The sequence below is a fragment of the Lathyrus oleraceus genome, chromosome 2 (assembly GCF_024323335.1).
Source record: "Lathyrus oleraceus cultivar Zhongwan6 chromosome 2, CAAS_Psat_ZW6_1.0, whole genome shotgun sequence".
Taxonomy (NCBI): Eukaryota; Viridiplantae; Streptophyta; class Magnoliopsida; order Fabales; family Fabaceae; genus Lathyrus; species Lathyrus oleraceus.
The window spans coordinates 469613665-469685753 of NC_066580.1; the positions used below are offsets into that span (position 1 = coordinate 469613665).

At 33.8% G+C, this 72089-nt stretch overlaps 5 protein-coding genes across 5 annotated transcripts; 4 read left to right on the forward strand and 1 right to left on the reverse strand.

The window, feature by feature from the left end:
* The first annotated feature begins 12202 nt into the window (after positions 1 to 12202).
* LOC127123787 (uncharacterized) lies at positions 12203 to 12673 on the forward strand. Its single transcript, XM_051053975.1, has 2 exons — positions 12203 to 12241; positions 12302 to 12673. The coding sequence occupies exons 1-2, from the start codon at positions 12203 to 12205 to the stop codon at positions 12671 to 12673; spliced, it is 411 nt and encodes a 136-aa protein (XP_050909932.1).
* An 8276-nt stretch (positions 12674 to 20949) lies between these two features.
* Positions 20950 to 24538, forward strand: LOC127120478 (mitochondrial outer membrane protein porin 2). The gene is made up of 6 exons (XM_051050915.1): positions 20950 to 21145; positions 21263 to 21330; positions 23303 to 23413; positions 23494 to 23580; positions 23664 to 23872; positions 23968 to 24538. The coding sequence occupies exons 1-6, from the start codon at positions 21097 to 21099 to the stop codon at positions 24272 to 24274; spliced, it is 831 nt and encodes a 276-aa protein (XP_050906872.1). The 5' UTR covers positions 20950 to 21096; the 3' UTR covers positions 24275 to 24538.
* A 10517-nt stretch (positions 24539 to 35055) lies between these two features.
* Positions 35056 to 35732, reverse strand: LOC127120480 (60S ribosomal protein L26-2). Its single transcript, XM_051050916.1, has one exon. The coding sequence runs from the start codon at positions 35646 to 35648 to the stop codon at positions 35208 to 35210; it is 441 nt and encodes a 146-aa protein (XP_050906873.1). The 5' UTR covers positions 35649 to 35732; the 3' UTR covers positions 35056 to 35207.
* A 7743-nt stretch (positions 35733 to 43475) lies between these two features.
* On the forward strand, positions 43476 to 48946 carry LOC127120481 (BTB/POZ domain-containing protein At3g49900). Its single transcript, XM_051050917.1, has 4 exons — positions 43476 to 43750; positions 43842 to 43911; positions 44846 to 45355; positions 47945 to 48946. The coding sequence occupies exons 1-4, from the start codon at positions 43614 to 43616 to the stop codon at positions 48668 to 48670; spliced, it is 1443 nt and encodes a 480-aa protein (XP_050906874.1). The 5' UTR covers positions 43476 to 43613; the 3' UTR covers positions 48671 to 48946.
* A 10531-nt stretch (positions 48947 to 59477) lies between these two features.
* On the forward strand, positions 59478 to 62300 carry LOC127120482 (adenylyl-sulfate kinase 3). Its single transcript, XM_051050918.1, has 7 exons — positions 59478 to 60175; positions 60471 to 60611; positions 60898 to 61047; positions 61131 to 61249; positions 61398 to 61482; positions 61679 to 61725; positions 61899 to 62300. The coding sequence occupies exons 1-7, from the start codon at positions 59872 to 59874 to the stop codon at positions 61998 to 62000; spliced, it is 948 nt and encodes a 315-aa protein (XP_050906875.1). The 5' UTR covers positions 59478 to 59871; the 3' UTR covers positions 62001 to 62300.
* The last annotated feature ends 9789 nt before the right edge of the window (positions 62301 to 72089 follow it).

Consider the following 72089-nt stretch of genomic DNA (forward strand, 5'->3'; position numbering starts at 1 on the left):
CTTTCTCTAATCCATGCCATGCTTAGTGTAGATCTCTCCATGCTGAGCTTCATGATGTGTTTGTTTTTGAAAATGGTTGACTATTGCTAGAGTTATGCTGAAATGTAGTTTGTTGATGTTTTTGATTCTTGCTCGATTCATGATACACAGTATGTTTTGATGAAAATTGATGTTGGATTTGTGTTTGCCATGCTTTGCTGATCGTTTATGTATGCTCAATTTGGAATTCTGGGAAATTTCTGTTGAAACACGATTTGGGGATGATGAGTATTCATCCTGTTCATGTCTGAAACCCTAGAATGCAATTGCCATGCCCAGAATCTGTTTTATACGTTGCATGCTACTGTTCCACATGCCAGCCAATAGAAACATTTTATTTTGTGCCCCAAAACGACGTCGTCCCGTTTAATGAACCACATATTTACAGCCGTGCCATTCTCAGTTTAAATCCATTTTAATTCATTTAATTTCATATTTTTATTTCATTTGACATGGTTCATTTGCAAAATTCATAAATCATTCATTTCAATTCCAAATTTCATGGGAATTTTTGCATCATCTTCATCATGATCCCTAGTTTTATATCATTATTTTTGCTGATTTTTTGGATGAGTAAATTTTAAATGGCATTAGGGTTTGTAGAATGTGACCAAATTTTGTACATCTTGCCAAATCTTTTGTGAAATTGTGAGGCATTATCCATTTGATCTGAAATTTTTTGTGCTTAATCTACACTCATTCATGTTTATTTTGATGTAAAGATCATGAATTTATCTTATGTGGTTTGAGAGTTGTGAATTTTTGAAGTAGGGTGTGACAACTTGTGTCACACCATGGATGTGCAACTTCCTGATTTTTGTATCCATGCTTCTTGACCTCCAAATGAGCTGATTTTTTGCATAAACCTACTCTTATATGTCTAGTTCACTGGTGATTTTTTTCTTGGAATTAATTATGCCATTTCCTAATTTTTTGAGATTTTCTCCCCTGTTTGACCAAAATGTGGACTTATTGTGATGCATGTTGCCATTTCATTTGTGAAATCCTCATACTTTATTAGATGGACATGAAATTTTACATGAGATAACTAGACATCCTAAGCTTTGCCATGGTTTTAGTACCATTCATTTATCATACACCATCTCTGACTTATGATTTTTCTAAGTTGATGCATGTTTGGTTGACTTCTTTGAGCATGTTCAAAATTGCTTTGACTTTCTGATTTTCATTGACTGCCTTCCACTTGTCCAAATGAGATGAAATTTGACATGCTTACCATGCTATGTGTTAGGATTTATCATGATTTATTTGGTGATTTTTGGAAATGTTTGAGTTTGTTTTTGATGCAAGTCTTTCTGTTGACTTCTATGAGCTCTCATTTGCCATGCTTTGACTTCTTTTGCTTATGAAATGATGATGATGCATGATATGAACATGAAACCAATTGGGTTTGCTTCCTAAATGTTTGAATTTGATTTTGATTGGACATTGCTTGCTGTTTTGACTTTCTCATTCATTTTTGACCCTAGGCTTGTCCTAGTGGTCCTGTGGCTTATGTTTGAGTTCTTGTTTTCAGGTTAAGCTACAAATGCTTCAAAGAGATCATTACAATTTGATTGAGTTCATTTGATTATCATGAGCTAACCTCTTTGTTTCGTAGGTTGCTTGGCTCATGTGCCTTGAGCATTGTGCTTTGCCCATTTGTTAATTGCATTGACTGTTGATTCTTACTTCCTGTTGCTTTAACTTGTGAATTGTGTACTGATCTGTTTGACTATTTCAGGTACCATTAGTTGCTTAGTTCTTTGAACTTGCTTTGCTTTGCTTTAATAACAACTTGCTTTGAGGTATATCCCTTAATCTTCATGTAGTCTGGAAGACCTGGCCTGTTACTTGGCCAGGCAACTGTCTGAAGTCCTCCTTAAGAGGCAATGTTTGTGTATGTTTAATTTGTCCCTGTACATAGTCAAAGACCTCCTAAGTGAAGAGGCAATTGGCAGAACCCAAGGGATAAGCAATTTATCCCCTGCTATTCTGTATGTCTTCTGCTTTGCTCACACCACTGTGTTGATGCATTGCAAATACAAACCCAAGATCTTGTACAATTGTACAGTTGAGTCAGTTTTAAATGTGTAGAAGGGTTCCCACTTTCTGAACCCACACATTCTTGTCTTAAGCTCTCCCAGGCCAGGGATAAGAGCTGTGAAGTCTTATCTTCACTCACCTTTCATCTGCTTCACCTTAGCCCTTCAATGGCAAGGTTAAGAGCGATATCTACCAAATTCCAGAGGTTTGTTTGTTGAGGTTGATATGACCCCTCAACTAAAACCTAACCCATGTTTGAGCCCCCTTGTTGGTGTGTTTATTTTATGCTGTACATGTTTGTGTGGTGTGTTTGTATCCCCTAGGTTTGTTAGACTCCGCGTAGTCTCGTTTGCATGTCAATTAAGGTAGCACGGTTCCTTCGTCTAGGACTTCCTTTCTTGCTTGAGCTTTCTTAAAACACAAACACATTATCCCCTCTTAAGGATACGTCCACTCCTTCTACTACAGGTGAATAAGTCTCCAAAGGTCGAGCATCCGGTAGATTGCGTAGTGACGTTGTCCACTTAAAAAACACAAACCAACAGGAATAGTTTAGCCGAACTATGGCAACTCTGATTCTCATGTCCATATGAGATACGTAGGCACGAGATGCGATGTCTTGTCGAGTTTGACTAACAACTAACACTAATTCTTTTCTCTCGCCCTCGTTGCGATTGAGACCTCCCCTTTCTCTTGCCCTAGTTGCAATCGAGACCCTTGCTTCCTGTGCAAGTTAGGTTAGGTGTGGCTTGCTTCCTGTGCAAGTCATGTTTAGGATAGGCTTGCTTCCCGTGCAAGTTAGCTAGAAACCTTAACTTAGGGACGACTTTGCATGACAACATCTAGGCTCGAGTCGTAGTCTCCCTAGTGTTGTGTCTCCCTCGGTTATCTGGTTAGGCTAGTCCTTTTTCCCTGCGTAGGGGAACTACATCGCCCTGATCTTCATACCAGATGAAGTATGTAGGCAGAAGATTGAGCTGATCTCTCCGGGCGCCCTTTTTTCTTTTTGTGTGTTGTTTGACAGTTGCTAGGCTCGAGTGCCTGACTCCTTAGCAATTTGTTGTCTGTTTGTTTGAGTGTGTGCTTGATAATTATAGGCTCGAGTCCCCGACTCCCTATTAACCTGTTGTGTTGTTGTGTGCTTGGAAGCTGATGTAAGACCATCGAGTGGCATTCGGGTTCCAGTGTGGGCTTGTTTTGGTTCGGATGCTGATGTAAGTCCAGTGATTGGCATTCGGGCTCCACGTTTGCCTTTGCCTGTTGTTTGTTTGTGTGCGTGTCAGCCGAGCTACGAATGCTCTGATTCTTCTCTCGTCCGAGAAGATACGTATGCATAGGATGCGATATCCTAGCGAGCATGTGTCGTTTCCCCAGTCCGAACTACTTCGACTCTGATGTCTATGCCTGATAGACTAAGTAGGCCCAGGATGCGACATCCTGCCGAGTCAGTTTCAGTCAGTTTCTTTTGTCTCTTTCAGCCAGTGTGTGTGAGTTTGAGCAGTGTTTAGCAACCAATATTCTTTCCTTTTGTGCGTGGATCCCGTAGAGTACTACGGATGCGTAGGGGTGCTAATACCTTCCCTTCGCATAACCGACTCCCGATCCCATCCTCTTTGGTCGCGAGACCATGTTCTTTCCTAGGTTTACTCTGAGCGTTTCCTTTCCCTCTTTTGGGATAAATAACGCACGGTGGCGGCTCTGTTGTTTCTTCTTTTCCCACCGGTTTTTCGCGTAATGCGACAGCTGTCATACCCCAAAATTTGCCCATTAATCTTGCAAAACATTTCTCGAAACACTCCAACTTATTCTGCAAGGCACTGACCTTAAAGGAACAAAAGCCCAGCTCGCTACAGACCTAATCCAGAAAATGGCCCAAACTGGCCTGCTCGCTAGGCGAGCAACTCCTTCGCCTAGCGAACCTTCGCTACACGCTCGCCTAGCGAACCTTCGCTACACGCTCGCCTAGCGAAGCTTGCGAACATCAGAATTTTTGGGCTTCATTCTGAGCCCATTAGGTCACCACAATCACTATAAATACCGACACTTCAGTCACGAAAAGAAAAACGAAAACGGAGAGGGGAGAACGGAAACGGAGAAAGAAGAACCCTAGCAAGCAAACCCTAACACTCACGGGAGGCAAACCCTGAAGGAACTCGGCGGTATCAAGGTTTACCTCTGCCCAATTCAATCCGATTTGCCGATTCAAAGTCGCAATTCAGTTGCAAACAGGTTTACATTGCTATTACTGCTTTATGTTCTTAATTCGCATATGGCATTATGATTAAATTTATGAAAATATCTTGAGTTTGGCATATGAATTTTAGTATGTATCTGAATACCTTAAATGATTAACCATATAATTGCTGTAATGAAAGCCATAAGGCATAAAATTGGTCGAAATTGTACTGATATCAAAACCAGAATCCGCAGCCGCTCGCTAGCACCTCGCTAAGCGAGCATGCAGCGAGTACTCGCTAAGCCTTCGCTAGGCGAGGCAGGAGCGAACGTGACAGTAGCTGATTTTTCTGTTCTGATTTTTCACTCATGTTTTATCATAGCCATGCATCATTTACCCGACCTTATTTACTGTTGGGATCTTTTTTTGTGGTGTAATCCTCGATTGCACCCTGATTTGGTATTCTAACATGTTTTGTTGAGTTTTGTAAAGGTTCACATACCCCCAGGAAAAGATTGCTTGTTAGGTATCCCGTTTTATTTGCGGGATACCCTTGTGGAGATTCACCCTGAATTGCTCAATTGATTTTAATGTATTAATTTTATGGCAAAGATCCACCCTAAATTGCTTAATTGATCTTAATGTATTAATTTTAATGTGGGGATTCCTCCTAATTACCTAATTGATTGTAAAATACGGCCTTTGAATATGTGATCTTGGACCTCTCTCTGTTGCTTTACGGTATTACGGTATAACGGTCATGTCCCGCGAATGTGGGGATATACTTAGCCAAGACCCTTCGATTAAATCATCATAAAATAAATCATAGTCCCGCGGATGTTGCCTTCGAATATATGATTTTTGTCCCTCGATGACCCTTCGGTGTAGCCTACGGTTAAATGATGATAGTCCCTTCGAATGCTAAGGTATCCTTACAACCGTTGCTTCACTGACCAATCGATGACCCTACGATGACCCTTTTACATCCAAAGGATAAAACTACTTACTTCTCAATAGTAAGGGTAGTTTTACCCTCATAAGGATAGGAAATGCCCATCAAGACCTTGGGTAGGTATAACTCTTAATTGCTTACTCACAATTTAAAAATACTTTTCACACTCCACAAATACTAGAAAATCACCACTTGGTATACATTCATACTAGAATCATTACCGAGTTATATTTTTCTAAACCATTTTCAAAACTAAACGAGATAACCACTTTGTATACATTCATACAAGAATCATTACAAAGTTAAATTCTCTTTTTCAAAACATTTTCTAAACAATTCACAAACACCTTTTTCAGACCAACATAAGTGATCAAGCAATTAAGAGCCCATGGATAACCATGGATACAAAGGGTGCTAACACCTTCCCTTTGTATAATGTACCTCCCGAACCCAAAATCTAATTAAGGTCTTTCCTGTTCTTTTCCACCTTTCCTTATTGGATAAAAGAAAAGTCGGTGGCGACTCTTGCTATCCGCGACATTGCGATTAAAAGCAAAACACACCCAAAGTCAGTTCACCGTATGACATAAGGGTAATATGCAAGTATGACTTAGTTAATGTACTCTTCTTATAATAGGCTAGCTCTACATTTAGACTACCCAATCCCCTCACTTGTGAGATCTAAGTTTAAGATAGTAGCCTTGAAGACAAAGACTATACTCTTGTTTTACCACGAGAATGAGCAAGCTTTCCTATGGTAATCCTTCGGGATAAGTCTTATCTGGGCAGGACCCTAGTAACAACCCTTAGGGGTTGATAACATAAGGTCACTATGGATTAAGTAGGTTCTAGAAAAAAAGGTTCTTAGAGTCATGGGCCACATCCAAATTATCAACATATTAAGGGTTATCCCTACTATGAAGATACCTTTTGAGGTTTATTCTAAGTGTAGCTTCCGTGTATCTTTGAGACGCGAAACCTTACAAAAACATTTCAGTTCTACGTCTTAACTTAGATTTCTCTCAAGCGGGGGTTTTGGCTTCTCGCATAGTAAGAATCCCTTCCAATGATATGGCAATATGAATAATAGGATAATAATATAATAAGAATAAAAATAAAACATAAGAATAAAAGAAAAAACCAATAAATAAAATAGCATAAACCAAGGATAAACAAAAAGCAAAAAAACAAAAAGACAGGCAAAATCCTAGAACTATAGGTTAAGATTAAATCTCTTTAGGAAAGGTTAAGACTCCCCAACAGAGTCGCGAGCTGTCGCGACTGGAAAATTTATAGAGTCGTCACCATATTTTATTCGTTCCTAAAAAATAGAGAAATAATGATAAAACCTATAGTTAAATGGATAGATTAAGGTCTGGGACTCGGTTAATCAAGGGGGAGGTGTTAAGCACCTCTCACTTCCTCAATGAGATCCTCCTTTAATCCTAGGGTTAGTGTGTATTTTTAAGGGAAGAGTTTACCTATATTTTTTTTATCTATTTATTTATTAAGAAAATGTTATTATTTAGCATAAAATAGTTTGATTTATACTAGAGGACACAATTTTTTTTTAATTATCGTACTTGCTAGACTGTTAAGGCTTTATGCTTACGTACCTCTACGTTAGGTGAATGATCAGAGTACCGTAGTTCTTCTCGAAAATGCTTGTTTGCTTTGTGTTTTTTAGATTGTGAAATTTCTCAATGAATCGGGATGGATAAATAATTGATTTTGAAAATGCCTCAATGCAAAAGGACAGATGACTTAAACTTTGAATGTGTGGCATTGATTTTAGGTTAATTGATTAGTTTGCAAAAATGTTATAATTAATTTAATTTAGAAATTAAATTGAATGATATATATACATAATTAATTTTCATTGAGAAAATATTAAACATAATTAATAAGCAAAAGAAACATTTATATTTTGATTAAACCCTAATTAACCCTCATTGTTATTATCCTAACCCTAGTTATATCTAAAAATTAGCCATAATAATTAATCATAGAAAGTTATAAAAAATCCTAATTATAAAAGATGTTTTTGTAATTTTTTTATTTTAATAATAAGACTAAACTAAATTAGTTTAATAAAGAAATCTAATAATTAATTTAATCTAAAAACCCTAAAAATATTTTCTTTTTAGTTTTTTTTATTAAAAACTAGATTAAATGACTAAATCAAACATATTTATGTGTTTTTTTTTTTGTATTTTTTGCTAATGGGATGAAATAAATCATATTTTTAGTATTTTTATTTTTCATGTCTAATTAAAGATTCTAATAAAGACAATGAAATATATATTTTTAAATCTTTCTTAAAGAAAAGAAAGGGTTTTTTTTGTATATAAAAATAATTAAAAATAGATTATTAAATACAAAATCAAAAAACAAAACAAAATCAATTGTGTGAATCAAAATCAAACTAAATAAAAAAAAAATTAGACAAAATTGGGAAAATAAAAATAAAAATTAAGACAACAAACAAACATAATCCACCATAAACAAAAACAAACTAATTTCCTAAGTAGTTATCGGGCATCCAATCAAAAGGAAAATATAAAACAATAACCGAGGTAATAAGAGAAAACCGACCTACAGGGAGGAGATTGTCCCCGGTGAACAAAGAGTGAAAGTTTTCCTTTTTAGCTCCTTATTTTTCCACACTTTTTGTTTCGTAATTCTTTTCCCTTTTAATAGTTCTTCGCTTACTCGTACTTTTCTTGCAATGATTGATGATGAAGAGTTCTTTTAGGGTTTTGGTGTTGTTGTTCTTCAGTGTGAAGATCAACAATTTTATGATACTGAATTTGTAGATTGTAGATGGAAAAAAGTGTAGAAAACTTGTGTTATTTATATATAAGAATTATATCAAAAATTAAATAAGATTTGAATATTTTTGGAACGATTTCATTTGACCTGATTTTATCTATTTATTAAAGGCTAAGCCAATGAATCTAGATGGATTCATGGCTTTATGAATAAATTGAATAAAAATAAATTTTGATAATAAAAAATAATGTGTTAAATATAATAATAAAAAGATTTTGATTTTTTATACTATTATTTATTTATTTATTTATTTAGATTAAAAATATAAAAAATGAATATTATAATAATTATTAAAAATAAAATAATTAAAAAATAAAAAATATATAAATAAAATTAAAAAATGTAAAGGAAAAAAAGAGAAAAAACTCTAAAAGTGGGGGAAATGAGATTCGAATTCAAGACCTCTCCCTTGTAGCTTCTTTCATATGTTCTTCTACCAATTATGTCATTTCATTTATTCAAAATAAAGTGACACTAAAAAGCATATGAAGGGTGGGCAAAATTTGGGGCACGACACCCACAATTCACCCCCTAGTGTGTGGATTCAAGTGTTCAATAATAAAATGCAAGATTTTAAAAAGAATGCCTATACCACTATGAAGAATAGAAAAAATCTTTCTCATAAGGTTGTGTCATTATTATTGTGAAAAAAGTCATATAAGGCCTCAATGTCAAATTAGAAACATATAAGTTCCAAGTGATTTCATGAGAAGAGCTAAAGTCTAGTAGAATGTTTTTCCTAATGGTACCATATGCATTTGGGAAGAGCTAGAAGCATATTTTCTAAAGAAATTTATCCAATGAGCAAGTTTGTAGATAAAATGTCAGACATTTAAAACTTTGACCAAGGTGATGTGGAGTCTCTCTATAATGTGCGGGAGAGGGTCAAATTGAGGCTAAAAAGACATCCATCACCTGGTCTTGACACACAATGGCACAAGTAGAATATTTCACAAAAGAATTGAGAAATAAAACTCTAATACTCCTGGGTGCCACAACTGAAGGTAGATTGAGAAACAAGTCTAACACAAAAGTAAAAGAATCGATAAAGAACATGGCACAAAACGAGTATTATGCACTAACAAACAAAGGTGCCAAATGAAAAGGATAATTAGAACTTGACACTAAAAGTTTAATGTTGCATATTCATAACCAGATAAAAGCCCATATTCACCTACCGACAAGAAAACTTGCACATGCTATTGTGGGATCACAACGAGTACAACACGATTTAATTCATAGATGCAATTTTTATGGTGATGGTCATGCCGATGACCAATGTGTACCTGAAGGTTCCTTGATGACAGACTGTCATTACATGAATTCAGCCGAAGAAACGACTCAAGACAAGTTAAAGAGGCTAAAAATGAAGAAGAAAGACCAAATAATGAGGAAAAAATAGTTAAGTGTGAAGAAATAGGGACTTAGCGAAATCATGTGAAAAAGGGAGCAAAAACGTGCAACTACTGGAATAATCATGTGCAACATCGTGTGTGATAAGGATGTGTCAGTTGCATTGTGCGCGTGTTGCAGGTCATCACGTGCACGATGACCCCTTTTTCTAGGCTTTTTTGACGTGTTCTGATACATTATGGAGAATTTTTAAAGGGTATTTTGACACTTTTTCAAGGGTTGTGAAATTTGGCACAACAAGTACGAATTTTACAGCACCATAAGTGATTTTTGAGAGCATTTGAATCCATTGGAGGTCAATCCTTCAAGGGATCTCATATGCAATTCTTCTTAACTATTTTTGGTATTGTATTTTGAATTATGAGTAGCTAAATATCTCTAGGTTAGGTTATGTTTGATGACCCATTTTTCTAGGTTTTTCTGACGCGTTCTGATCCATTCTGGAGACTTTTAAAAGGGTATTTTGACACTTTTCAAGGGTTATGAAATTTGGCACAACAAGTACAAATTTTACAACACCAGAAGTAATTTTTTAGAGAATTTGAAGCCATTGGAGGCCAATCCTTCAAGGGATCTCATATGCAATTCTTCTTAATTGTTTTCGGTATTGTATTTTGAGTTATGAGTAACTAAATATCTCTAGGTTAGGTTGTGTCTGATGAACCTGTTTTGATATTGTTGATACATATGTTTGATTTCATATTGCATGAGTATTTTGACCTATAATTTTATTCAATTTCTTCTTATTCGTAATGTTTTTTATATGAGATACTCTTTTAATATGATTTTTGTCACATAAAGAATACTGATTATTAGTCTATGTGTTGGACCTAGGGCCATTGTTGTGCTTACGTTGGTTGAATAGGGATAGGAGACCCCGATTAGTGGCTAGTGAATTAACCCTTTGTTGTATTGTCTAATCATGCTTACCCTGGTGGACTAGAAATAGAAAACTCTGAGTAATGATTAGTGAGCTATATCGCAAGGGATTGCTTATAGTGGTTTTGTTAATTTGTCATTGGATTATAGTGTCAATATCATTCATGTAATGCATCGAACATGAATAGTAATGAAATATGGGATTCTATACACAACCTGACCGCTTTCATAATTATGTATGAACACTTTATTTTATATTCGCATTTCAAACTCGACCATTTCCCCCTTATTTACTATTTCCTATGCATTGCATAATTTTATCTTGTTAAATAACAATCCATATGGATTCGATCTTATTTATTACTACGACATTATCGGTACACTTGATGAGAAGTCATTAAGTTTTTGGCACCACTGCTAGGGACTGTTGATATTTCAACAAGGCAATGCTTGCGCAACATTTTATTTTTAGTTTTTGATCTTTATTTTATTTTATTTTTAATCATAGTGCTACTAAGGTATTTCTTGTTTGTGTATGTGCAACTCAGGATCGAAGCTGACACCATTTGATCCAGAAATTGAAATAATTGCACGTGTTATAAGGAGAGCAGTTAGAGAAGCAACTATAGCTCAAAGGATCTTAATAGAAGATCAACCACTGATTTCTTCAGACGCTGAAGAGGAGATCACCTGGTAGTTGCACCACCCCAAACTATAAAGGATTACTGCAAAAGAATCAATGAAAGACAAGTTTCAAGAGCGTTCGTATGGGAAGACCCCACTAACTTTGATATTAAGAATTCCGTGCTTTCAGGTTTAAGAGACAATTTGTTTGACGGGAACACGGTTAAAGACATGTGGGCACTTCTTGCACATTTTTATGAAGCAGCTTCAATGTGCAAACTAGATGATGTCACAAAAGACCAAGTCAAGCTACGATTATTTGGTTTCCCACTAATTGGAAGGGCTAAAGCTTGGTTACTTTGCCTTCCAAATGTAACAATTTGAATATGGAAGGAGTTGGAGGACAAATTCTTAGAGAGATTCTTCACCACTACACAGTTTGCTGAGCGAAGAGCAAAAATTGTAAATTTTGAGCAATAGGAAACTAAATTGTTGTATGACTCATGAGAAAGATTTAAACTTTTATTACAAAAGTTCCCAAATTATAATATGAATAATATGGAGCAAATGCAGAGTTTTATCAAAGGTCTCAAGAGTTAGAAGAATAACCCTTATTCCAACACCTACAATTTGGGATGGAAGGATCACCCAAATTTCTGATTGAGCAATAACCAAAATTCAAGTGCTAATTAAGGTATGCAACAAGGCCAACAAGCTCCAATCAAAAGGAAGCCTTCACAAATAAAAGAGACCCTGCAAAATTCAGTACGACCACTAAGATTAGTTTCCATTAGGTGAATAAAAACCATGGGACAATGAGTAGGAACCATTATGCATCTATAAAAGATTTGGAGATGCAGATTGATCAGTTATATAAATAAATAACTACTCTACCTAGCTCGAGTGAAGGATTTACAAGTAAAACTGTAGATAATCATAAGAGTGAATCCTGTAAGGCTGTAGAAACTGGTTTTAAGGTGGACACCAACAAGGGTGAAGATGAAATAGTTGAAGAGGTTTTAATGGAAAAGGAATAAGTGATGATTGAAAAAGAGGAGAGTAACAATCAAGGTGACCAAAAGAAGAGAGAATTTACCATTGAATAATTAATAGATAAAACCTCCCATTGTAGAAGGACCAAGAAGTAGATCGTTAATGATCCGAATCTAGAACTACCTGATTACATCAAACCACCGTATCCCATAATTAAGAAGAAACCAGTCCATAAAGATGGGGTAATAATGTTTACAAAGTTTAAAGAGATGCTGACTACACTTCAGGTAAGTATTTTGTTCCATGAGGTTTTAGAACTAACACCTAAGTTTTCTAAATTTATGAAGGCATTACTAAAGGGGACGAAGCAGAAAGTGGTCAAGGAACAAGTAAACATGACTGAGAAAGATGGGATGGCAGTGCCTCAAACATTGCCACCCAAGCTAAAGGACCCATGTAAGTTTACTATCTCTTGTAATATTGGTGGAGTAAAGATCCCACATACTTTATGTGATTTAGGGTCTAGTATAAATTTTATTCCATTGAATAAGGTTAAAGAATTTAACTTGGGAGAGATCATACCGAGTAATATGACTCTTACTTTAGCTGATTCATCTATTACTCACCTGTTTGGTATCTTACAAGACGTGTTAGTACATGTTGATGGTTTAATGTTTCCTGCAAATTTTGTTATACTTGATAGAAAAGGAGATTCATGAGGGTCGGTTATTCTCTGACGCCCATTCTTGGCAACCAGGAAAGCTTTGATAGGCGTGGAAACTGGTGAACTTGTCTTGAAGTTCAATAAAGAAAAAGTGGTTTTCAATGTGTATGACTGGACACGGTATGTGGAGGACTTGGATACATGCTACCATCTAGAGGAAAAGGTAGTAAGGTTGATAAAGGAAAGGAAACAAGTGAATTGATCAGCTTGAGGGTATCCCTTGCGCCTAACGTGCCTTAGGCATGAATTGTCAAACTAATGACGGAAAAAAAGCACTTGATGGGAGTATCGATAAGTATCTATTTTATTTTTTCAATGAATTTTAATTTTTAACATGTACAATTGTGTATTATTTTGCTAGAAGAGAAAATAAGTAAAAAAAGAGAAGAAAAGAAACCAAATGAAGAAGAAAAAAAGGGAAAAAATGAAGCCCATGAAATAATCATGCAAGCAATCACACACGTGATAGGACTTTATCACCTGCGTGATATGTGCATAACGTGCATGATAGAGACGTTAGGGAGAATCTGAGGACCGTTAGCATCACACGTGTAATGAGAGTATAAAACCCGTGATATGGACGTTATAGAGAGACGTTGGGGAAGTGTGTTGCCATTGAGCGTGCGATGGATGTATAATACGTGCGGTGGGCAACAACTAGTTGGTCTATAAATAGTGATTTTTCAAATCACTTTCCCACAACTTTTGCTCTTCTCATTCTACTTCTCACAAACTCATCTGAGCAATCATTTCCGCTTAATACTTTTCTCTGTGCATTATTTTGTGTGTGTGTGTTTTTGTAGGTAAAAATGGCTTCAAAGAGAGGAAGATTGACAAGAGGTTCTTCATTAAGAGCTACCATTACTTCTAATGCTCCCGCCTACCCCAATCTCAAATTTTTTTCTGAGGCTCATATTGGAAAATACCTCAAATTAATGGATTACCATATTATGAGGGAGAAAGCCTTAATTTGAGAAGATTTGCAAGGTTTTTGAGAGGTGGCAGAGGTTCTGCAACAAAGGTGTTAGGTAAGTTTCAACAATTTGACTCGTGAAGCAAATAAAAACACAGGACTAGAAATTTATGCTAACGCGACATTTGGCGAGGTAGGCACCTACATCTTTTATGTGCGAGATAAGTATTTGATTCTTCTTCTTCTGCTATAAATTATCTTTTTAATTTGCAACTTCCTATTATATGTGCTCTTAGGAACTACAGACATGAGCATAAAGTAATAAACGAGGAAATGGCCCAAGTTATGATAGAAGCTTTTTGTAGGTCAGGGGAAGAATGAGTGGTTAAGCGTGGCTTAGCGATGTGACTCAAAACCGTTGAATTCCACCAAATTCTGAGGGCTTGGGCCTCATTTTTTGTGCAATACTTAGAAGTCGCGTCTAACCAATCACAATTTACTGTGAAGCGGTGTTTAGGACTTTTATCTCTTTTGAGGGGGGGAACCTATTTATTTAGGGCATTTAATTGCTGAAAATATCAAATACATGGCTAACACTGCACAAAGAGCTTGTGGACATTTTTGTGTTATAAATGAATTGTGTAGGAGAGCAGGTGTTCCCGCTTACCCCGAAGATGAGATGATTAATTCGAAAACACCACTAAACGCTTCGGCTATAAGGAGACTGCAACACATGCATCAACGAGAAGTTGCTCAAAATGACCAAGAGGAAAATCAAGTGGTAAATGATGAAGGGTTCTACCAATCATAAGTGCATAACCAACCAGAGCAAATACAAGGTCAATAGGCTTCAGAGTTTCAAAGAAGAATGGAAGCTTACACAGTTAGGGTTATAAGGTGGATAATGGAAGTTTCACCCACTTTGTATGTTGAACCTTTGATATTCGATCATGTATTCTGAGACTTCTATAATTAGCAAGAAGAACACATTTGGGCTCAAAGCTTATGAGCCCGATTTGCAACAACTGAAGTGATGGATAATTATTTCACAAACCAAGATAAAAAGCAAGCAATGAGGAGAGACCATATGCGAGCAAAATGGACTAGGCAGAATAACGACTTCAATAACACAATGAATGATATGCATGACCTTTTCCGCAATGATAACATATGAAAAGATATATAGTTTGTTTTTATTTCTTAGAAGATTTTTATTTTATTTTAAAATATATACCTAGAGAAGAGTAATAGTTACTATAAGTACTCTTCCCCATTATATTATTCAGTTTAATTGTCTTTAGTGAGCAAGTTTGTAGCCATGTTCCTTTCAGATTTACAAATTTGCACCTTTAGCATTGAACAAATGAACCAAAAGGAACTTGATCATCAGGAAAACAACTTACAACTTGAAGGCAAAGGATGATAAAAGAATCAAATAACTTGTACTCAACCTTCAGATACCTCAACTAGTAAGGTTTGATCCAAATAAAATCCATTGTTCAGTATTCTTTCTTATTGAATGTATCCATACATTATCGTTTTATCTTGTTTAATCTATTTCCAATTAAATTTATCTGGTTTGATTGACACACACCGAGACAGTTGTTTATTATAACTTTAAGCCTTTTTAGTCACCCTATAGTAATAGGTATATCCGTTGCTAGCCACTTTGAACTTAGCCTTTTTTTCGGTGACTTAGCCTTAACTTTTAGCCGTATGACTTGAAATATATTATCTTTCCACTCTCTCTTTGGAGTTAGGTAGAATTTTAATTCTTAAATAGTATGAAAAATGTTAAGTTTGGGGTTGTTCTTGGAAGTGAGCAAAGTTCTAAGTTTGGGGTTAGGTACTAGAGAATTGGTCAAAAACTTCAATAATTGTGAGAAAATAAGAAGTGGAAAAAGACACTTATTTATAAAAAAATTAAGAATTCAAAAATGCATGATAAGGATCATAATAGTAAAATCTCTAGTATTATCGAGAAAGAATAAAGGGGTGTGATAATAGAATGAGAACTAGGCACCTAACTCCAAAGGTTTAAATCTACTTTCCCAAAAATATCCTACCCGAACATAAGCCAAGATACAACCGAAAAAACCCTAAAATGTGTGTGTTTTGATTTCTTCGATGAATTATATTAAACATGATAAAAATAAGTATAAATTATTTTGCATGTTGATTGAGAGATTACCTTATCCATTGAGCGAGTCAATGTGAGATGAGAGGCAGGTTGAGTACTCGTCAAAGTTTGAGGACGTTTTTCAAAATTTGTTGGATGGAAGTTGGAAGCTAGAATGATGGTCAGGTAAAGAAAAAATTATGTGGTGATGTTCAAATGGTTATTGTGAGACTTGTTTTCTGTTTGGAATGTGCAGTTGCAAACAAGTTACTTGAGGACAAACAATGATTCAAGTTTGGGGTTATCATGACAGTTTGTCATTGCATGAATTCGGCCGAAGAAACGAATCAAAACAAGTTAAAGATGAGCAAAAAGGAAGAAGAAATACCAAATAATTAGAAAAAAAAATAGCTAAGTGTGAAGAAATAGGGACTTAGTGAAAATTAGATGAAAAAGGGAGCAAAATTGTGCAACTAAAGGAATAATCACGCGTAACATTGCACGTGCGATAGGAATTTGTCAACTGCATCACGCACGCGATGTAGGTCATTACGTGCATGATGACCCTTTTTTTGTGGATTCTCTGACGCATTTTGATCCATTCTAAAGGCTTTTAAAGGGGATTTTGACACTTTTTCAAGGGTTATAAAATTTGGCACAACAAGTATGAGTTTTACAACACTAAAAGTGATTTTTGAGAGCATTTGAAGTCATTTGAGGTCAATCCTTTAAGGGATCTCATATGCAATTATTAATAATAATTTTGGGTATTGTATTTTGAATTATGAGTAGCTAAATTTTTCTAGGTTAGGTTGTGTTTGGCGAACCAGTTTTGATATTATTGGGACATATGTTTGATTTGATATTACATGAGTATTTTGACCTATAATTTTATTCAATTGCTCCTTGTTCATAATGATTTTTATGTGAAATACTCTTTTAATTTGATTTTAGGCACATAGAGAATATTGACCATTAGTCTATGTGTTGGACTTATGGCAATTGTTGTGCTTACGCTGGTTGAATAGGGATTTGAGACCCCGAGTAGTGGCTAGTGAATTAATATTTTGTTGCATTGTCGAATTCTGCTTATGCTGGTGGAAAAGGGATAGAAAAATCTGAGTAGTGATTAGTGAGATATATCGCAAGAGATTGATTATAGCAGTTTTGTTAATTTTCCTTGGGATTATAGTGTCAATATCATTTATGTAATGCATCGAACATCAAGAATAGAGAAATATGGAATTATATACACAACCTGACCGTTTTCGTAATTATGTCTGAACACTTTATTTTATTTTCGCATTTTAAACTCAAAAACTACCACAATTTACTATTTCCTATGCATTACACAATTTTGTCTGGTTAATTAACAGTCCCTGTGGAATCAATTTTATTTATTACTGCGACATTATTGGTACACTTGCCGATAAGTCATCATTCCTCAGATGAAAAAGTTGAATGTACTGACAATTACCAGAGAGATCATCCTTAATCCAACACATATATGGGATAGGAATACCATCCTAGCTTCAGATGGAGCAATAATTAAGGCCAAGCCTCAAATTAAGGAGTTTGCCAACATCAAAATCAACAATCGAGGAAACATTATACCATGGAGGAAATCATCACTCAATTTATGAAGATGACACATAGAAACTTTTAAATTTTCAAGGTTAATCAATAAACTGCAAACAAGAATAATGAATTCTCCATTAGAAATTTAGAAACTCAAATTGGGCAGCTGCTAAGATAAATGACCACCCATCTACTTCGTGATTTGCACGAAATACGTACCCTTGATAATCCCAAAAATGAAGCTTGTAAAAAGATTGAGATAAGAAGAAAAAAAATTCTTATAAAGTTTAGTCCTAGAATAACCAAGAAAAAAAATGAACGAATGAGTAGAAAGAAAATCGAGGAGTAGTTTAAAATGAGGGAGTAGCTGAAAAATAAATTGAAAAAATAAGAAAATAAAGAAAAAAATGGAGAGAAAATTATGAACGGGGAGGATAAAAATAAAGAGAAAGAATCTCCACCATATGAAAAACTACCTTATCCTAATTTGAAGAAGAAATATGAACAAGAATGACACTTCAAGAAATTCATGGGGATGCTTGTTAAACTACATATTAACATCTTTTTTGCCGAAGTCTTAAAAAAAATTCAAGTTTATGCTAAATTTATTAAGGATTTATTGACAAGGAAAATAAATCTACTTGATGATGAAAATGTGGCGTTGAATAAATAGTGTAGTGCAATCATTGAGAGAAAGCTTTCCACAAAGTTAAAACATCCAAGGAGCTTTACAATTCGATGCAAGATCGAGAAACTAAGTGTGGGAAGAGCCCTTTGAGATTTGGGGACAAGTATACGTGTTTTTTTCTTTCAATGATGAGGAAGTTAGATTGAGGGGATTTTAAAACTACAGATATGACATTAAAACTAGCTGAAAAATCGGTTTTATATCTATATGGTGTAATGGGTAATATGTTAGTGGAAATTATTGATTTTGTATTCCTAGATGACTTTGTTATCCTAAACATAAATGAATATTTAGAGACACCTCTACTTTTAGAGAGAATACTTTTAGAGAGTGAAAGAGCTATAATAGATGTAGAGATAGGTGATCATGTCGAGATTCCAAGACAAACAAGTGATCTTCAATGTCTTTGAGACTGTGCGTTATCAAAATGGGAAATCTCAATTTTTTTTGAGATTGGCATGGTTGAAGATCTAATGGAAGATGAAAAATTAAATGAAAAAATATATCTAACTTTAAAGAGAGTGCTTGTGAGCTATGTGACAACAACTAATGAAAGACTCGATGATGAAGAGAAAGTCTTGTGCGAGGCATCTCAAAACCTTATAAAGTTAAAAGATTAAGAGAGAACTAAAAATCTTTAATCCCACTTCAAGTATGTTTTCTTGAATTAAAGTTTCACTAAAAAAAACATCATCAACAACTATTTAATCAAGTCTAAAAATGGGATTACGAGGGTTTTGTAAGAGAATAAAAGTGTGCTTGATTGGAACATTTATGATTTTAAAAACATAAACAATCTATTACATGCATAAGATCAAGATGGAAGAATAATACAACCACTCATCCGACCTCAATGACAACTAATTCTAACAATGAAGTAAGTGGTTAAGAAAGTTATTCATAAGCTGCTTGAAGTCGAGATGATATATCCAAATTTTGATAGTTTGTGGACAAGTACAATTCATGCAGTCCCAAAGAAGGGCAATATGGCAATGATGAAAAACGAGAATAATGAGTTAATATTGATGCATATTGTTACCGGATGAATGATGTGCATATAATACAAGAGGTTGCATTTGGTAATTGGAAAGAATAATTTCCCATTGTTATTAATGAACCACATGTTAGAAGTATTGAAGGGACAAGTCTCATACTATTTATTGGATGGATATTCAGGTTGTAACCAAATAGTATTTTGTGAGTATTTACTTACCATAAGATGCCTTTCAACCTATGTGACGCTCTAGCTACTTTTCAAAGGTGCACAATTTCATTTTTATGACATGATTGAAAATTCAATAGAGGTATTTATAGACAATTTTTATGTTTTTGGAAAACAATTCAATACTGATCTAAATCCTCTAATGTTGTTTTTTTTAAAAAATGCATTGAGATTAATCTTATTTTAAATGTGGAAAAATGTCACTTTATAATTACATAAGAGATTGTCTCAAGACATAAAATATCTTAGAAAGTCATTGGAGTGATCAAGCTAAGATAGAGGTGATATAAAAACTACCACCATCTTTAAACGTGAAAAAAGAGTGAGAAGTTTTCCAAGACATGCCGACTTTTACCGGCGTTTTATAAAGACTTCTCACAAATTACAAAACTTGTATGCAATATCCTTATTAGAGAAAATGATTTTAATATTGAAAATGAGTGTTTAGAGTCTTTCATGCTTATTAAAGAAAAGATGGTCACCACACTCATAACAAAAATCCCTAATTCGAAACTATCTTTTGAGCTCACGTATGATGTTAGTGATTACACGGTTTGCTCTTACACGGTTTGGAGCAGTGCTCGGCCAACAAAATGCAAATTATTTCCATGTTATATACTATGCGAGCAAGGTCATAAGTGAGATTAAGTAAACTACATTATTACCGAGAAGGAAGTACTCGCAATAATATTTGCATTGAAAAATACGCTCTTACCTAATTGATTTCAAGGTTATTGTGTTTACATATTATGCATAGTTAAGACACTTGTTATATAAGGGGGAAGTCTAAATTCTGTTTGTGAAGATTAATTCTTTTGTTACAAGAGTTTGATTTTGAGATCAAAGATAAGAAGGGAATTGTTGTGATGGCTGATCACCTATCAAGATTGGAGAACTCTAACATCATAAATAAAGAAAAAAAGTATAGAGGAGTTTCCAAACGATAAACTATTTACGATTATTAAAATATGATAGTTTACTGACGTGCTTAGTTGATGTGTCACTTATACCTTTATATATTTATTGCTTGTACAATAAATATAGTAGAGAAGTGAGTTGTCTTTTACACCAAACTATGCTCTAATTATCTCCTTTGTTTTGGGATTTCAGAGATATATGCTCTAAAATTGAATGTGAATTGTCGACTTAACTCTTCTCGAGACCCTATGGAGTTATCTTCCATATTCTTCTTGAATTTTTGCTCTCTCCTTAATAGTTAAAGTGAATAGTCTATGTTTTACCACTTTTACTCATCAATTATTAAAGACGTCTTCACGTTCTTGTTTGTTATGTCTCTATTTAAGAAGGGATTTCTCCAATTATTTGAGAATGAGAAATTTTTTAATTTTATTTATGGACAATTCAGCAATTCTATTATCACTATTTTCTACTGTTTTGTCATTTGTTCTCCCATTTATCTTGTGCTACGAGATGGAGACCACGAGGAAGACGTTTTTTAAATTGTGTATTAGAAATTTAGGTTACGACATAATCATTCTATTTGCTATGCAATAATGCATGAAAAGATAAGTTATTATACGACCAAAATTTAAAATGCAATTAACATTTCAACAACACTTGTAGAATCACGACCATGGCATTTTAACGCTGGCGTGCGGTCCCACGCACGCATCTCATTCTTTTAAACAATCAACGGCTAAAAACCTCCAGATCACCACTTTCCCATGATTTGGACCAATCCACATTCCAATCGGAAAATCACTACCCTACATTTCATCCTCTTTTATTATTTTATTTTTTAACATTTAAAATATAAAGAAATTGCCAGAAATAAAATTTCCCATTTCCTCGCCACACCCTGTTTCGTGAACCACAGTTCATCAAGATCTCTCTCTCTTTCTCTCTCTAACACACATTCTCTCTCTCTAGAATCGAAGATGGGAAAGGGACCGGGTCTGTACTCCGATATCGGCAAGTTAGCCAAAGGTGAAACTGTTCTTCTTCGCTCTATCTCTCACAATCTCTGTTATGGATTCGATAACACTTTTGTGAAACCTGAAATCAGAATTCACTCTAATCATTTTGATTTGTTTCTGCTCTTAGATCTTTTGACAAAGGATTACAACTCCGATCAGAAACTCACCGTTAAATCTTTCAGCACCACTGGAGTCGTAAGCTCTTCGAATTTCACATGTTAATTTCATTATTAGATATGAGGTTTCTGAATTTCTAGCTGAGATCTAGCGTGATCCTAGACGTAGCAGTTTGTTAATTTGCATTGTGAGTTTGATGATAATCTGTTCCTGTTCCTTTAAGAGCATCGTTAATAATTGCTTCTATTTTATGTTATGTGTTTTTGGCTTATACATAAGAATTTATAGCTGCCTCTTTTATTTATTTGTTTCTGAAAAAAATGTTGAACAATCAAGTTTACATATGAGGAATATTTGAATATTTCATGTATATTGTTGTATGATTTGTTCCACTTTTGGAGGAGCTAAAATTGATTGAGTCGGAGAATTGATTTGGAGATATTTGGATATTTTCAAGTAGAATTGATTTAAACTCGAAGTTAAAATTTGTATTTTTTGATTTTTAATGATGTTATTTGTCCTTGAATTTATTTTTCAACTCATGTCCAAACATAAATTACTTTACCTTTGACTTATTTTAGTCAGAATTAATTCATTGGAAATCAATGTGTCACCTCATAATCCTACATGTTATGTTGCGTGGTCACCACGATGTGCTGATCCGTACTGCACACAAATTTATCTCTGCAAATGATAAAATGAAATAATAGAGGATATTGGATGTGTCATCACAAATCACTAGCTCTGCCCCAAGTCCATTGCTTCTGTATAAACTTGTTTTGTGCTGTTCTATTTTTGTGTGGCTTATTGCTAGTCATAAGAGTGGAGCATGTGGTTTTCAAAACATGTTGGACATGTGAGTCCCTACAAATCATCAATTATCCTAGTTGTTGTGCAGAAAAACAGTCTTTATTATAACATGGTTGTTTTAGACAAAATGGAAATCACTTGGATGTGAATCGTTGGGGAGTAATACTACATGAACAGTAAGGAAACTGAATGTTTAAGGCCAACTGGATTGATGTAGACTTAGACAGAGGTTTTTTTTTATAGTTTGATGTAATAATGCTACATCCAAGAAATTAGTGCTAGGCACTACCCTTGGATGGTGTTGGGAATCAGAAATAGAAGAAACAGATAGAGAGATAGAATCAAAATAGAAAATAGTTTTAAATGGGGAGTTCTTGACGATCATTGCCGGTGAAAGCCATCATGCAAGTTGTGCTGTTTTCATGCCTGAAATACTTGGGTTTTGAATTTTGGTATATACTATTCAAGTTCATAAATCATTTTTAAAACTTGACATAATAACCAGTTTTCTTAGTAGTGTAGTCGGTATTGGAAACTATCTAACTAGTTGTTCAGCTTTACCAATTAATTATCTGGTATTTGAAATACCCATTTATTGCATAAGAAAAATCACTAAAGAAAGGCCAAATATAGACCAGAGGTTGAGAGAAATTGTTTGGTTGTTGAAATTTTATTTGTAAGCATCTAAGTAATCGAAAGAACATAATTAAGACTGAGAAAATGCAATACTTTAAGTTCATTTTTCTTATGCAATTTTATTTGTAAGCATCTAAGTAATCGAAAGAACATAATTAAGACTGATAATGGATACATGTTAATAGCATTGAAGGCTTTTCAGCTTGGTTGTTCTGAAAGCAATACTTTAAGTTCACTTTTTATACTCTTATCCTTTTCTTACTTTTTATTATGAAACAATAAGTGCGTGCTGGCTTAACAGCCTACAACCCATGAATACAAGATCATTTTTAATATAGTATTGCGGTGCATTCATGTTGAAGATGATGTTTTACGTCTAAGTGGCAGCTGTTTACAGTTTTATTTCCTCCAAGCTGTCCATGTCTTGAAACTATATGATCTTTTTAAGTTATTGTCTGGTTATTGTATTTTTCTTGTTATCGTTATTGCTTTTGTAATACTAAGCATGCACTACGGTGATGATGGTCACTTAAGATCATTTGCTAGGAGCAAATCATGTCTAATATTCACTTAAACAATGGCTTCTTCATTTTTCCCCTTTCAGGCCCTCACTTCAACTGCTCTGAAAAAAGGAGGACTCTCAACTGGAGATGTGGCAGCACTGTACAAGTATAAGAACACCCTTATTGATGTCAAACTTGACACAGCATCAACTGTGGGTTACTTTGCCTTTTTAGATAATAATGATGTTATACACTCTTAAGTAAATCCTCTTATTGGTTCTATCTTTTCCAGATCAACACGACCCTCACATTCACCGACCTTTTTCCATCCACGAAGACTAAAGTTTCATTTAAGCTGCCTGATTATAATTCTGGCAAGGTACATAACTATGACTCTATTTTATGATAAATGACTGGAGTGATCTAGGCGGTTTCTGAAAATGTCTAATTTGTCTTTGACAGTTAGAGGTTCAATACTTCCATGACCATGCTACCATAACCTCAGTCGCTACACTGAAGCAATCCCCTATCTTTGATGTTTCTGCCACTTTCGGTACCCCAACCGCTGCAATTGGTGCTGAGGCAGGCTATGATACTCAATCTGGTCGTTTTACTAAATACAACACTGGAATTAGTTTCACGAAATCCGATTCATCTGCTTCAGTAATCATGTAAGATTCTTGTTTTACTCAGATTTCTGTTACAAATCTCTTGCAATAGCTCATATGAGCGTCAAATTGAAATTGAACATGTTATTGCCTATCAGTGGTGACAAGGGTGACAGCATTAAAGTATCTTACCTCCACCATCTAGACCAACTCAAGAAGAGTGCTGCTGTTGTGGATATCACCAGAAAGTTCTCGGCAAATCAGAATACTATTACGGTTGGTGGGTCTTTTGCTATTGACCCTCTGACACAGGCCAAAGTAAGGTTCAACAATTATGGAAAACTTGGCGGCCTGCTACAGCACGAGATTTTCCCCAAGTCAGTGCTGACTATTTCCGGTGAGGTTGATACCAAGGCCCTGGATAAAAATCCCAAGTTTGGTTTGGCCATTGATCTCAAACCTTGAAGTTTTCCTTTATTTTTGAAACGTGTGATTGAAATCAAAACTCTATTCAATATTTTTTGGGTGGCCCTTGAAGGGAGGGCAGAATAATAAGTTCCACATATGAGCGTTGCTAGGTTCTTTCTAAACGGATGAATCGTCTCAATAACTTGAATCCACCTGTTATTTATGTTTCCTATTTTTTCTTAAATATTCTACTTTCCTTATTACACTGTAGTAAACATTCTGATATGTGGAAGTCTTGTTCTCTTGGAGGATTCTTATCAATTATGCTTCGCTCAAAGTTCTATTTTCCATATTTTCTGTCACGTGCTCTTTTACACACATTGGTTGATTTATGCCCATGTCTGAGTTTTCAGTTTTAAGTATTAGCTAGTTAGAGATGGTTAAATGTAACTTTATTTTTAATAAAATTAAGGTTCTTTCAAGTTTACCTTGTAAAAGTATCGTCCACTTTCAGTCCATACTTCTAAAGTGATGGGCTAAAAGCATCTATTTTAATAAAAAGGCGAGGACCAGTAAAATTCAGAGACTAAAATCAAAATTAATATTTTATAGTGGTTAAGACGTATTGTCTTTTAAAAAAGTGTTAAATTTCCATTTCCTCGGTAACATATAAGTGTTATATTCTTTTATTTTATTTTTTTTTCTATTTTTGTTATGTTAAATATATAAGCTAATGTAGAAATCAAAATCATTATAACACCTAGTAAAAGGTAAGTAAACAAAGTAATATACTTTATCATGATTTTTACTAAGTCGGATTCTTTAGCTTTAAATGAGATAATTAACTGATATGTATATAGTATTATTCTTATCAAGAAAGCACTTCTACATCTCCAAGGTATAAAGCCAGATTGGTAGTGAAAGGTTTCGGATAAAGAAAGGGTGTTGATCTAAAATAGAAGTCCCCTCCTTGTACCTCAAATTCATCAAGGAATTCAACAAATACAACTTATTATTCCCTGATTTAGAAGCATATAAAGATTCAATCTTCTTCCACAAGGTTCTTGCATGTTCCTCATTAACAATGTGATTATAAACATTGTCTTCTACATATTGCCGAATAAAATCACAAACCTGCTGATGTTCAAAACTCTAATCCTCATCAGTCTTGGATTCTGGTTTCTCACTAGCAAACACAGGAAGATGCAAATTCTTCACAAATAACATATCCTTCATTTTTCCCTTCCACAAGTGATAATTAGAGCCATTCAAACAGATCATTCTATTTTATTTTCCTCCATCATTCAAACAAGTCAAACAGCCCCTTAACCAAAGAGCTCTGATACCACTCTGATAGGAAATTCAACAACAAATAACAATAACAACTCTAACAGAGTAATATGCAGCGGATAATCAATTTCCCAAACTTGCAAGAATCTGTGAGGAGCAACAACAAATAATCACGGCAACTAAAATCACCGCCACAAGGGACACAATAATTTTTAACATGGAAAAACCTTCTCAATGTGAGAAGTAAACAACCACGGGACCAAGCTAGTAATAGAGCTCCACTATGATCAAAATATGGGTACAAGAGAGTTATAAATATGGCACAAATTCGTGCTCAGTAACCAGCCAAAAACAGCAAGGTAACCAGCATAACAATCAGCCAAAACAATGAGAAAACAAGCATGAAATTGAGAATAAAATTCAGCAGAAAAATCAGAAAATACTGCTACTGTCCGAGCTCGATTTCTCCCACCTCAGACCTCTGATTGACGATCCAAATGGTCAGATTGAAGTACCACGAGTCACGAACCTGCTGTCCAAATTTCAGCCCGATCCGACGGTGAACGAAGGAGAAATCGCAAATCTAGTGCAGTTGCTCTGTTTTATGCGAAAATGGATTTTGCTCTTCATCTCTCACTTTTCTCTTGCCTCACTATTTTAATTCAGCTCTCTAACCCTCACTAATCTGACCTCTCTCCACTTGGTTAAGTGAGACACATGGGCTTGCACATATTGAGCCTTTCTCCACATAGGAAGGGAGCCCAAAACCCAACATATCTCCCCCTCACAACTATGTGGAGGTGACCGCCAAACCGGCGATCTCACAACAAGTTTCAAACTTGTTTCTCGGTAATGCCTTGGTCATCATATTAGCACCATTATCATCTGTATGAACCTTGGCCAATTCCAACAACCCAGCATCCAAAGCATCACGTATCCGATGATACCTAACATCAATGTGCTTGGACCTAGAATGAAAAGTTGAATTCTTACCAAGATGAATTGCACTTTGACTATCACAAAATAACAAGTACTTATCTTGAACAAAACCAAGCTCCTGCAATAATTTCTTCAACCATAACAATTCCTTGCATGCTTCTGTAATGGTAATGAACTCTGCCTCAGTAGTGGACAATGCAACACACCTCTGCAATCTGGATTGCCATGCCACAGCTCCCCCTGCAAACTTAATCAAGTAGCCTGAAGTAGACTTTCTGGAATCAATGTCTCCAGCCATATTAGAATCAGTATATCCCACAAGAGTAGGCTTATCACCTCCAAAACAAAGCCTCAAACTGGTAGTACCACGAAGATACCTCAAAATCTATTTCACAACATTCCAATGCTCTCTACCTGGATTAGACAGAAATCTACTAACTGTACCAACAAGATGTGCAATATCAGGCCTTGTACACACCATTGCATACATTAAACTACCCACAACAGATGCATAAGGAACCCGTTGCATATCTGATTTTTCAGCTTCATTGGAAGGACTCTGACTAGTACTCAATTTAAAATGAGTAGCAAGAGGAGTACTTACAGCCTTAGCATTTTCCATCTGGAACCTCTGTAACACTCTTTCAACATAGTGTTCTTGTGACAGCCAAAGTTTCTTCTTGTTCCTGTCACGCATGATTCTTATACCAAGAATCTGCTTAGCAGCTCCCATGTCTTTCATGGCAAATGACTCGCCCAATTTCTTCTTCAACCTGTCAATCATGGAAATATTTTTCCCAACAATAAGCATGTCATCAACATACAGTAATAGGATAATGAAATCATCATCAGCAAACTTTTTAACAAAGACACAGTGATCAGAAGTAGTCTTCTTGTAGCCTTGCTCACACATAACTGACTCAAACTTCTTGTACCACTGACGCGGGGCCTGCTTCAATCCATATAGACTCTTTCTCAGCCTACACACATAGTCTTCCTTGCCTTTAACCAGAAAGCCATCAGGTTGCTTCATGTAAATCTCTTCCTCCAAGTCACCATGAAGGAAAGCGGTTTTGACATCCATTTGCTCTACCTCCAAATTAAGAGTAGCAGCCAAACTCAACACGGTTCTAATGGATGACATCTTCACCACAGGAGAAAAAATCTCATTGAAATCAACACCCTTTCTCTGTCTGAAACCTTTCACAACCAATCTGGCTTTATACCTTGAAGATGTAGAAGTGCTTTCTTGCTTCACCCTGAAGATCCACCTGTTTTCCAAAGCCTTCTTGCCCTTAGGCAATTTCACCAAATAAAAAGTGTGATTATCATGCAAAGACTTCATTTCATCTTGCATAGCATCCAGCCACTTCTTCTTTTCATCACTCTCCATGGCTTCATCATAACATTCATGTTCTCCTCCATCAGTCAAGGTAACATAGTCATCAGAAGGATACCTGGTGGATGGTTTCCTCTGCCTAGTAGACCTCCAAACTTGAGCTTGAGGGAGTTCAGGAGCATCACCAAGATCCTCATCTTGTGACATTTCATGTTCCTCTTCAGCATCATCATTAGGAACATCAAAATTATCTCCAAGTTGCTGATCACCAACATCATCATGTTACTCATCATTCTGAACATTATTTTCAGCAGTATCCAGATCATGTATAGGCATTCGAACTGGATCAACATCAGACAAACCATTATCAATCTCAGGTGCAGTCTTTTCCATCTTATCAATGTCTTCAATGGTTTGGTCTTCCATGAACTTCACATCACGGCTTCTAACATCTTTCTTCTCAACTGGATCATACAGCTTGTATCCAAATTCATCCTGACCATAACCGATAAAGATGCACTGTCTTATCTTCGCATCCAACTTGGATCTCTCATCCTTTGGAACATCCACATATGCTTTGCAACCGAAGACACGCAAATGATCATACCTGACATTCTTGCCAAACCAAATCTTGTCTGGCACCTCAGCATTCAAAGCAACCGCATGACTCAGATTAATAACATGCACTACCGTGTACAATGCTTCACCCCAGAAATGCTTAGGCAACTTTGCTTCAGAAAGCATACACCTAACTCTTTCAATCAATGTCTTGTTCATTCTCTCTGCTAAACCATTCAGCTGAGGAGTTTTAGGAGGAGTCTTTTCATGTCTGATACCGTGCTTCTTGCAATAAACATCAAATGGTCCACAATACTCACCACCATTGTCAGTACGAATGCATTTCAGCTTCTTGCCTGACTGTCTCTCCACCATAACGTGGAACTCTTTGAATTTCTCCAGAACTTGGTCTTTTGTCTTCAAAGCATAGACCCAAAGCTTCCTGGAACAATCATCAATAAAATTAACAAAATAAAGTACACCACTAAATGACTTTACCTTCAACGGGCCACAAACATCAGAATGCACCAAATCAAGCAACTCTGACTTCATTGAGGGAGGATGTTTCTTGAAGGATACTCTAGTATGCTTACCAGCCATGCAATGAGAACATTTCTCCAACTCTGGACTCTTTAATCCCGGAAGTACATCCTTTTTAGCTAAACAATTCAGCCCCTTTTCACTGATATGACTAAGCCTGCGGTGCCACAAAGAAGCCTCCATATCCATGGCATTCACACTGTCTTTAGCAACCAATACTTTAGTCCAATACATTTTATTAATTTTCTCCCCTTTGGCCACAACTAAGTTACCTCTGGTGAGTTTCCATTTTCCTGAACCAAAGTGATTATCATAACCACCATCATCAAGCATCTGCACAGATATCAAATTAAATCGAACATCTGGAGCATGTTTGACTCCTCTAAGCAACAACTGCACTCCCATGTTGGTCTGCAAACAAACATCACCAATACCAACTACCTTAGACACACCATCATTACCCATCTTCAACACTCCAAAGTCACCAGAAGTGTAAGATGTGAAGAACTCCTTCCTTGGTGTAACATGCAGTGTAGCACCACTATCAATAATCCACATGCTCTCATCTGATACAAGATTTACTGAATCATAGTCATGGAGAATAATCAGATCATCACAAGTAGCAGTAGTAACACAGTCATCATCATCATGATTCTTATCTCTCTGCTTACTATTATTGTTTTTGCTCTCCCTTTTCCATATGAAACAGTTCCTCTGTATGTGCCCCATTTTGTGACAATAATTGCACTCCACATTCTTGTATCTGGACTTGGACTTGCTTCTGTTGTTCTCTCTACTCGCACTTCTGCTATTCTGTCTGTTCCCTTTCGGTTCCTTTCTTTGACTTCGGCCCCTGTTCTCAGTGACAAGTACCTCGGAATGAGATGAAGTACCTTGTGCCTTCCTTCTCATCTCCTCATTAAGAACACTTCCCTTTACACTTTGCAAAGAGACAACACCATCATAAGCTGAGTTTGTAATTGAAACCCGAAAAGTTTCCCAAGAATCTGGTAGAGTATTCAGTAGCCATAGTCCCAACACTTCATCATCAAATTTGATACCCATACCTGACAATTGATCTAGGAGCCCTTGAAAATCATTTAAGTGATCTGAAATAGAAGTCCCCTCCTTGTACCTCAAATTCATCAAGGAATTCAACAAATACAACTTATTATTCCCTGATTTAGAAGCATACAAAGATTCAATCTTCTTCCACAAGGTTCTTGCATGTTCCTCATTAACAATATGATTATAAACATTGTCTTCTACATATTGCCGAATAAAACCACAAACCTGCTGATGTTCAAAACTCCAATCCTCATCAGTCTTGGATTCTGGCTTCTCACTAGCAAACACAGGAAGATGCAAATTCTTCACAAATAACAGATCCTTCATTTTTCCCTTCCACAAGTGATAATTAGAGTCATTCAAACAGATCATTCTATTTGTATTTTCCTCCATCATTCAAACAAGTCAAACAACCCCTTAACCAAAGAGCTCTGATACCACTCTGATAGGAAATTCAACAACAAATAACAATAACAACTCTAACAGAGCAATATGCAGCGGATAATCAATTTCCCAAACTTGCAAGAATCTGTGAGGAGAAACAACAAATAATCACGGCAACTAAAATCACCACCACAAGGGACACAATAATTTTTAACGTGGAAAAACCTTCTCAATGTGAGAAGTAAACAACCACGGGACCAAGCCAGTAATAGAGCTCCACTATGATCAAAATATGGGTACAAGAGAGTTATAAATATGACATAAGTTCGTGCTCAGTAACCAGTCAAAAACAACAAGGTAACCAGCATAACAATCAGCCAAAACAATGAGAAAACAAGCATGAAATTGAGAACAAAATTCAGCAGAAAAACCAGAAAATACTGCTACTGTCCGAGCTCGATTTCTCCCACCTCAGACCTCTGATTGACGATCCAACCGGTCAGATTGAAGTACCACGAGTCACGAACCTGCTGTCCAAATTTCATCCCGATCCGACGGTGAACGAAGGAGAAATCGCGAATCTAGTGTAGTTGCTCTGTTTTATACGAAAATGAGTTTTGCTCTTCCTCTCTCACTTTTCTCTTGCCTCACTATTTTAATTCAGCTCTCTAACCCTCACTAATCTGACCTCTCTCCACTTGGTTAAGTGAGACACATGGACTTGCACATATTGGACATTTCTCCACATAGGAAGGGAGCCCAAAACCCAACACATCACTATTTATAATACTATCCATAGTACTATACTATTTCTATTGCCATATAAATAATTTCAAATAACACTTAAAACAAATGACTCTAGTCTTTCACTATTGCATCATCCTTATCCTCATTCTCATCCAGACACATAGATTCTTCTAAATAATTGCTAATTTCTACATTCTTCTTTTCTTCATATACATCTCACATGCATTGATATCTTTCATCTTTATATTAGAACATAAATCAAAATCATTAAGTACATACGACAGGTGAACATCCTTATATCAAGTATAACTAACTTCTCATTTATTTTATTTAAGAATACGATATTAGAAGTTTGTTTGATAAAATTTAACTGATAGATAATTAATTTTATTTAAGAATAAAATTTAACTGATAGATAGTTTATTTTATTTAAGAATACGATATTAGAAGTTTGTTTGACAAAATTTAACTGATAGATAGTTTATAGTTGATGATTGATAGCTGATAAATTAATATGAATATTTGATAAATTAACTGTTATATTAGCGGTAAGATATAAAATGACATAAAAGAATATTCTTAATTAAAAATTAAAAATTCATTATTTTATAATATTATATTATTAAATTAATTTTTATTTGATAAAAATAAATATATTAATAAAAACATGAAAACAATTTTAATATATATAAAAAATTAAATATAGGATCAAAATATATTAAATTTATATACAAACTTTATAATAAAATCTAGCTAGATACAAAAATTAATAATACTATAGTTTTGGTATTCTAGTATAAAACGTTTTGATATTCTACTATAAAACTACGTGAAATTCAAAATAATCAATCTATATCCATCCCATACATAGTCATAGGGGTGTTCGCGGTGCGGTTTGGACGGTTTTGATAATAAAAATCATCCGAACCGCAAGAGAAAAAAGCATGCGGTTCGGTTTGGTTCGGTTGACTTTTACAAATAAAACCAAACCAAACCAAACCAAACCAATGCGGTTTGGATTGGTTCGGTTGGTTCGGTTTTTTACAATATTTTTATTGAGTTATACATACACCTATAGAGAATAATGCAACTTTGTATTTAGTAATTCATACATTACTAAATAACATAAAAACTTATCATATTTAGACAAAAACTTCGCATTCAATATACACAAAATTCGATTTGACAAAAATGGAATAAAAAACATATATATAATAGTAGAATAAAATAATATCAAAGACATTATAATAAAACATAAAAAACATATGAGAAGAGAGATTAGAGAAGATGAAAAAAAGAACATATGAGATGCGGGATTGAGAAGAACTGTGCGATAAAAACGTAATTGGAAGAGAAAATAGTAACATAAAAGATAAAAAAGAAAGAACATAAGAGATGAAATATTAGAATAGAAAAAGCGAAACGTACATGGTAAAGAAGATGAGAAGAATGTGCGATACTACTGGGAGAGATTTAAGAAGGTTGAAATTGAAATCCTAAGTGTGAGTAAGAGAAAATTGTTTTTAATTATAAGGTTAAGGCATACTAAGTTTGAGTTTTGGATTGGATGTGGGATCATTGAAGTTTGAGTTGTAACATAATGCGGTTTGGTTTGGTTTAGTTCGGTTTGAAAAATACAAACCGCAAACCAAACCAAACCATGCGGTTTTGTTAGAGAATGACCCAAACGGATCCGAACCAAATGCGGTTTTTTGCGGTTTTGGTTTGGTTTGATTTGGTTTGCGGTTTTCTATTGGGTTGGTTTGGTTTTGAACACCCCTACATAGTCAACCTCAAATAACTGCAAAACCCAACCAAACTGTTATAACAAACCACACTGAAGCTATCGACCCCAGTTTGAGAGTTTCCGAACTGAACCTATATTTTACACACTATTTATTAAACAGAACTACAAGAATGTACGAAATGCACCTTCTATCGAACCAAACTGCATTCTTCAATTAACTTGTCCACGCTCATGTTCACATTCATTTATTATCAACTTCAGTTTCAATTCTCATTAATTTACAAATCAAATATCCACTATGAAACTAAAGATTGAAGAATTTGTTAGTCAACCGCAACAGTAAGGATCTGTTTATGACATAGTTTTTGAAGAAAATTTCTCTGTCGACAGAAACTTTAAAGGTCTTTTTGTGAGAGAGTTTTTAAAGTATTTTGGGAGGAAGGTCTTTAGAAGAATAGGTTTGTATTTTGTTACATGATTTAAAATTTGCAAAAAAAATGATATATTAATATATAATATCATAATGTTTTTTAATGTTTTAAAAAATATAAAATACATAAAATATAGACATAGTCCTACAAAACTCTCTCCTCAAAAACCAACTCCGAAAAAAATCCTAAAGGTTTGTTTTATACATTTACAATGGATATGAACATGGATGTTTTACAGTGGAAGCTATAAAGAGAAGTTTATGATCCGCAGATACAGTTAGGATAAATTTGAAAACATGAAAAAGGATCATCAACATGTTTTGGTTTGGATTAATTTTGGTTCTAAGTTTTTCAAACTATAAACATGTTTTGGTTTGGTTCAATTCTCTTCAGGAAACAAACCCTGCTCATACAATTTGGCTTCCAAACTAGTACAAAAAATAGGCACAAAGTATTTGAACTATAATAGTGTAACTTTTCCATTCAATATCAAAATTAGACATACACATTATAACAGGGGAAAGATTTTTCAACATTTGATAAAAGATTGAATTTCCAACAGTGGACATGAAAAAAGTAGGAAGATTGTACAAAATTGAAGTTCCAAGTTGCAATAAAAATAACTAAATGCAACCTATATTAGTAATTAACTAATAGTAAGGGTTGCACAACCAAAACGAGTTCTCCAAGCAACAGCAACCACACAAAATAAAACTAAAATTATAGCTCAGTTATGCATTATAACAAAATAACAAGTTATTTAAACTTTAATTCAAGACAGATCATATCAAACATACCATACCATGTAAACTTACCTCTGTTGTAGCACAGACAGAAAGAGATTGGAAAATTTTATTAAGAATAAATTAAGGGGGTATTTGAACTATTTCAAACATTTAAAAAACATAAATGCAGTCATCGAAATGCTAATATCATGAAAATTTTGGCTAAATTCGCTGCGGCAAACACCATACCTGCATAACGCAGCTTGCTGGCATAAAAACCTGCAGTGCAGGTCCACTATACCAAGGCACTATCACACGGCAATTCACAGCGTAGAATTTCAGTATGCAAACTAAAGGCAACCATTTATACAACAAAAATCTCTTAACTTGAAATGTAACTAGATTCTTCCTAGGACAAGGTTGTTCAGATATTAGGACAAGTTGTTTCAAACCTCCATTAAAGACAGAAACATACCAAGCATGTAAACCTGCCATTCTAGCACAAAGAGAAGACCATGATTGCAAAACTGAATTATTGATAAATCAAAAAAGGTGTTCCAAACTAGGCAAGGCCCTATCCGTAAAAATAACTCCAGTTCCCTACTATAAAGTCTAACCGGCGGGTTAAAACGTGTACACACTATCCTTAACACTAAACATCACACTCATCATCGCTCAGATCTCCCAAGTTCCCCCAGTTTAATATATTTAACTCGGGCGTGGCCGCATAGTCCACTAGGCCAAAGACTATATCCCATCACAGATAGGAATATAATATACATATAAATATTCAACAAAAACTTGAAAACTTTATTTAACTAAAAACATAACCAGATTCGGGTTATCTCTGCCTATAATGCTTGAAAATGTTGTTTAACGAAAAACACAATATGCTTCCGGTTAACTCTGCCCCAGAAATTAATCAAATTCAACAATCTAGGCTCTTCCCCAAACAAGTAACATGAACTAAATTTAATAATCTAAGCTCTACCACTAAATGCAAAGGTGCTACAATGACAATCTAAATACAAAACATAATACATAGTAAAAAAACATATAACAAACTATAATAGTGATAATGTCAAACATTTCATTAAATCAACCAAAACATAAATTTCTCAAAATTCTGAAATCTCTCAGATCTAAACCACAAAACATCAACAAAATTAAGTTCTAGAAGTAATAACAGGATTATAAAAAAAAGCAAGCATAAGCAGAGAAACTAATCGATTGTTTGCATAATGTCTTCAGGAGCAAACTTAGTACCCTTTTCCTTATCAGCAGCAGCACGCCCCTTAGCCTTCCTATCAAGCAAAGACTTACGATCCTTATCCAAACGAAGCTTAGTGATAACAACTTTAGAAGGGTTAACACCAACGTTAACAGTTGAACCATTAACCTTCTCACGTGTTATGCGCTCAATGTGAATAACCCATTTCCGGCGATAAACTTGAACTACCTTTCCCTCACGTCCCTTGAAGGTGCCTCTAACAACCTGCACCTCGTCGTCTTTACGAACGGGCAGCGAACGCACGTTGTACTTCGATCGGAGGTCACCGGAGAGGGGTGCGCTCATCAACACGCGTCGCACGCTTGACGGGGCTGTGAAATGAGCCTTGCGGCTCTTGCGACGGCTACTGGAAACCCTAGGGTTGAACTTCATTGTTGTTTTTCTGTGTTCTCGAGTTTCACCCCTTTTTGGTGACGGCGAGGGTGGTTTCTGTGTATATAGGAATGAAATCGAAAATTAGGTTTCGGGTTTTTTTTTCTTTTGTTCATTTTGGAATGTCTTGGGCCAAATTGTTGCGCCTTCTCTACCAACTTTTAGAGGCTTTATTCTACCACCCCAAGTTTGAAGTCGCACCCCCAATGGAAAAAAAAACTTGTCAAAATTTAACAAAAGATAGAGAATAAAAAATTCAAAAAATCTGGTGTGTTTTGTATTTTTTTTGTTAAATACAGTAGTTTATTTTGATAGGTAAAAAAATTGAAATTAATATTATTGAATTTTTTAAATAGATCGGTAAAACTCTTTTTTTTTAAATTTGGTTAAAACTCATAGTTTTAAAAAAAAATCGGTTGTGTATTTGTAAAAATCTAGTAAAAATTTATAATTTTTTTGAAAAATCCGATATAAATTCTGATTTTTTGAAAAATCAAGTAAAAACTCATACTTATTAAAAAAAATAAGGCAACAACTCATAGATTTTTTGAAAAGACCAATAATTTTTTAAAAAATTAGGTAAAAATTCATACTTTTTTGAAAAAATCGGTAATGTATTTGAAATATCCGATAAAAATTCTGAGGATTTTGAAAAATCTGGTAGTGTATTTAAAAAATACGGTAATTTTTTTAAAATCTGAAAAAACTCATAAATTTCAAAAGAAAATCGGTAAAAGCTCGTGAAATTCTTCAAGAATTTCTTAAAAACTCAAAAAAATCCAAAATGTCAAAAAAAACACAATTTTTCAAAAACGTAAAAAATTACAAAGAATATTATGGTAAAAGCACTGCAATTGTGGAGTATCAGGTTAAGTTGGGGGAGATGTCCAGATAAAACCTCCATGTTTTATTCATTTCTTTTTTGAAAATTTTGTCCCATGCTCCAACAATTACTCTCTCACTACTACAATTCATTTAATTTAATCAAAATAACCTTGTATTATATATAGAAGAAACCAAAATAAATTGAATAAATTGCATTTCAAATGAACTAAATATATATATATATTTTTTAATTTTTAATTTTTTATTATAAAACGAAAAATAAATTTTAATTTTAATAATTATGTTTCGTAAGAAGGAGATTAACCTAAAACGCAAAATGACCTATTTTGTTTTGAGAGAAGTAAGGAAGAGGAATAGAGATTTTTTTTTTAAATTGTGGGATTTACATCTTTTTACTTTCTTAAGTATTGCCTTATGAAAATGATAAGAGCATATAAATTAATTTTATGTTTAAATGCACTATTGGTCCCCCTATTTACTTGACATTCTTTGGGATTTATTTGCTCCCCTTGACTTTTGCACATGTGGCCTTTTAATTAATGACTTGGCAGTCCAAGGGTGGCGTTATGTAAGCATTTTTTTACATATTTTAAAAATAAAATATTATTTAAAAAACATTTAATACAATTAAAATTTGGTTTATATATTAATTTTCCGTTAAAATTTGCAAAAAAAAAAAACAAAACTCTCCTCATGTTTCCTGATTCGTCATCTTCGTCCTTATGCTTGTTCATGTTCATGTTCTTCACTTGAGTTCGCATCTTCTTCGCTCATTTTCGTTGCACCTTGATTACAAACGATTTTCATCCAATCGTTTGAGGTATGAATGCAAGTGTGGTCTTGATGTTCCTTTGATGATGGCATGGACGGATGTGAACACAAGTCGTCGAATGTGGGATGTATAAGGTATGTTTTAATTTCCATAATGTTTTGACGTTGTTATGTTTTACCCAGTTCAAGATTTGTCATGTATTCATGTTCATTCATCTCCATTCATGTTTTCAAATTCAAGGTTAAAAGAAATGTAGTCATTTTATTTAGTTGGATGAGGAGGTGAATCTTAGGGTAAACGAAATAATCTCTTCATTACTAAAGAATCTAAATGAAGAAAAGAAAAAGGTTAATTCCTACATAGCAAAAGATGAAGAAATGAGGATTAAAATGGAGATATTGAAGAAGAAATTGAAGTTCAAATGAATGATCACCTTCATTATTCTGTTTGTTTTAATTGGTTCAATATTAATAAAACGGTTTTTAGGTGTTTTTATGTTCAAATCACATGTTGGTTAGTTTTAAGGTGATTGGGTTTTAGGTTATTATATTGTTACAAGTTATCCACAATATTGTAATACATATGATTAATGAATGAAGAATGTTTAAGTAATTCAGTTGTTCAATATTAATGAATGATTCGGTTGTTATGATATTGTCAAAAGCCAATGAATAAGGCTTTTGGCATGCATTTGGTCTAAGTTTGGCATGACTTTGTCTGCAATTGGCCTGAGTTTGGTATGACTTGACCTACAAGTAGCCTGCAATTGCTCTAACTTGACATGAGTTTGGCATGACTTGGCTTGCAATTGGCCTAACTTAGCTTGCAATCGACATGAGTTTGGCATGACTTGGCCTGCAATTGGCCCAACTTAGCCTGCAATTGGATTGAGTTTGGACTGACTTAGTCTGCAATTGGCCTGCAACATATGCTCATTACCAAAATAGGATGTCATACTAGCTTATTTGACAATAACATAATAGAGTATAACTTCAATAGCATACCAAAATAGTTTTTATAGAATTCATAAGATGTTTATTACAACATACCAAAATATGCTCATTACAACATGATGGATGTTCATTACAGCATACCAAAATATCTTAATTATTTAAACACAAAAAAGGCTTAAACTACTTAACTCGTCTAATCTTGATAAGGTTGATCAGCTTAAAATGATTTAGATCCTTGTGGATTTCCAAATTGGTTATCATTGGTCTTTTTCTTTCCTTTTTCACCCTTGGTTGTATTTGCCTTTTTGTCTTGTTACCTCCCTTAGGGATTGCCCTATCAGTTGTTATCTTCCTTTTACATCTCCTCATGTTATGACCAAGTTCACCATATTTTTTACAACTAATTGTTTAGAGTCTCCTTAAAAGTTTATGATGATTCTTTGGTTCATCACCTGTCTTGTTTCTCATCTTCTTTGGTTGACCAATTGGTTGTCTGATGACAGGGGGATAAACTGGTACTTGATTAACCAATGGCAACAATTGTGGTCCATTTGTTGGAAAGACAATGTTTAAGTAAGTCTTCTCAAATGTTGATTTTATGCAAGATTGGGTCATAAATAAATACTCAGACAAAGACAAAATCAATACATATAACTCAGACTAAAGTATGATCATACCTATAGTACTCTGCCACATAATCCTCATGTATTTTTAGATTCTTCATTATATAGAAATTCATTATCCTCAAAACTATCATCACTTACAACATATTCCTCATTAATTCCTTCTTCGACAACCTCAGTATTGCCACCAACATTAGGACTTACATGTTCTTTAATACACTCAATATTTCCACCAACATTGGGGCTTTCATGTTCTTCAACAATCTTATTATTGCCACCAACTTTAGAACTTACATGTTCTTCAATAGGCTCATTATGAATTCACTTTTTCATCAGTAACATGATTGAGTTTCTAACACCACTGCACTGTACTACATCATCATCATCAAAGTTGGTACCTAGCTCACATGGATCCACTATTTCAAGATTGTTTATAGTGTGCTCAACATATACATCTATTAACTCAAACCCTACGCGTCTTTTCCAAATTGCAAAATATATTTATCATTATTCAAGGGTCTAAGACCACGAGAAGAATTATACTTAGGGTTCCAATACCATATACACTTTATGTCCTTATAACCCTCATATTTAATTAAACTCTCCAAATCCATGTATGACATGTAATCCACATACTAGCTCCAATTCATCTCGGATACGTCCCCTTCAACATACAATTTTACAAGTTCCTCAACTAATCTCCCCATATGGTGTATCCTTAACCTAATCTTATGGATCTTAACTTACCTGAGAACTAATCGAAATATAACTTGAATAAATAATCATGCAATGGGACCATAACATATAAAATAGACAACAAAACACTTGGGATCACACATTTACATCAAAAAATAATGGTGGACCACAACAATCTAAATAAAGAAGAAAACAATTGGGACCATGGTGACTTTCCAAAGAAGACAATAACATACCTTACACGGTATTTGACTTGTTCATCACTATCCTATTGATAACTTCCATTCGTTATCTTTACATCAAAGGAACAAGTTGAAACCCCAAAAGTGTGTTGTTTCAGCTTGATTATGAGAACAAATTGATAATGATTGGGTTGGATCGAGCAAACAACTAAGATTTATGCTTTAATTAGTTTGCTTGAACGAGAAGTGAGAAATTGGGATTAGGGTTCAACTATTGAAAACATAGTGGAAATTAAATCTTTCCGTGTTCTAGGCGTGAATGGAAAAGAAAGTCTTCATTTATTTAAAATACACAACAATAACAACTAAGCCTTATCGTACTTGATGGGGTCAGCTATATGGACCAACTTTCGCCATAATCTTCTATCAAGGACCATGCTTTTATCCAAATCATTGAAATCTTTCTTAATAACTTCTCTTATAGTCTTTCTGGATCTTCCTCTTCCTCGAATTGTATGCCTTATCTTTATCTGATATATTTTCCTTACTACAAAATCTACATATCTTCTCTCTACATGCTGGAACCACCTAAGTCTATTTTCCACCATCTTCTATACTATAAGCGCTGCCATGACACTCTCTCTAATGTTTTCATTTTTATATTTATCTTGATGAGTCTTACCACGCATCAACCGCAACATCCTAATCTCTACTACACTTATTTTATTTTCGTGTTGATTCTTAACCACCCAACATTTTGTCATGTACAAAATCGCATGTAGGGGTGTACATGGGTTGGATCAATCCACAAAACCCGATCAAACCCACAAAAAAAACAAAAAGCGGGTTGGATCGAGTAATTGGGTGAATATGGGTTTAAAAACTAAAAAACCCCGTTAAAAATCAAGGTTCGGGTAAAACCGGACTCAAACCCATCAAACCCATTGACCCACAAATCAAACATTTATTATTACAATTTTAATGATTTTGATGAATATTAACAAAGTTGTTACAATTTTAGTCTCTTATCATTTACTATTTTAGCGAACCATGACTATAACTAATTTTGAATGTTTCACTTTTTGGTTATTTTTATATTAATACAATTTGATGTCATGCAACTTTAGTTTGTTGCTAGTATTTTATGATAATTTTTATTAGTTGATGTTATCATCTATTATTTTATGATGTTAAAAAATAGTAGAAATATGTTATCTAGTATTTTTTAAGATAAGAATGTTGAGTAATTTTTAAGAAAAAATATAATGACACGTCATTTAGTAATTTAATATTAATAAAACAAAAAAATTATTTGGGCAATCCACTACTTAACCCAACCCGAAAACTAGTGGATTTGCCCAAACTAGTTCATTGGTGTAACATGTGGTTATTTTACCTCACCCGAACCGAAGTGTCATATATGGATTGGATATTGAGTGTAGCCTAACCCAACCCACACAGACCCACATACACCCCTAGAGCTACCGAGCGGGCTTTGTTCCTAGTTACATTACAATTTTCACCTGACTTGTTCTTGTAGATCCATTTGGTTCATATGATGTTAATTGAGCCAGGCCTGCAAACCAGCTTCCACACTTTGTATTTTTTGAACTGAACAAGTTACTTCTGCATGGCATTTATCCGATATTCGTTAGTTAATGATTCTTTGACATTTTTGGGCTTAACTTTGGAGATAAAACCCATGTTGGCAATCATATCTTTTGATTTAGTAATAATTCCCGAAGGAGAATAGCGATCCAAAACGCAACGGAAATTAAAAATTTCCCCTTTAATGATCCTTACGAATGAGCATGATCAGTGATAGAATTGTTACCTCTTATGGCGATTGAAACCTTTGATGCAGATTTAAGGAGTTGATCACGAACGTTGAATGATGACAACGCCTCTACTTAGTCCACACGAACGGATTCCTTTAATCTCAGTGTTAGTTACTTAGTCTGTACCTTATGGTGTTCCTTATTTACTCTATCTATCATCAATCCGTCATTTTGTGTGTGACCCTGTAGGTTTTCGCGACATTAGCAATTATATTAAATCACGTATTTAACATAATAAACAATGAGCGGTATCTAACAACACATCACTGCTACCTATGACACGAAAATGTCATGTGATATGACAAATCCTTTTTGTGTTAATACTTATGTGTGTAATTACCCTTTTGACCATATATCTATATTGAACATAAGGCATATACCATGTCATCCTTGTCCAGTTCAATATTGGGCCCGTAGACATTTATCTTGTTATGCAGGATGAACAAATTCCATCTAGGTCATTCATGTCCATCAGCATGCTTCGTGGAGTACCCATTAATTTATTTATTTTCATTTGATCTTTTAATTAATAAATGGTGTTTTATGGAATGAGAAATGTGATTAAAATGAGGTGGTGGATTCATCACATGGTGATGCAAATTTTTAGAGTGATTATGCGAGAGTAGAAGATTAATACTTCAATGTGTTTAAATCAATAATTGACTTATATACATGTTAAATCTAAAATTTTTATTAAATACATCGCTATTAAATATTTATGTAATTTAATAAAAATATTAATTTATTTCTTATTTCAACAATAACATCCTTAAATTTTTTTAAATATTAAAAAATTAAAATGACATAAATTATAATTGATCAATTATTTTTTATTAGAAATGCCAATTAACGAATATGTGTATGGATGCTTAGTTACCCATAAGATACAAGTGCATGTATAAATATTAGTATTATTGTCCACGCGGATATGAATTCAAATACGATTTTTTTAAAACTTCGGATTTGAGGATAGGTACTATAATACTTTGTTTAAACTCTGCACATTGTCTTACCTATCTATTGGCCGATATATATATATATATATATATATATATATATATATATATATATATATATATATATATATATATATATATATATATATATATATATATATATATATATATATATATATATATATATATATATATATATATATATATATATATATATATATATATATATATATATATATTATATATATATATATATATATATATATATATATATATATATATATATATATATATATATATATATATATATATATATATATATATATATATATATATATATATATATATATATATTTAAATTTATTATTCAAAACTATTAATAATTGATAATCCTTTGTAAAAAAAAATTATTTATATTATAATTTTTCATAATGTATTTAAATTTATTTAATAAATAACCAACATAAACTTTAAGAATTATTTGAGCCTATAGTAAATGTCCGGCTTAAATTGTAAGAATATAATATTATATATTATAAAAAAATTAGTATTTAAAATCTTCAATATATAAAAAGAAAAATACAAAAAAAAATAGTCATAAAATTTTGTAACATAAGACTAACTTGAATGTTTAATGTAAAAATTATCAGTAAAATTTTGTACAAAAATTAGAAAATGTAATTTGATCTAAAAATACTAGAAATTTAATAATTCAATCAAATAATTCTAATTAACCCGAAATCCGTCTTTTTTTTAATGTATTGGATTGCGGTTCAATATATATTTTTCCTTTGTAATTTACGCATTAAATTATTTGACCAATACGGCACAACTCTGTAAAATTTTTTTTTGTCAAAAACCGAAATTTAGGGTTTTTACATGCCATAAAAACGAAAAAGAAAAGAGCAAAACCAAATTAAAGTGAGCATTTAAGAGCCATCACATGTATCATTAATACCCATCCCAAACCATATTTAATGTGACCTCCCAAAAACGTACTCCATTGAAATACCAGTAGCTGCAACATTATTATTATTATTCAGACAATATTGATTGAAAACTGTAATCGTAGAGTGTGATTCAATTCAAAGAAACACAAATGAAGGGTTGGAACCAATTTGGTGTCATTGAGACCATCTACGAGGAAGAACGTGAATTCTCCTCCACCTCTTCCTCTTCTCTTTCACCTTCCTTTTCATCTTCTCCTCCTTCTCTTCACTCCACAATAAATGCTTGGTACTCTTTCTTTCTTTCTCCTCTCTAATCTTCTCTCACACTTTTTTTCACTGTAAATTTTTTTTAAAAAAATGATGATGATTTCGTTTAGGTCTGTCGACTCTGGATGTGAAACGGATGTGTTGATTCGCGTAGAAGGAACTTGTTTTCGTCTCCACAAGGTTCGTTGATTCGATGCTACTAACTAGAATTAGCATAAATTTCTTTTAATTTTGTTGTTATGATTTTAAACTATTGTTGCGATGGCATTGTTAAAATTAATTACTCACCAAATTCGTTGCAACTGTATGAATAGGACTAGTCTTTTCTTGTTGCACTAATTTTTATTTAAGGAAATAGTATACGCTGTTGAGTATTGATTTGAATGTAGTAACATTATAATTTTGGAAAGAAAATTCCAGGAGATATAGTTTTCACAAAATTGGAGGTGAAATTATAGTATAATTAAGCTGATTTTGGGGCTGGTATGAAATGATGAGTTAAATTATTAGGGTTGTGTTTGTTTGAAATAATTGATTATAGGCATTGTCCTGCAAATGAGATTCCAGTTAAAAGTGATATATGCCCTACCAAACGTGCTTTATGAATAATTCAATCGATCCTAAAAGAAATTATCACACCAGAGTAGCAGACACTACTCTCTAACTATAACTAGTAGGTCCTAACCATTTTGACATAATCACACTCACCAACTCCATATACATTTTTTGTTTATTGACATAATCAGATTTAAAACAAGAGGTCAACAATTGCAATTGTAGACCTCATTGCAATATTGCATTGCGGCAGTTTTCGCAATTGAATCAAACTTCAATTGCATTCTGAGCTGCAATAGTCTAATGCACATTGCAATCACAATATAAATTGAATCACTAGATGATAATTTTGCAAAGCTTTTTCACTTTGAAGAAGGCTTTGTTTTGTCTGAAAAGGTCCTTAAAGTTCACTTTTAAAATCCCTACAAAGGGGGACATTCCTTTAATCGCATCAAAATATGTGCAACTACCTGTACTAGTAGTATCGTATTGTTATTGTATTTTGATCACGAAACGACGTCGCATATACCTTACTACTCTGTTTATTTTCTTTTTTCAGGAACGTTTCATATCAAAAAGCTCATATCTAAAACGACATCTAAAAGGACTCTCGGATTTCACTCTCTCTCCACCGTTAAACATAACGTCCGAAACATTCGCAACCGTCGCCGAATTCTGTTACGGACGGAAAATTCGGTTAACGTCTCGAAACGTTGCGGCCGTTATAACGGCCGCGGAGTTACTAGGAATGAGAGAGGGAAGAGACGGAGAGGTTAATTTGCGTGACGTGGCGGAGTCGTATTTTCAGAGAATTGTTTGTGTGGACGGGTTCACGGTTCTGCGTTCGTGTTTGAGTCTGTTTCCTGAGGCTGAGACGACGGCGGCGCTTGGGAGTAGGTGTATTGAAGCGGTGATTTGGGAAACCGACGGTGGTGATGACGTGGATGAGAGTGTTTTGGATGTGGTTGTTGAAATGGAGCCTCGAGATTTTCAAATGGTTTGTTACTCATTGAATGCAAGGTTGCTCAACCATGACGTTCTCTACAAGTTGGTCGATCTTTATCTCAAGGTACGCCACGTGTCATTTTCTTTCTTTTACTTTTCTGAAGTAAAAGTTTTTTTTTTCTTTACAAATGCGTCAATTAATATGGAAAAGGGAATATCTATTTAGTTAAGGTAGTTTTTTTAATTATTCTTTTACATATTGAGAAACTACTAATTAATAGATTTGAATTTTTTTTAAAGGGGTCTTATGTACATACATGTAGTATGATGTAACCATAAACTAACGACGTTTTTCTTACATCATCAGCAATAAATCTCTAGATTAGTTTTTCTTTCCAGTGAAAAAACAAAAAACAAGTAAACAAAAGTTATTTCCATTGAGAAAAAGTTGGTTAAGCATTATGAAACTTAAAGATGATTTGATCAAAAAAAAAATCCACATTTTCCTCAATTAATTATAGTCTTCATCCTTTTATTTTATCTAATTTACCATAAAGAATTCCGATTGGGTTGTTTTGGGCAATGGATTATCAGCTCATTTGAACTTAAGCTCCATGATCTTTCCTTCGTTTTTCCTTATAATTTGATTAGTGAAATCGGCAAACAATATTTGCTCTACAAAGGCAGTAACTCCTTTATCCGTAGATCATTTATTTCGCAAAAATATACGGTGTCGTTGAAGTGGTGTCCTCCTCCTCTGGGTTGGATCTATCTTAACTCTGAAAGAGAGTCAATTTGACTGAGTTTTGGGGGCTTATGTTGGTTTGGATTTTGCTTGGCATAGCACAATTTCAAAAATGTTACTGTCCAAGTCGATAACAAGCATGTTACGGACACCTTGTCTGGTTCTTGACCGTTTTCCAGTCAAAGTTCTTCTTTAGCAAGACGTATTTCTCTGATTCTTGATAGTCAAAGTTCTTCTTTAGCAAGACGTATTTCTTTGATTCTTGATAGATTTGAGGATGTCTTATTCAAGCACATCTTTAGGGGAAGCAACAAATGCGTTGATTTCTTGGCCAAGATGGATCTTTCTAACTCATGGGATTTGGTTGGATGTTCTTCTGCCCTAACTTATCGGTTGTTAGAGTTTGACTGTGTGAGTGCCTTTGTGAGATTTGTTGCATAGTTTCTCTTGTTTTTGGATCTTTTGGCCCTCTTTTTCTACTTAAAAAAATTACAATTTTTTTCTATTTATTTTAATTTCATATAATTTTGATTTTTCATTAACATTTTTATATTTAAAATTGACTTATGTATAACTAAGAGAAAAAAACACATATTTTTCTTGCTATAGTTACAAGACAAAAAAACATCAATTTTATTTCATTTTATTTTATTTTAAAAATATATTTTTAAGGATAAATTAAATATAAATTAATTTCTTTGTCCTAAAACAAGTATCACATTTGTAAAAAAATCTGTTTCAAAATAAATGTCTATTTTAATTTTCAATGTAATTTTAATCCTATCTTTCAATTGTATTTTCTAATTAATACTTCTAATTTTTATTTTTTTTATAAGCAATAATCAATTGAAATTAACTTTATATCTTCTCTTAAAATATATTTTAAAAATCACAAAATTTTGAATTTTTTTAATAAATGTGAAATGTTGTTTTTTATTTATAAATCCATAACCACCTTTTAATTATATCATCTACGATAAATCTAGATTAGTCTTATTCTAGTTAACATATTAAGATTAGTCTTCTTAGACTTCTTAGACTTTTAGCCTCAATGTTTTGATATTAAATTTAGGCTTGGTTGTATATATTTTTTAGATTTTTGTTTTTTAATCAAGCAAATTTATTTCACAAATCAATATTCTATTTAATTTGTAAAAGATATTGAATTAAATCATTTGATTTTAGCTTGATAAAACATATCACATATATATGTTCACAAAAAGAAAAATCACACTGCATATCATTTTATTGTTGAAAATTCAATTTATCAAACTTTAGTTGTAATTTTCAGTTTATAGTAGGGATAATAACATTGACTGAATTTTGTTAAAAGAAAGTAATATTGACTGAATTCAAAAGTGATAATCCATGCAGTTTAATGCTCTGAATATGTTACAAACCTTGTAACAATGGTTAGCAATTTAATAAGACATCACAATAAATATCAAATTTACATGGTTTGAAAGAGTATGATGTAAAATTCAAGCAAGTAAAACTATAGCACCCAAACCATATCTTATTATTTAACTGAAAATATAACTGAGTATTTAAAATATATTATAACACATTTCATAAAAATAGAAAAATTTCATAATATAAACACAAATAGAAAACTACAAATGTATAAGCCCTTTTATAAATAAATATATTTTTATTTATAGATATTTATTTTCCATACAGATTGAAAATTTCAAGTACTCTGTCTTCCTCTGTTCCATTTCCCTCGTAGGGCCACCTTTACAAAATGATTTATCTCAAAATGAATGCTATGTTTTTAGCTTTTCAATGCAATATTAATTTTGTTTCATTTAACTAGTATTTTTTGTAGTTATCCCATTCAATTTTATTTCACTTTATATAGCCGTTTTCAATGTAACATTTTTGTTTAACCTTAACATAACGGACAATGATGTTCCACTTTAGTTATTACTCATTTCTTAGTTGATGTTCCTTGTTTGCTGTGTGTAGGAAAACAAGTATGGCAAACAAATAACAGATGAACAAAAAACCGAAATATGCAATTCAATAGATTGTACTAAGCTCTCACCTCGTACCCTGGTCGAATGTGTTCAAAACCCCACAATGCCACTAAGATTCATAGTTCGAGCAATTCTTGTGGAACACCTCACCACTCGCCGCTCAATCACTGAGGCAGCTACCACCACTACTGCCGTCTGTAATGCACAACAACAAACAGAAGTACAAAGAACCTCACTTAGAGAATTTCTCCAACGCGACGCGACTCGTCGACAAACAGAACAGATGAAAGAAGCTATGAAGTTAACTCACTCTCGTATTCAAAGCCTTGAGAGAGAGCTTAATGGAATGAAGAAGTTCCTTCAGGATCATCAAGCTGAGGAAGAAAGGGAAAAAGAGAAAGAGAAGGAACATATGAATAATGTTTTGAATTCAGAACGTTCTGCTAGTTTCCATTTTGTTCCAATTGATGAGAATAGTAAAATACAGAGAGGGGGAAGAGGCTCTGTTTCGTCCTCTGGTTTTGTGCTCGATAACATGATCAAGAAAAATAATGAAATGGTGAGATACAAATATAACGTTAATTCCTCCGAAGGATCGTGTCATGATAGGAATGTTACTCCAAAGAATGTTACAAGTTTTCGCCATAGATTCATTACTGGGCTCAAGAATACATTCAAGATTTCGAATTCTTCATCAAATTCGAAGGATCACTAATGACTGTGACTGATTGAGAGTGGTTTTGCTGTTTATCGGAGAATATTCATAGTAAATTTGGTGATTGTTCCCTTTATATATTCCAAATACAATTAGTCTTTGTTTTTTTTGAAAGATTTTTGTGTCATGATAGGTCAAAGCCATAGTTGTCGTGATAGGTCAAATATTAATTCGTCACTTACTATTTTATTTCATGTTTTAAATTATTTAAACCTAAAAGATTATATTTTGTTTTTCTTTTTAAAGAGAAAATGGATGATATATTGATAGTGTAAATTTATTTTATACTGTCAATATTTATACTGTCAATCAATGATGACATGTAAAGTTAGATCGAAAATTTCAAAATATTTATATGATATACTAAAATGATTCAAAGTGATGTGTTAAAAAAATTGAAAGTGAAATTCTTTCTCCAACTCCCATTAAAGATTAGAAACAGATTTTTATGTAGTATTTAGTTTTTAGTATCCAAACCCTAGCAATAAACAACATGTATAGAATTAGACATCCATACTCACAAGTTTTTTTTTTGTTACATATTTTCTAAAAAAAATACCGGATCATTTACACGAAAATTTAATTTTCAAAACAAAATCAATTAACCAATACATTACACGCTATTTTTGTGTGACTGAAAAAATAATGTGGTTTTTAGACTTTATTTTTATTAGATTTTTTAGCATTTTTGTTTTGCTCTCATGAGACACTCTTTATATTGATATATTTAAGAGTTTTGAATCTGAACATGTTTAAAATACACATATAAATCTTAAAATCTGAATTTTATACATTCAAAATACACTCGCAAATTTTAAATTCTAAACATTATTATTCGAATATATTTAAAATACATGTTCTAATCCTACAATGAAAAGAAATTATGAAAACAAATATATTTTTATTATGTTTTTATTTTATTTACATTTTTTCATATGTGAATGGTCATCGTGATTCTCATGATATAAGTTGTCAATATGAGTGTGAGGTGAAGTATAGAAGTTAGGATTTACTATCATTATTACAAAATTGGATAATGGTGGAAAAAACAAAAACACTTTGTTGTGTTAGAACATGAAAAGGGTTGTGAATATAAACAATACACGAAGGTGAAACCACACTTCAAAGCCTCCTTGAAATGTGAATCTCTACTTAAATTGAAGAAATATTTTTTTCGTGGTGGCTTATGGAGTCTTAATTTCTTGCCTGGAGAACACTGTTGGAAATCTCCCAAAATCTATGGAGAATTTCAATTAATCTTGATGAACAAGATTGTTATTATCCACACAATAGCAATGAAAATAGATGAACAATGGAGAAAGAAAGAGTGTATAGAACGATAAAGGAGAAGAAGAATTAAATTCTACAGAGTTTCTCTCTGCCCACAAATTGTGGAAAACTTATTATTCACTTTGCAACTGCAAAATATTGTGAATACAATGTGTTGTGAATACAATGTATTGTGAATCTCTATTCACCTTCGTTACAAAATAAAGGTTACTCTCTCTATTTATAGATTTAGGTTAACTTGGACCTCAAGCCAAGGCCCAAAACTATAAAAGCTCAAAATAGCTAACACTACTAAATAAGCATAGGTAGTTTGACACTTCCTTACTCTGTCGAGCAACCTGCTTCGACACAAGGAATTATAATTCAACACACCACCTAATTCATTGTGTCTAAGCTATCTACATTCATCATAGCTCTTAGTCTTCTGAACACTTCGACTTGCACTCCCTTCGTCATGATGTCTGCAATCTGATTCTCAGTTCTGCAGTGTTTCACATTCATCTTCCCATCTGCTACCTGCTCTCGAAGATAATGGAACCTCATTTCGATGTGCTTGTTTCGACCATGTGCTATCGGATTCTTCTCCAAATTGATAGTTAATTTCTTTCTTATGGAATAATCCAAACCCCCAGCGACCATCTTGACTAGTTCGTGTTCAGGCACTTGGGTAAAGTTGTTGGATAAATAAATTCAGCGTCACCCTTAGGGATTCAAATGGGCTTAACATCCCAACCCATGGCGCTTAGAGGGAGTTTACAAACCTCGCTTTAGGTGCAGCCCCTGAAAGGCTCATACTATAAGGAAATAAAGTTGCACCCTCACTAACAACAATTGCTTTTAGCTCAGTGGTAAGCGCTTGATCCTACAAGTGGTATCAGAGCTTGGTCATGGGTTCGAATCCCCCCGGCTGACACTGGGGAGAGATTGTTGGATAAATAAATCCAGCGTCACCCTTAGGGATTCGAATGGGCTTAACATCCCAACCCATGGCGCTTAGAGGGAGCTTACAAACCTCGCTTTAGGTGCAGCCCCTGAAAGGCTCATACTATAAGAAATAAAGTTGCACCCTCACTAACAGCAATTGCTTTTAGCTCAGTGGTAAGCGCTTGATCCTACAAAAGTAACTTGTCTTCATCAGTTGAAATCTATTTAGGTAAGCATAGATGGATTCAATGAAATTTCGCTTCACACTTAACAACTCTTTCAGACTGATCTTAGAATGTCCCATATAAAATTGTTCGTGGGACAATCTTTCTTAGCGAGTTCAATCATTAATGGAATGCGCAGGGAGAGTTGTAAACCATGTAAAAGTGTTTTTTGTAAGATAAATAGGAAAATATCTCATCCTCAAGTTCTCATTATTCGCTATGTTCCTCGCTTTAGTCAAATATCAAGCGATATGTTTGACTGTGGACTCATTAGTATCACCAAAAAATTTGGTGAACTTAGGAACTTTCCATCCACTTGTAGACCCATGTTTACACCACTTTGCGCCATTATTCTTTCGACTATGTCTTCCAGATTATTTTCTCCTAACAAGTTCTCTTATCGGACTCCTTGGACCATTTAGTCGACATCCAGATTTCGATTAACCACTAGGACTAGCAACCGATCATCCTCTATAGGCCTTTCTTGTTCCACTACATGGGAAAAAATTGTCGGCACTAATTAACTGTATTTTCTTCAAGGGGTATTCGCTCGTTTTGAATCAGCCTGACCAAATGGGTTGTACCATTGGTCAAATTTGCGTTTGTGAGGCTCTAAAAAAGTATGCAATTCGGTTCATTTGAGTCTCCAATTATTGGTAACTCTTATTCGTATTTTAAATTAAATGGTTAAATATGGTACCCATTTGTCGGGTAAGCATGTTAACCATATCATGGTTACTTTTGTCCATTTGTTGTCTCATCATAATCATATAATTTGTAGTGAATGTTGGCATCACTTGAGAACCGAACCCCATCCCCAGTTGGGGTTGTAGGGTTCGGCCAGGGTTACCTATAGCCGATCCTGATGCCAATAATGGTGAATATGCAGTTGTTGCATTGTCAGTAAATATTGAAGCATTTGTATTTAAGCCTGCCATCATTTACATTGAAATGCCAAAAGGTTGTTCCCGACCAAGCATAGGCATTGTGAAATTGGTGACAAAAGGCCTAAAGTGACTTGCCATGGTGACCTAGAGGTCACAGGGAAACTTTGTGTTATTGATGGGGAGAATACCACCCCATCTTGCGCAGTGGACGACATGTTCGTCGTGCTAAATACAGAGAGATTTGTTGCAGTCGAATTTGTAGCAATCGTGCCTTCCCTTGTATTATTGAACAATTGTTCTCAATTGTTGTTTTTTTTTTAAATTTGCTATTCTTCTAACGTATCTCCTAATCTGTCTTCTAACGTCTCTTTTGGTTATCCTACCACTCCTCAATCTCATGCACACTCACAAACATGAGAAGTTTCACAAATGAAGAACTTTGTGCAAATTTAAAAGAATTTTTCCCCCGCACAAACAGTCCCACAGGGCGTGCCAATTTGTTTACCATGAAATTTAGTAAACAAAAACAAGTTTAATTTCACTTAAGAGATTAAACTCGAAAAGATCCTAAGACACATAGTGTGAAAATCATAAGTTTGAAATGAATTTAACATACAAATTGAAATTGAAAGGAGACGTAAAAACAACTTCGAAAAGTAATAAATGACTTGAAAAGAAAGACTTTAATTCATGAAATGGAATAAAGATACATACATTCTCACAACGTACTCTTTTCTCACCAAACACATATACTTTGAGTTTTTCAGAATTTGTGTACAATTGCAGACCTTTAAAAACTATAAGTGAACGATACTTATATACTAGTCCTAACTTAACCACCTGCCATGATTGATTAAGCAAATTATGTCACGTCTTCTTCTCCATGCAGCCTTCATCTTCGACAGGCTCCACGTGTCCTCAAATAAATGTATGATTTTATCCACCTACACCTCATTCGACCACATGGAGTAAACATTTTGGGTACTCTAAATTTCACTAAGCCCCAAAAGTAACAAAATCCTTAATGTTTAACTAACTTACTGGGATTTCGACCAAAGTCATCAATATCATTTGATGGAGACGCCTCGTCGAAAAAATGATTGTTCTAATTTGATGGTCGAATGACCATTTCGATCCAACTTAAAGATAAGTCATTAAACCATCTTCAAAATTATTAAATCTTGATAAAGGCTTGTGTCGAAAGTTCGGGGTTACAAACGGTCAATACAACAAATCACGCCACGTCTTCGATTCCATGCAATCTTCACTCTCGACAAATTTCCACGTGTCCTTGAATAACTGTCTGATTTTATCCATTCGTTTCGCTCGACTGTGTGAAGTAACAAAAAACTTAGAATTTCGCTAAGTCTAAAAACTAATAAATCCCTGGTCTATAACTGCTTGGAAATTCGACCAAGGTTAGCAACATCATCCGACGAAAACCAATTTGTCGAAAAACACAAATTTAATCTCATGTTGTAATGATCATTTCGACCTAAAAATAACTCAAATCATCAAAGTCTTAAAAATTTCTAAGTTCTTAAAATCAAAGTTGGTGTCGAAAGTTCGAGATAACATCCACACAAAAAATTAAGTATGATGAAATTCTCCTAATATGAGATCTTGTACAAATCATTTGCACGTCATACCCTTTAGAAAATCACAAGAACTCTAACTTAATATTCCTAAAAAAGTTAGCTAAACATTTAAATATTTTTACTGACTCCAGATTTTACTTGTTCGAAATGAGTTGATAAATGATAAATAATAAACTCAAATGTGTTTTGAAATTCAAATGAAGTTCATATCAAGACACACTTTATATTCTAAATTCTAAACATCATAATCACACTTGTATCTACGGGTGTTCATGGGCGTGGGTGGATCAGCGAACCCACTGACTCAAACTGAACTAACTCATAAATTACTCAAACACATTAATTTACGGGTATACCAAATTCAACCCACAATAACTCGTACAATTTTGATTCGGTTATCGGGTTTGAGTCTCACAACCCGCAGATCCATTGACCAAATTAAATGATGTGGCATTAGTAATTACTTATTTTTTATTATTATTTTAAATAAACATTTAAAATTAACATCTCACTACTAACTATTATTTTTTTCAAAAAGTATTATTCTCCACCAATAATACTATTAGATCAATTAGTTTACATAATTCTAAGATTAAATATCGTTTCTTTGGCTTTCTCTTTGAATTGCAGTTTGTCTTCCTTGAGTTCCTTATGTACCAAGTCCTTGAAAAATACACATTTAGAAGTTTTATGACCTAAGGAATTATAGTATTTACAAAAATATCTCTTTTTCCTTTGATCTAATGGGGAATTTTTTAGGCCCATAGGCACTATAATATGCCTATCAATACCCAATAAATCAAAAATCTCGTCACATTTTGTTATATCCTAAGTATATGTCTTGGTAACGATTTTCTCATTTTTGTTGTGTTCGACGCGATTTTTCCCGTTCAACTGTTTTAATAATTTACAAACATATGGAGACTATGGGTTTAGTTATGCCACATGGACCTCACTCTTTTTGATTTATTCGTCGAATATGTCAGACTCCAAATAACCATATGTTTCTACATAGGCGGCCTTTTCTTTTTTGGTATACTTACTCGACCTAACTTTCTCAGCTTTTAATCGCTCGACTTGGCGAACTTTATATGACAATTGGGCCATGTCTCTCAGATACTGGGTGTCTAACTTCTTCCTAATGGAATTGTCTAAACCACATGCAGACATTTCTACCAACTCATATTCAGGGACTTGTGTAGAGCACCTTGCCTTAAAAAGTCTGAACCTGTTTAAGTAGTCATCAATTGACTCAAGTATTTTGCGCCTAACATTGGCCAGTTATTTAAGGACAATTTTTTACTGGCCCATGTATAATTGTTCATGAAACACTCTCTCTAGTTGACTCCAACTATGTACGGAATAAGGAGGGAATATGGTGAACCATGTGAAGGTATTTTTTGTCAGAGAATTTGGAAAGTATTTCATCTTCAAATTCTCATTATTAGCTATATCCCTCGCCTCAGTATGATATCTGGCGACATATTCAACCATAGACTCATTTGTTTCACCAACAAATTTGGTAAATTTGAGGACTTTTCATCCTCGGGGTAGTTCTGTCTGTCGAACATACTTTGATAGTGGTAATACAAAGTTAGGCATATGGAGGCTAATGTTAAGGCCATTTTGGGCGAGGATCTGTTCGACCATATTCGCTATATTGTTTTGCCCCCAAAGTTATTTTGTTTGACATTTCTAACTATTTGGTTGATATCTTGGTTTCTATTTACCATTATTGTCCTTGGGTTAATTTGGGATGTGTATTCCTCGTCCTCTGTATGTATGGGAGGTTCGGTGGGTCGAAATCCCACTTGTTGCTGCCACTGGTTAACTGGGGCGTGTTCATTGTCATGTGTATCTACTTGCCTAACATTTGATATTTGAGGAGTTGGCCTCGTTTGGACCTGAGCAGCGCCGAAGAAATCGGTTATTCAACCCATTTAATTAGCTAATAGTTTAAAACTTTGATTTGTGTTCTGAATTAGAGGGTTGAACACCGTACCAATCTGTTGGGGGAATAATTTGATCCTCCTGGTAGTGGAGTCGTTTGATTGGGGTTATTTATTATTGAACTTGAGACATGATATGGGTTATATGGTGGCATAACAGCCACTGTGTTATCTACATAAATCGTCACATTAGAATGAATGTCTACTATCTAAGGGTGACAAAAGGAGTCGTCCTCCCCGCCCCGCCCCGCCTTAAGCCTGCCAAAAAAGGGGCGTAGGGGGAAGCCCACCAAGTGAAATTAAGCTTAGAAATTTAGCCCGCACCGCCAAGGTGACGGGTTGGCGGGCGACAAGCTTGCCCGCCTATTTATTTATTTATTTCATTTTTTTAATAGATTAATAGGCTTATTTTTACATTTCAATTAGACTTTTCACTTACTTTTTTGAACAATTTTAATAAATGGGAGATTTCTCTGTTGTGGTGGGGGAATTTCCCCTTGTGTCAGTGTCGACGAAATTGGTGTCGATGACGCAACCGGAAGAATCGTTCCAACAGGGGTCAAAACAATCGCATCTTCAGTCGTTGATCCGACTGGTTGTTCTACTGTTTTTGAGGATTATTCTGTGAGTTAGAAATAGGGTTATCTGTAGACGAACATGTCATTTTAAGCAGAGCTTTTCCACTTCTTAAACGCGCACGCGACACACACACACACACACACAAATACCAAGAAGGCAAGAACATTTCATGCATGAAGAACGAGTTTGTAAAAGAAAAACACAATAATTATAAATTTAAAAATTTAGCACAAATGTCCCACTGGGCGTGCCAATTTGTTTACCCCTATTTTTGGTAAACAATCACTAGTCATTTATAAAAGTTACTTGATTGATTGATTGATTGACAGTCCCACAGGGCGTGCCAATTTGTTTACCATGAAATTTAGTAAACAAAAACAAGTTTAATTTCACTTAAGAGATTAAACTCGAAAAGATCCTAAGACATATAGTGTGAAAATCATAAGTTTGAAATGAATTTAACATACAAATTGAAATTGAAAGGAGACATAAAAATAACTTCGAAAAGTAATAAATGACTTGAAAAGAAAGACTTTAATTCATGAAATGGAATGAAGATACATACATTCTCACAACTCTTATCTCACGAAACACAGATACTTTGAGTTTTTCAGAATTTGTGTACAATTGCAGACCTTTTAAAACTATAAGTGAACGATACTTATATACTAGTCCTAACTTAACCACCTGCCATGATTGATTAAGCAAATTATGTCACGTCTTCTTCTCCATGCAGCCTTCATCTTCGACAGGCTCCACGTGTCCTCAAATAAATGTATGATTTTATCCACCTACACCTCATTCGACCACGTGGAGTAAACATTTTGGGTACTCTAAATTTCAGTAAGCCCCAAAAGTAACAAAATCCTTAATCTTTAACTAACTTACTGGGATTTCGACCAAAGTCATCAATATCATTTGATGGAGACGCCCCGTCGAAAAAATGATTGTTCTAATTTGATGGTTGAATGACCATTTCGATCCAACTTAAAGATAAGTCATTAAACCATCTTCAAAATTATTAAATCTTGATAAAGGCTTGTGTCGAAAGTTCGAGGTAACAAACGGTCAATACAGCAAATCACGCCACGTCTTCGATTCCATGCAATCTTCACTCTCGACAAATTTCCACGTGTCCTTGAATAACTGTCTGATTTTATCCATTCGTTTCGCTCGACTGTGTGAAGTAACAAAAAACTTAGAATTTTGCTAAGTCTAAAAACTAATAAATCCCTGGTCTATAACTGCTTGGAAATTCGACCAAGGTTAGCAACATCATCCGACGAAAATCAGTTTGTCGAAAAACACAAATTTAATCTCATGTTGTAATGACCATTTCGACATAAAAATAACTCAAATCATATAAGTCTTAAAAGTTTCTAAGTTCATAAAATCAAAGTTAGTGTCGAAAGTTCGAGATAACATCCACACAAAAAATTAAGTATGATGAAATTCTCCTAATATGAGATCTTGTACAAATCACCTGCACGTCATACCCTTTAGAAAATCACAAGAACTCTAACTTAATATTCCTAAAAAAGTTAGCTAAACATTTAAATATTTTTACTGACTCCAGATTTTACTTGTTCGAAATGAGTTGATAAATGATAAATAATAAACTCAAATGTGTTTTGAAAATCAAATGGAGTTCATATCAAGATACACTTTATATTCTAAATTCTAAACATCATAATCACACTTGTATCTACGGGTGTTAATGGGCGTGGGTGGATCAGCGAACCCACTGACTTAAACTGAACTAACTCATAAATTACTAAAACACATTCATTTACGGGTATACCAAATTCAACCCACAACAACTCGTATAATTTTGATTCGGATATCGGGTTTGAGTTCCCAACCCGCAGATCCATTGACCAAATTAAATGATGTGGCATTAGTAATTACTTATTTTTTATTATTATTTTAAATAAACATTTAAAATTAACATCTCACTACGAACTATTATTTTTTCAAAAAGTATTATTCTCCACCAATAATACTATTAGATCAATTAGTTTACATGATTCTAAGATTAAATATCGTTTCTTATTTTCTTTTGCGTCATTTCCAACTTACATATTTTATGGAAATAATATGTCTAGTGGAATTTTACTCCCTCTGTTCTTTTTTAAGTGTCCATTTCTTATAAAAAATTGTTTCTTTTTAATGGTCACTTGCATAGTTCAAGGTAATATTAATTGTAATTTTGTCAAAATCACTCCTAGATAACTATTATATATAGAGAAAAGGTAAATGAATATAATAAATAATTAAAAGTATTATAAGTAAAACAAGAATTAATATTTGAAAAATAACAATAATGATTAGCTTCCTTGGCATATGTAAAAAGTCAAAAAAATGATAATTAAAAAGGAACAGAGAGAATATACTATTATCAAGTGTTATGTCGTGTTAATAAATTTTATTAGATATTATAGAATATGTTTCATCTGATTTGAGTGTTAGAAATAAATATAATTTTATTGAATTGTGTCAATAATTTATTTAAATTGAAAAAAAATATTAAAAAACATTTTTTATTTAAAACACAATCCACAAATCCAACTCATAAATAAGTTGGGTCGAATCAGATTTGATAATGAAATAATAGATTGAACGATGAACCTAACCTATTAAAATTTAAACGGATTAGACTGAACTCAATCCAATCTAACTCACATACATCCGTATTTGTATCATCTTATCCTTACCGATTTCATATTTAACATCGTAGACCATTATAGCTTTAATGAATAATGAATAATTCGGTATGCTAAATAAAGATCATGTTAAACATGTCTTTTACTAGGTAAATGACAAAGAAACCTCAGACCCACCCTGAAGAGCTTAGTTGGAAGTTAGCCATAGTGCGGCTCCTACATTATAGAAAGATGGTTCCTTTACCATCTCTAAAAATTCCACTAAAAATATCTCTCTAACATACCCCGTCGAATTAGATAACTTGGCAAATTAACAAGTAAAATTAAGATAGTATCATACATGGGATATCGATGACAAACTCAATTATTGATTTAACATAATCAAAGCATGCCTCATAGTTGCCAAAAGTCACATCAATTCATAATTCATAATTGCTTAAAGGGTAAAAAAGCATGTGCTACATCCTAACTATTCTTGGCCGCATTTATATCTATATGATATAGTTATACTTATACCCCTCATCAAATCGCAATATCTTCTTGAGTTTAAAACTTTAATCACAAAAATTACAGCTGTATTTAGCTGGTATCAATAAATGATAGTTTGTACAAGTGACCATACAAATTGAATAGCATGATAACAATAGAATGAAGCTAAAGTGCTGAACAGGTAGACATTTCATCTCAGATAATCGTGATTACTGATGTGGCGGCACACTCAAATTGGAAATCCCACACACACCATCATTATCATCTTTCCACCAAACGTGATTACATACTATACGCATCTTCACAAAATGATAGCGAGCCATGTCTCTTTCCATGCTTTCTTTGTTTCCCATTATTTAGAAAATTAAACCACTAACATTCATAAAGAGAATTATATTATTAATTAAAAAAATAATAAAATGAATACTGTCTTAATCACCTTGGATTATCTTAAAAATAAGTTGTGGCAAGAAACACTACTAGCTGTAAGCTGTAACTGAAAAGTATATAAAAACCGTTACAGAGCCCGAGCCACTGGCGCGTTGTACCAAACCGCTTTCACTCATTCTCTCTTTCCGTTTCAATCTTGATTTCGGATATGTGCGTTGTACAAACACTGTGTTCACCGTGCGGTGGTGGATTGTTCCAGAACATTGAATGCGGGACTTCGACGGAGAAGGTACGATTTGTTAAGTTTCACCGTGGATTCAATGCCGTTGGATTAGGTAGTTTTCGTAAAAGCCTGTTGAAACCGATTGCGGCGAAGGATGGCCGTGAATCCTCTCTTTCCGGTGACGGTAACGGTAGCGGTAGCGGTCCTCCGAAGTACAAGGGGATTTCTGTGAATACACGGAACTGCGTCAAAAATGAACCTGATTCATCTTTCACTAATCACTCTGCTGGTATTACATTGTTTTATTTATATTTTTATTATTAATTGTATTATTACTTGCTCTTAATTTCCGTTCATGTTATCTATATCATGCATTCTACGGAATACTGAATCAAATTTATGCGATGAACGTGTTATGGATATTCCTAATTTTTAAAATAAACTTGTTTAAGATTCTCTACCTCAAGCGCTAACACCTCACAAGATACAATTCAAATGCAATTTTGAATCTGGATCTAAGCAATATGATTATGTTATTTTAAGAGTGATGATTCAAATCTTTAACCCAGCTACCATCTAGCTAGGTAAAAATGTCCGTGACTTGTCGACAAATGGGAATTCGACGAACATTTTGTGGCATGAATGTCCAATTCAGAAGCATGATAGACAGAAAATACTTCAACAAAAAGGCTGTGTCATTTGGATAACTGGTCTCAGTGGTTCAGGTTTGTGAAATTTTGTTTTCTTTTATACGGCCGTTGTTTCTTTGTGTTTGCTATAGTATCAAATGCATTCTTGATTCAATTGGTGATTCGATTTGACTTGATTTGATTTGAATTTCTTACATTGACCTTATTTTTAAGGTCAGTGATCCAGAAAAGTGAAAGCAATTGTGTTCAGCTTAGTTAGAATACCCGCATATTGCCTTGCCTCTCTTCTAGATATATACACCAGCACTATTTCTCCCCATCTCTCTGTCTGATTAATTAGAGTTTTTGACATTGGTTTAAGGAAAAAGTACGATAGCATGCGCTTTGAGTCGAAGCTTGCACTCGAGAGGAAAGTTAACTTATATCCTTGACGGTGACAATATTCGACATGGTCTAAACCGTGATCTTAGTTTTAGAGCAGAAGATCGCTCTGAGAACATACGAAGGATTGGTGAGTTACTGCACATTTCCCTTAATCTTGCACCTCTTTTGCTATATAATTTGAGTAGCTTAACGTCATGAATGATGTTTCAGGTGAAGTAGCAAAACTCTTGGCAGATGCAGGAGTTATTTGCATCACCAGTTTAATATCACCATACCAAAAGGATCGGGATGCTTGCAGGGCTCTACTACCCAAAGAAGATTTTATTGAGGTACATTCTTGTAGAGGTGAACCAAATTATGCAGGTAGTTTGGCATCTGCTAAATGCTGACAATAGTGAACACTATGATTATTGAACAAGACAAGATGTTCTTCATTGCCTATGCTGTCTTACATCTCTCAACCCATACATGTTGTAGGTCTTCTTAGATGTGCCTCTAGCTGTGTGTGAAGCAAGGGACCCAAAGGGGCTATACAAGCTTGCTCGAGCTGGAATGATTAAAGGTATTAGATTTTTTATTTGCAACACTGCTTTATTTGTGTTATATTTTTTAGGTATTATGCTAAACAAATTATGTTTATACTCGATTGTTTTGTATCTATTTTAGCTTCAGCCTCTTTATAAAATCATGCTTATTTATCTTTTTAGTGCAGATGGATTTGTGCATCAATATTGATTTATCTATTTGAATATCTGCAGGTTTCACTGGGATAGATGATCCATATGAACCCCCGTGTAGTTGTGAGGTATGTATTTGTTAGGTCTTACAAGTATTTTTGTTGTTAGAGAGGAATTGGATGAACTAATGTATACCATATAAACGAGATGTCAGAGTAATTAATCCAGCTCTTCTTTTCGTTTTGATCAGGCCTCTCCTAAAATGATATTAAATTGATTAGACTTATACATACTCTTGCAGATAGTATTGCAGCAGATAAAAGGAAGTGAATGTATGTCTCCAAATAATGCAGCCGAAAAAGTAATATCTTACTTGGAGAAAAATGGGTACCTGAGGGCCTGACTATGCCGGAATGGCTTATTTCTTGTTTTTATAGGTATGTTGTATGTAACACATTCTGGGGCACATAAAAAACTGTTTCTTAGCAAGGAAATCATTGTTCACTATGCATCTAATTCCATCCAAGGCACATACATCCATATTGTATTTATGTCTTCATTATATAGACATCAGTAAGTGGGGTGGTTCAGTAGGAAGGAATTGGTCTTGATTGGTAATATGATGTAAGAAAAATAAAACAAGAATTATGTGTATATTAATTATTCTTATCTTTTGGCAAACAAACAAATGTCTGTTGTGGAATGTGCAGTGCCAGTGCCGGTGAAAATTTGTTTGTTATCCAATGTAACATCTATCCGCAACTAGTCACCGGAAATACTAGGCATTGGAGTCATTTTGTTTGACATTTCTGCTTTAATACTCGATGCTGGTGTGCTTATATACCTAAACTAGTTAAAAGACTAAGTTAATGAGTAAGTATTTAAACTAATTTAAACTTAAACACTATGAGTTTTGATTTTACTTAACATATACTAGTTATTAAATTAATAGCAGCAGCGTCAGAACTAAAGTTATGTGTATAGATGATGTAGTCATTAAATGCGCTGCCAATAATGAATGTTCACATTTGATAGAATGAATTTCTCACATTATTCATTTAATCTTTCTCAAGATTTACAAAACCATAACAACCTATATATAGCAAAGAATGTATGGTGGATGGTTCAAAAGTTAATTACACTAATGCATGTATGTGCATGGTGATCCACTTATATTAACATACATCAATGGATATGTAAAGGGATGTAACTAGTTGTCTAAGCTAGCTTCCTAATAACATTTCATGTTAGATTGTGTTATAATTCTCCCAATCTTTGACCAAGAGAAATCATGTTTTCCGTCTAAGCCTCCACGTAATGCTTGTTGCATGTTTTTCTCACAGCGTTACAGTTCCTACTTTGGTGTATGTTCCACCTTTGATTCCTTCACTCTTAAGCACGAGTTGAAGGCCTATAAGCTTGATATAGAGAGATACACATGACACATTAGTTTAAGTGAGTAATTTGGTGAGAATTCTTGTTCCATTTGAGAGAGTGTAGTAGATATTGAGAGAAAATATTGCTCTTTGTCCTTGTTACTGTAAGAGGATTTGTTGTACTCTTTCTTTTATACAGTGGAACTTTGCTCGTGATCGCGTGTGGTTTTTTACTTCTCAAATTGAGGAGTTTTTCACGTAATTCTTGTGTGTTCTCTTTCTTGTTATTTTACTTACTTCTCTTTAATTCTCAATTGTCTCGATCCTTTGCTTCCGCTGATATCTTAACATCCGCTGATATCTTAACAAGTCGTATCAGAGCTCTCTCTTGGAATTTCAAAATGTCTATTAAAATTGGCATTGGTAAGTTTGATGGCAAGATTAGCTTTTATATTTGGCGAGTCCAAATGACGGTCGTTCTCAGAACAAATTAAAGAAAGTTTTATATGGAAAGGCATAGAAGCCAACTTCTATGACCGATGAGCAATGGGACGAGTTGGATGAAAATGGCGTTGCATAAATCCAACTTTGTTTGTCTAAGGAGGTTCTCCTCCTTGAAGTAGTCAATCAAACAACTATCGTAGAGTTATGGTTGAAGTTAGAAACTCTATACATGACCAATAGCCTTAAAACAAGCTTTGTCTTAAAGAACACTTATATACCATTAGAATGGTTGAAGGTGCTCTTATTCAATCTTTTCTTGATGAGTAGGTGCTCTTATTCAATCTTTTCTTGATGAGTTTAACTCTATCATTTTGGATCTGGAAAATATTGATATTAAAATTGATGATGAAGATAAAGTTGTTTTGTGGTTGTCTCTTTACCTTCTACCTACAAACACTTCAAAGATATCATATTATATAGAAATAATGATGCATTATCTTTGAAGATGATAAATCTAATTTATTATCCAAAGAAAAAATTGATCTTGAAGCTCATTTTGTGGACAAGGGTGAGGGCTTAAGTGTTAGAGGAAGAACTCAAGAAAGAGGGAGTATAAATTACAAAAAATTTAGATCCAAATCCAGGGGACGCAAATCCAACAATTTTTTGCAATTGCAAGAAATTTGGGCATGAGATTTCAGATTGTTTTATCTTGAAGAAAAAACAAGAAAAATAAGAAAAAAGGGAAAACTCAATAATTCCCCGAAGTTGCCAATATTGAAGCTGATTATGTCGGTGACATTACTTTATATGTCGTCTCTTCTAATAAGAGGAGTAAAACAAAATGGATTCTTGATTCTGGATGTACTTTTCATATGTGTCCTCATAAGAACTTATTTACCACTTTTGAACCTGTTTTGATTGTGGTGTTGTCTTGATGGGTAATGATGCCCAATGCAAGGTTGCATGAATAGGTACAATTCAGATCAAGAATAATGATGATGTCATCAGGACTTTGGCTAACTCCATTATATATCTGATTTGAAGCGGAGCCTAATTTCTCTTGGCTCTCTCGAGTCTCTCGGGTGCAAGTATTCAACTGGAGGTGGAGTTCTAAAGGTATTGAAAGGTTATCTTGTTTTATTGAAAGCTAACTGAATTGGTAGTTTATATGTCTTGCAAGGGATTGTTGTGACATGTTTAGCAATTGTATCATCTTCTATGCTTGAGAATGATGTCACTAAACTATGGCGCATGCGTCTGGGCCATATGAGTGAAAAAGGCATAAATCTTCTAAGTAAACAATACCATCTTGGTAAACATGACATTGATTATCTTCTAGAGAATATAGTAATCATCTGTAACAAGGAGATGATTACTCTATTGCTCGAGATAGAGCTAGAAGACAAATCAGAAAACCAACCAGATACATTAATGATGATTATTTAGTTGCTTATGCACCTTCTATTGCATAAGAGATAAAATATGACATTGAGCCTTCTAGATATTCTGAAGTTGTTTCTTGTGTTGAATCTTCTCAGTAGCTAATGGCTATGAATGAAGAAATTAAGAGTCTTCATAAAAACAATACTTGGGCTTTTACAGAGATTCCTAAAGGCAAGCGACCGTTAAGGTGTACAGGCCGACCGAACGCATTTTTAGGCCTAAGGCGAAATTAGTTAACAATATTTTAAAATAATATTTAATTAAAATTAAACCAAAATTTTAATTTTATATATATATATATATATAATCATTTATTTTAATTTTTGTGTAATGAAATTTTAGCTTTAGTTTTAAACAAATTTAAAAAATTATGGAATTTAATTGACTTCACAAAATTATTCTCTGATGCACGAAGGAGCCTCTCATTATATTTTTGATATGTATAAATTCTTCATTACTGTTGTTCGTTGTTTCTATCATTGATGTTGTTGTCATAGGTCATCGTTGTCGTCGTTGTTGTTCCATCGTTGATGTTATTGCCATATGTGGTTGTTGATGTTGTTTACTATAATGTTGTTATAGTATTTGTTGTTGTTCTGGTAGTTATTGTTGGATGCGTATTATTTTTATTTTATTTTCAGAAGTTGTATGTGATTATGGATCGTAATTGGACGAAAGCCAATAGATTAAGTAAAGTGTATGAGAATGGAGTGATTCAATTTCTTGATTTTGCGGAAAAAAACCTTCATAAGGCAAAGGGGATTTTTTGATGTCCTTGTAAAATTTTCCGAAATATGCACAAACATCCGAGGGATGAAATATTAAATCATTTAGGTTGTGATGAAATTATTCAAAATTATACGAAATATGTATGATATGATAAAGTGACAAAAAAAGACATTTGTCACCTACAGTTGAAGAAGGTGATGAATTTATGAATGATACTCTAGAAGATATGATTCGTGATATTGGGGTAGATGTTTTCAAGAATGCTAATGTGGTACATACTTGCAAAAAGACACACAAGGGTCGTTGTATCCGGGATGTAAAAGTTTTACAAAATTGTCATATGTGTTAATACTATTTAATTTTAAGGCAAGAGATGGGTGGATGGATAAAAGTTTCACTGAGTTGCCTGAATTGTTGCAAGAAATGCTTCCAAAAGGTAACATGTTGCTGAACCGTAGTTACGAGGCCAAGTAGATATTGTGTCTAATGGATCTGATTTATGTCAAAATACATGCATGTCGTAATGATTTCATATTATATAGGAAAGAATATGAAAACTTGATTGAGTTCCCGAGATGTGGGGAGTTACGCTACAAGACGAAGTCCAATGGTGTTGAAGACGATGATAATGTAACAAGAAAGGGTGTTCCTTCTAAGTTGATGTGGTACCTACCGATAATTCAAAGATTCAAAAGATTGTTTGCTAATGCAAATGATGCAAATAATACTAGATGGAATGTAGGCAAAAGAGTGTGTGATGTATTCCCATGTAGCTGATTCATTACAGTGGAAGAAAATTGATTCCTTGCTTCCAAATTTTGCACTAGAACCGAGAAACCTTAGGCTTGGACTTGCCACTGACGGAACGAACCCTTTTGGTAATTTAAGTACTAACCATATGTCATGTCTTATTCTTCTCATAATTTACAACCTATCTCCATGGTTGTGCATGTAACGCAAATATATGATGTTATCAATGATGATTTAGGGTCCAAAACAACCAGGAAATGACATAGATGTTTATTTAACTCCATTGAATGAAGATTTAGGACTTTTGTGGGAGGAAGACATTGATGTTGATGATGCATATACATGTGATAAATTTAAGATGCGTGCAATGTTGTTTTTCACAATTAATGAGTTTCTTGCATACGGTAATATTGTCTGGGTACAGCGTCAAGGGACATAAAGCGTGTCCTATATGTGAATTTGATATATGACACCACCAATTACAAAATGGAAAAAGACTGTTTATCTTGGGAATCAGAATTTTTTAAGTCCTAATCATCCATACCGTAGATTACAGAAGGATTTTAATGGAGAGTAAGAGTTTGATTTCGCTCCAAAGCCCTTAACCGGGAATGAAGTTCATAAAAAACAACAACACATTAAGGTTATCGTTGGAAAGAAACTAAAATGTAAACAAAAAGGGATCGTGGAGAGAAATAGTTGGAAAAAGAAATCGGTATTCTTTGATCTTCCATATTGGTCTAGACTTGATGTAAGACATTGTTTTGATGTGATGCATGTGGAGAAAAATGTATGTGATAGTTTGATTGGAACACTTCTCAATATTAAAGGTAGGACAAAAGATACTAAGAAATCCCATGAAAATATGGTGTTGATGAGTATACGACAAGAGTTAACCCCAAAAGAAATAGGAAATAAAATATATTTCCCCCCAACTTGTTACTCTCTGTCTAAAAAAGAAAAAAAAAAGTTTGTCTAGTTGTTTGCAGGGTATCAAAGTTTTCCAAGGGTACTCATCAAATGCAAAGAAACTTGTGTCAGAGAACGATCATAAATTAGTTGGCTTAAAATCTCATGATTGTCATGTCTTGATGCAATAACTTCTACCAGTGGCTATTCGTGACACTTTACCAAGGAATGTTAGGGTAACTATAATCAGACTGTACTAATTCTTCAATGCTATATGTAGTAAAGTCATTGATCTTGAAAGTTTAGACGATTTGAACATGAGGTTGCAATCATCTTGTGTCAATTGGAGATGTTTTTCCATCAATCATTCTCTGATATTATGGTTTACTTAGTTGTTCATCTGGCAAGGGAAATTAGAATTTGTGGTTCAGTTTACTTATGGTGGATGTATCCCATAGAGCATTACATGAAGATCTTCAAAGGGTATACAAAGAATCATCACCGTCTAGAAGCTTCCATTGTTGAAAGGTACATCACAAAAGAAGTTGTTGAGTTTTGTACAATGTATTTATCAAAAGCTAACTCTATAGGAATTCTTGAGTCTGGTAATGAGGGAAGATATGATGGAAGAGGTACTCAAGGTTTAAATGTTAAAACCTTTAGCCGAGATGTAGTTCTTCAAGTACACTTGTATATATTGAATAACCTGGCTGAAGTTCAACCTTACTTGATCGCTCACAAAAGTCTTGTAAAGGAAAAATACCCCCGGAGAATGAAAAATGGTTGTTGACAAAGCATAACAAAACTTTCATAACTTAGTTTAATAAAAGTGTTTCTAAAGAGAGTACTTGTGCATCATAGATAATTAAATGGTTGTCACGTATACCTAAGTTTAATGTAATTATTTACCGTGCATACGACATTACTAGATATTCATTCTATACAAAATTAAAGGATAATCGTTACCATGCAAAATAGTGGGATTATGGTTGAAGCTGAATCCCTATACTTCTCTAGTGCCAAAGATAACAATCATGTACTAGCATCTAGAGCATACTTTGGGTTCATTAAGGAGATTATGGAGATTGATTATGTTTCTTTTAAAGTGACTTTATTTAAGTGCAAGTGGATTAACAATAACAGTGGTGTAGAAATTGATGAATTAGGATTCACACGAATTAGTCTTCGAAAGGTAACTTATAAGAACAAACCATTCATCAAGACAACCCAAGCAAAACAAGTTTTTTATGTCACTGATCCTTCTAACACTAATGATCAATTGTACTTTAAGGAAAATATCTTGATGAAAATCAAGATTTTGACTACGAGACCCCTTGTTTCGCAACACATGCACGTCAATCATCTGAAGAAAATGATTCAGATGATATGCATGCTATTCGTTGTGATCATACAGAGGAAATATAGGAAAACTAGTAAGTAAATATTTTATATCACTTAGTAATTTATAATTATTCATTTTACTCTTTTTTATTCCTTTCACTAAAGATTTAATGTTGTTGTTGAGTATCCTAATTGGTTTAAATTATTGTTTAAATCATAATGTTTAACGACTGATGCCAAAATTTAGCATATAACTTTTGGACAACCTTCGAGACTTTTCATTATGGTAATTGCTTTTGTTGGTTAATCATTTGATTTAATTTTATTGTAAAATTATAAAGTTTGTCCAATTTTGGCTTTGCATTTGTTGTAAACAATTGTTCTTATATGATATGGTTATATAATGCATGTACAGTATTTCTGTTTCAGAAATCTGCAAAATATGGTTCTGTAGGTACAAACAAAAATATATAAAAAAAACTTTCACCCCTTAGTTTTTAAATAAAATCGATGTAATAATATATGACTTTTAACCCGGTTTCTAAATAAATCCGAGATGTTATGTTGGGCACGCCATCAAACTTATAAATAATAAAAATGCAGATGCTGAACCATGTTTAGTTAACTTACCCCTCGTTTTTTATATCTTTTCATGTCACCCTTTGTTATGTCGCCTTAGTAGGCGATGTTACACCTCTTTCGCGTGAAACGTTAAAAGCGTTATTTGTAGTAGTGTGACTTATTTTAACTTACTTATTAGCATAAGTTTTATAAGACTAATTGTTTAAAAGACACCTTATGATGTTGTTCATAAGGTGTTTTCATCTTATTTTCATAAGTTTGCCAAGATAATCAAGTTTTATTTATGTTAATTTAATGTACAAAACATAACATAATAATAATAAAAAATATTATTCATATTTATTTAAATAGACCAATCTGATAGACTTAAAAGATTTTTTAGGACCTGAAAGCTAGCACTTTTAACTAAATATACTTATAAAAAAATCTATGTATTTTTTATTTAAAAAAGTTTGGCATAAGCTTATTAGTCGGTCTAACCTATTTTCACCTCTAATTCTAGAAAATATAAAGTTGAGAGAATAAAAAATTAGTATTTAAAATGAAAAATAAAAATTAAAAAATATCCCACTTAAAAACAAAGATGTATTTAAATTTAATAATAATTATTAAAAACTCAAATACATATAATTGTGAAATCTATTGTTCAAATGTTAATATTGACATCTAATTTAATAATATAACTATTTTTTGTTAAGATAAAATTTGCAGATCTTATTCAAGTCGATTTTTTAAAATATATTTTAGCCTATAAATGTTTTCTAAATCTATTAAAAAAATACTCAAGCCCAATTAATAAAAAATTAAAAAAGAACTCAAGCCGGAAAATTTTACCTTGTACCCCTACAATTGTACCCACATCCTTACATTTAATCTTTTTTGACCAAAATGCCCTTATATAAATAGGGTATATTTTCCATTTCAATTTTTTTTTACTATTTTCGTTGAAGACTTCCGGAGAAGACAAATATTTGGCTTTTTTGCATTGTAAACCGGAACATTCAGAGTAAGTCTCCTGGTTCATTAATTGTATACCGGAACACTTCTCTAAAGAGTTCCGATTTGTTGCCTTTAAGGGGCACTGAACCGGAAGTCTTTTAGAAAGTCTTCCGGTTTGTATAGTTGTATACCGGAAGTCTTTCTTAAAGACTTCCGGTTTGGATGATGTATACCGGAACTCTTTAAGAAAGTGTTCCGGAAGGCTTTTTTTGTTTTTTACTAACCGGAACTCTTCTTTGAAGTGTTTCGGTACGTATTTTTTTTATTTTATTTTTAATTTTAATTATTTTTTTAAACATTTTTTTTGCAGTAGTTCGAAGACGAGGTGCAGATGGCCGGATTCCAGTCCGCACGTTAGACCGGGGTGCATCTTCATCTGCAGCTACAACTGAGCCGACTGGATATCCAGGAGGGTCGTACGATACGTCTCTTTTGGTGAAGTACGAGCATCATGTTGCTCGACATATATGGTTCGGTGAGGTAAATAAACAACGTATATTTGAAATTGAATAATATTTGAATATTTTATAATTTGTTTTCTAATATGTGTTTTAATTGTTTTTAGGAAAGAGGTCCAAAGAAAGAGTTGAAGGTTGCCGGACATGGACTGAAGTTGACTTCTAGGGTTCCATTGGCTCTTCCACCACAAATGGAGAGTTGGGTATCTAGATCCGGTTTATCTTCACTGCAGAGAACGAGTCTGAACAAGATAGACACAAATCTTGTCTCTGCATTTGTGGAAAGATGGCATATAGAGACATCTTCATTTCACATGCCGTTTGGTGAAATGAGCATTACTTTAGATGATATCGCATGTCTACTTCACTTGCCCATCAGGGGTATCTTCTGGAGTCCTCAGGATGTGACTGAAGAGCTAGCTGTTGAACTTGCTGTTGACTACCTAGGAGTGTCACAGGGTCAGGCACAATCACATGTTCGTAGCTGTAGGGGGTCGTATTACAAGTTGGAGTGGTTATATGATTTGTTCGTACATCATATAGCTGCTTCGAGCTGGGCATATGCGACTAGAGCCAGGGCCGGCCCAATCAATCTGGAGGCCCTGTTTTAATTTAATAAATAGGCCTAAATCTAAAATATATATATAATTTAATAATAAAAAAATACACTAAAAATTCAAAGTATTGTATAAACAACTTTGTTTTGGGTTTCTTTAATGCCGACGTTTCATTTTCCTTGGCGTCTTTTCGGTTTTAGGTTGCGTTTGGAATGAGGAAAAATAATATATATTTTAAATTTTTTCATATTAATTAGATTTAAAAAAAAAAAAAATAGGCCCCCAAAATTTTGGGGCCCAGTTCCATAGAGCCTGTTGCGCCTGTGAAAGGCCGGCCCTGACTAGAGCATATCTATTGATGTTGGTGGGTTCCACCATATTTGCTGATAAGACCTTTACACTTGTAGAGGCACGATACCTCCTCCTGTTTAGGGACTTGGATGAATGTTCAGGATATAGTTGGGGAGCAGCTGCACTAGTTACCCTCTACCGATATCTTGGAGATGCGTCCATGTACAGTTGCAAACAGCTCGGTGGATATCCTACTCTCCTACAGGTATATAATTTAATTATGTTAATTAAGTGTTGGATTCATTTTATAAAATATGTTAACTTAATTTGTTTTATTTATTATGTTTGTATTTTGTAACAGTGTTGGATTCACGAGTACTTTTCAACTGTTGGAAAAAGAGGGGAGAATTGGAAACCTGCTAATAACTGTGGTCTTCCCCGAGCGATGAGATGGTCGTATAGGCAGGGAGTCCTGAAGGTCGATGATTTACGACCTATTTTGGACGAGTTGACACTTGCCGACGTCATATGGCGACCATTTGAGGATCATAGAGCATGGTGTGTATTTGATGAGATATGTCTTTATAGGGGCTGTTTGAAGTGGGGTGAA

What these genes read in the sequence shown, in the direction of transcription:
- LOC127120480 (XM_051050916.1), bottom strand. Translation starts at nt 35,648, where the DNA reads ATGAAGTTCAACCCTAGGGTTTCCAGTAGCCGTCGCAAGAGCCGCAAG.
- LOC127120482 (XM_051050918.1), top strand. Translation starts at nt 59,872, where the DNA reads ATGTGCGTTGTACAAACACTGTGTTCACCGTGCGGTGGTGGATTGTTC. An exon ending in TTTCACTAATCACTCTGCTG is followed by an intron (nt 60,176 to 60,470) that starts GTATTACATTGT and finishes CCATCTAGCTAG; the next exon opens with GTAAAAATGTCCGTGACTTG. An exon ending in CCAAAGAAGATTTTATTGAG is followed by an intron (nt 61,250 to 61,397) that starts GTACATTCTTGT and finishes TACATGTTGTAG; the next exon opens with GTCTTCTTAGATGTGCCTCT.
- LOC127120481 (XM_051050917.1), top strand. Translation starts at nt 43,614, where the DNA reads ATGAAGGGTTGGAACCAATTTGGTGTCATTGAGACCATCTACGAGGAA. An exon ending in CACTCCACAATAAATGCTTG is followed by an intron (nt 43,751 to 43,841) that starts GTACTCTTTCTT and finishes GATTTCGTTTAG; the next exon opens with GTCTGTCGACTCTGGATGTG. An exon ending in TGGTCGATCTTTATCTCAAG is followed by an intron (nt 45,356 to 47,944) that starts GTACGCCACGTG and finishes TGCTGTGTGTAG; the next exon opens with GAAAACAAGTATGGCAAACA.
- LOC127120478 (XM_051050915.1), top strand. Translation starts at nt 21,097, where the DNA reads ATGGGAAAGGGACCGGGTCTGTACTCCGATATCGGCAAGTTAGCCAAA. An exon ending in TATCGGCAAGTTAGCCAAAG is followed by an intron (nt 21,146 to 21,262) that starts GTGAAACTGTTC and finishes TTCTGCTCTTAG; the next exon opens with ATCTTTTGACAAAGGATTAC. An exon ending in CTGATTATAATTCTGGCAAG is followed by an intron (nt 23,581 to 23,663) that starts GTACATAACTAT and finishes TGTCTTTGACAG; the next exon opens with TTAGAGGTTCAATACTTCCA.
- LOC127123787 (XM_051053975.1), top strand. Translation starts at nt 12,203, where the DNA reads ATGTTTACAAAGTTTAAAGAGATGCTGACTACACTTCAG. An exon ending in AGATGCTGACTACACTTCAG is followed by an intron (nt 12,242 to 12,301) that starts GTAAGTATTTTG and finishes AAATTTATGAAG; the next exon opens with GCATTACTAAAGGGGACGAA.